We start from the raw sequence: 71424 nt of genomic DNA, 5'->3' as shown, positions 1-71424 counted from the left end.
TCCTCCAGGTCTCTGCACATAAGACTTTTAGGAAAGAGTAATATGATGTAAACAACAGAGCTGGGAGCAGTGTGCTTTGGACAGGCCTGGAAGCAAGGCACAGGAACACTTTATGAACTATGTAAGTGTTCCGTTTCTAGGTCAGTGTGCCTCAAGCACAGGGGCCCCCTCACCTGGGAGGGGTACAAGCCAAGTCCTCCAAAGGATGACTGAAATGGTAGAGAGGTTTGTGCTATGTGTCCCCACTGCCTGGTCCTGTCCATATATACCCATGACAACCTGTATTAAGTAGGCACCATAACTAAGGAGTAAGTAAACATAATAATAAAATAGAGCAACTGTAATAGTACACTCTTAGGATATCCATTGCTTATTTCTAGAAAATCTAGCATTTTCAGCCCATGTGTGACTGCTGGTACCCCACAAAGAAGAGGGAAGTTCTACTCTATCAAAACTCACTGAGCTGTACACATGAAACTTAAACAACCCAATTACTCCTGTGTTATATAAATAACAACAACAACAACAACAATAATAATAGCATGGTTCAATTCTATCAACTTCAAAATAGTCAAAGTGAGGCTCCTTCCCCATGGTGGGTACTCACACATGTAATACACACACACACACACACACACACACACACACACACACACACACGCCATGGGGATCATGAGGGAAACTGGGGAGGCTTTATTTTTCTTCATAAACTCAGAATTATTTAACACTTGAAAACGGTGCCTATATAACCGATAAGAATAAAGACTAAAGAAATGGGGTGAGGTGCCATCTACAGTGTTCCGAGCTTCGGCAGAGGATCAGTGGCTTTTATTTCAAATAGGAAGTTATTTCTGTCTAGTAACCCGCAAAACCCAGGACTGTCCCCTTGCTTTGTTCACGTGACCAACAGCAGCATGGTTTCCAGTCAAGTACAAGAGGCAATGTAAGAAAATTCTGGAAGAGGAGGCATTGCATAAGACAGGAGGGGAACTGTGACAGAAATGATCTGTACGCCCTAATTACAGAGTCCCACTTCCATATTCTCTCCCACACAGATACAAAGTCAAATCCAATGTTGTCTAATTAACCAGCACACGCACACACACAGACACACACACAGACACACACAGAGACACACACACACACACACAGACACACACAGACACACAGACACACACACACACACACAGACACACACAGAGACACACACACACACACACACACACACACACACACAACTTTCCAGGAGGCGTAGGTGGGACTCAGCACCACCACTGCTTGCCAGGCTTCCCTCCACCTAAGCTGTGCCGCCCAGCCAAGGGCTCCCAGGCAGGCCATTTTGTTTTCACACATCTTTCCTTTCAGGGCTCTGCTTGTAATATTTACAGAAAAGGCAGTGCTGGTAAACAGTTTCACACAATGAGGTGTGAGAGTTGATAGGGTCCTATTCAGCCTCTGAACTCCCCTGATGAGCTGCCAAAAGTTGTTATGAATGGCCCGACTGACAGGGTGATGGCTGATAAAGGAAAAACAAACAGCTCGGGTAATTCATGAAAACACACAGCGCCAAGACAAATCCGGTGGCGAGTGACAGTTGAGATAATGGAATTCTGGAAGCATCTCTTAAGGGGTCCTCTCTACACAGTCATTCTGTTAATAGATTTCCCTTAATGTAGCAGGATCTCCAACTTATTTCTACAAAAATTATTTATGGTGATGTATGGTGGCAAGTGCTGGCTTTGGACTTCTGTGCCGTGGCCAGTTCTCTGAGCTCTCACTTTTTCCAGAGCAGTAAGAATCTTAGGTGATGGAGACCAATGCCTGCCATTTAAAGAAATAAAATAGCTCATTTGCAGTTCGATTACCAGAAACATTTCTGAGGCATTCTTCTCTTGTTTATAAACCATTTGCCACAAACTTTTGATTAGAAAATAAATATTGGCTTACACACTCAACTGCTAATATTTTTAAAAGAGAACAGTTTAAATGTGGTTGAAGTCAGTTTCTAAATCACAGCCTATTTTGTGTTCATTTCCTTAAATCGGGCGTGACGAAGCAAGAAAGTATCAATTTGTTGATGTTTTGCTTTTGTGCCCAATGGTTTTTTATGAAATGCTTTGTGGTTTCTGTAAAAAAACAACCCATTTCTTGGTGTTTTAGAAAGCAGAAAAATAAAGACATACATTAGCATGCGTGTACACATATATAAATACTATCAGGTGAGCCAAGAGAGGTGGGAGGAAAGGAAGAGGAGGAATCAGGGGACAGCGAGCCTGGGGCAAGTGGTCAAGGGCTGTGTGTGTGTGTGTGTGTGTGTGTGTGTGTGTGTGTGTGTGTGTGTGTGTTGAAGGGCTGAGGCCAAGCAGTTGTTGAGCCGTGCAGAACCTGGGTCCTATCAGCTGCCACCCAAATCAAAATCTACATTTTAACAGGAGCGCGGGTGATTGACACAGGCATCCAGGCTTTGAGAAGCTCCGTAATTGAAGTGGCTGTTTCTCTTCCCATGTTTAAGGGTGACAGCTTGTGAAATCTTGCAGCTTATGATGGTCCCTGTTTCACAAAAAGTTTGAAACTGTGTCACAAGTTAGTTGTTTCAAGCTTTCTTAAAGGAAGTTACGATAAGTCTTTAGTCAAGTTGTTTTTTGTTTTTGTCGAATTAATTTTTCTTCTCTTCCCCTTAAAGAAATAAATCTTAAGGCCTTCTGGGAAGGTCCACCTCTTCTTCAGTCAATTACACTCATCCAACCCACAGCGCAATGCTTAGGAACTGTGCCATCCTGTCTTTTAAAACACAGACAAAGTGATAATGATATGGTTTCCATAACAACCACAAAGACACTTTAAAGCCCTGCCTTGACTATAGAATCAACTACTTATTTGTTGGGATTTTTACTTGTTCTTGAGACAGGGGCTCTTTATGGAGGCTTAGCTGGCTTTGAACTCACATTCCTCTTGCCTACGTCTCTTTTGGGCTAGATCTTGTGGACTGCACCGCCACACGTCCCCTCAGGATCAGCTATTTAACTATTGTTGTGTGCAGTTGAGTATCTTAAAGGAAAGCTCAAGGAACCATTGGAAGGCTGACAGCCAGGTCACCCTCATGGATGCGTGGAATGCAGCCAGAATTGACCATTAGATGGCTGCTTTAGATTGTGTGTGTGCTAATATTTATAGAGTCTTCTTTAAACCTGGAGGGATTTTGAGGTCTAATCCAATGATCAACCAATTTTGTAGGGGTTGGTAAATTTAATCACATATAAATTTCAAAATTTATGGCCTAAAGCCAAAAGTTATCAGGGAAAACACTACAATATATAGCTATTATAATGGCTTGTTACCTTAAATGAAAAGGGGTTACTTGTTTGTGTTTTTTTTAATTGTGTGTATTAATTGTACAAAATAGTCATGATTGTCTTACAGTATCATCATGCATAGATATAATGTGCCTCACTCATATTCACCCCCACCTCACCCTCAGGTCCCGCGTTACCCCACTTATTCTTTCCCCAGATGGGGTCCCTTCTACTTAAACAAGCCCTGCCCTCTCTTTCCCCCTCCTCTGTACTCTGCATGAGAGACAACATGCCATATTTCTCTTTCTTGATTTTTACTTCTCATGCTGATCTCCACTTCCACAAATGGTATGATTTCTTTCTTCTTTATGGCCAACTCAAACTCCACTGTGTAGAGACCATTTTTTCTGTAACTACTTATCTCTTTCTGGGCACCTACGCTGATTTCACAACTGGCTGCCTTGGGTAGCGCTGCTAAGCAGGGTATGCTAGGGTGTCCCGCTCCTTCCGGAGCACACCCTGGAATGGTACAGCTGGGGCACATGATAACTCTAGTTTTAGTTGGTAACAAACCTTCACATTGATTTCCAGAATGGCCATACTAATTGACATTTTCACTAACAGCTAACACAGCATCCCCATCCATCCCAGCATTAATTGTTATTTTAACAAAGGGCTTATATATGTAATTCATGCGGGGAAAAGGCACGTCCGATGAGAAAATGGACATTTGGTGTACGGAAACAAAGCCAAACCGGAAATGAATACATGACATGGTGCTCAAGTTCATTCATAAAGGTATATTAAATCATAGCAACCATGGCAGAATATCCTTAGGCTAGCATGTCGGCACAAATGATGAGACCTGACACTACCAACTGTGGGCAGAAACAGGCTCTCTCCTCCTCACCGCTGCGGAGGTGGCAGGGCTGCCCTCAGCATGTGGAAGGCTGGGTGGTCATTTCTATCAGAACAGAGGATGTGCCTGCTCTTTACCTCAGCAGTCCCATGCTGGGAATTTAATCAAGGAAAACACTTGCAAAAACCCTTTCAACAAGGTGACCAGAGAGATGCAGGGCTGTTAGAAGTCCAGCACTGAGCACCCCACAATGCTGCAGCCTAGAGAAGGGGAGCTGCTTCTGCTATGCAGATCCAACCACTCTGTGCTTGGCCCAGACGGTCTGCTTATCAGATGCACAAAACAGAAAGGCAGAGACAACTTGCTCCCTTTAGATTAAAAATGCATACCTATTGGTAGGTGATTGACACATTTTTCTGGAAAATGCTTAAAAACAACCGGCTGATATTGCTTCCTTTGTGATGACAGAACAGTCGGGCAGTACAGGGGAGGAGAAGACAGTCTGCTTTTTAAGGTTTATTCTATCTTTCGTTTTCTAGAAGTGTTGTGGTATGTCATGGAGGCCAGTAACGTCTTGGCATTGAGCTTTTGAGCCATGATTCTTCAGTCCCGGCTAAGATAATATTAGGAGAAACTCTCTAGAGAGAATGTATTTCCCACGAGTTCGTCTTTACCACCGACTTTCTTCCAGGAAGGAGACTTCCCACGGAGCAGCCAGATGCTCCAGAGAACTGTCTCCTGGGCACTCAGGCTGAGGCAAGAGGACCACAGACTCGATTCCAGGCCAGCTGAGGTACAATAACAAGATTTAAGAGAGAAAGACAGAGAGAGTGAGAGATAAAGACAGACACCCAGACACGGAGACAGACAGAGAGACAGAGAAACAGAGAGAGAATGTGTAGGTAGGGTGCCTTCTCTAATCCAGGGTTCTCCACCTTGTGAATTCCTGGCTCAGAAAAGGGCCTAGCCTGTGTATGTGGACAGGGACACCAAACAGATCATCTGTTCTTTGGAAAAAGAAGAGTGGGTCACGGCTCACCTGGTCACTATCCTTCCAGAAGTGAGCATTTTTGTTTTTCATTACTCTGTAGTGGGATTTTGCTTTGTTTTTTGTTTGTTTTTGTTTTTGTTTTGTTGTTTGTTGTTTGTTTGTTTTAGAAAGTGGGTAGTGGAGGAAAGCCTGGGGTGAAGATGAAATATCACTAATCTAACTGCCCCCAATGCATGACTGGTAAGGAGAGAGAAATCTAAGAAAATTCCAGTGTGATGTGCCAACCAGGACACTTCAGGGAAAGGTAGCACTGTGGCGTTCAGACCTCTTCCATGTCCTAGAAAAGAGGTAGGAGAAGAAAAGATATAGGGGCTTTGTAGTCTTAGACTGAGGTGCATGTTCCAGACCAGTGTCTTCGGAATCACGGCCAGGTGACTTCTCTCTGAAGCCCATTATATTGTCAGGCTAGGCAAGGCTGTGCTCCAGTAGCAGGCAAACCTCTGATTGTCAGTGGTTATACTCAATACAGGTTTAGTCAACTCACATGAAGTCCCTCGTGGATGGCAGGGCACCAGGTGGCCGTCCCCTGTGGTATCTCAGCAGGGGGTTGGGGGGTGGGTTATTTACTACTAACCAGAACTAATCACGTGGTCCCCAGCTATCTATTCCCACATAAGGGTGTCTGTTCAACTTCTGTGAATCAATGAAAACAGAAGCAAAAGAGACAACCAAACTGGGCTGTTGTCACATTTAACATCCTCACCTGCAAAGTGAGGTGACACCCACTCACAGTGTACTGTGAGAATCACATAATGATTCCACAGAGGGCCATAATATACAACAGACACCCAATAAACAGTGTTCCTGTCATGGAAGCCAGTGACTCCTCATTGGCTGGGCCTTTAGAGACGTATATTAGTCAGAGTTCTCTAGAGAAACAGAACTGATAGAATAATTACACATATGTATATAAAAATTTGGTGAATTAGTTTATATTAAAATAACTACAGCTATCTCACACCCAAGAGGCTGAGAATCCAGTAAGCTACCCTGAGGCTGGAGCCTCAGCAGTCTGAGTCACTCACTGCTGTGGAATATTGTTCTGTATGCTGTAAATATGTGTTGCGCTGATTGGTTGATATATTAAATGCTGATTGGCCAGTAGCCAGGCAGGATAGGCAGACGAGGAGAATGCTGGGAAGAAGAAGGCTGAGTCAGGAGTCATACACAGCGGAAGCAAGATGTCAAGGCAGAGAAAAGGTACCAAGCCACATGGCTAAACACAGATAAAAATTATGGGTTAATTTAAGTGTAAGAGCTAGTCAGTAATAAGTCTGAGCTAATGGCTGAGCAGTTATAATTAATATAAACCTCTGTGTGTTTACTTGGGGGATGCAAGTGGGAGAGATTTGTCCCGACTGCTGGCTGGCTGGGACACAGGAAGACTTCTGACTACAACTCACGGTGGCTGTCTCTCCCTGGAAAGAACCCTCAAGTTCTTCAGTCTGCAGTCCACAGGGCTGGGTGCCGCATCAGTCCCAATTTGGCCCTAAAAACACTGAAGGGTTCTTGAAGATCTGCTGGTCCTCAGTTAGTGCTGGAAGCCTGGGAATGCTGGTTCTGACACCGGTAAAGGAATCAGGAGCAGTGAGGGCAGACAAGACAGGGCAATGGAGAGAAAGCCAGGTTAGCAAAGGGCAGATTCTCTTCCTTCTGCCATGGCCCCTTAAAAAAAAAAAAAAAAACAAAAAGAACCAGAAGCTGCCACCCACATTTTCAGGGTGGGTCTTCCCACACCAATTAAGGCAATTCAAACAATTCCTCAATTGTGGCTCCCTGCTCAGGTGATTTTAATTTGTGGCACAACCATCATAAGAAGCTTGTTAAATGGACCTCGGGGGACTGTGGAATCGCAGCGGTAGTGTTAGTGTGTCCATCAGCACGCCTATGGCCATGGTGACACTCCATCACGTGAGAGATGAGCCTCAGGGTGTCACTGGGTGCTGGGACCCAATGCAGATGGCCTCTCCCCAGCCATCACTTGAACTGAAGCCTGTTCTCACACTAGGATCACACTTGGATACTCACTAGCAATGGAGGAAAGCCAGCAAATACCAGTGCTCCCCAGGTGCAGGAACTCAACCATTTGATGGTAATGGTAATGGAAGTATCTGTTAGTTTCTTCTTTACACTGCATTTCTCTCCGTGGTTTGATCCTCATCTGTAGAACGACCACACAATGAAGTTGCTTTCACCCTTAGGTTAGCTAAATATGGCCCAGCTAGGTGGACTGTGAGAGCCAGGTGAGATGTGTTGTTAAATAGACTGTGATTAATCTTTAACTCCTGGGGGAGAGATGAAGGGAGACAATTAAGACTATTCCACAAGAGTTGGGAATGTAACTCAGTAGAAGAGAGTTTGTCTGCTGTATACAGGGTCTAGGGTTTAACCCCCAGCAGAGCCAATAAATAAATAAACAGAATCTAGCAAGATGAGCAGGAGTTTAAGCATCCCACCTATGCACGGCTTCTCCCCACCATTCCCTTACTTGGCCTAAGCTGTCCACCAACATTCCTTGACTCCCCCATCCCATTATCCGGTTGAACTGTCAGTAGGCCACCAAGCACGATCTAGAATCTGTCGCTCTAGCAATGACAATGTTTGCAAAGTACCAGGAAGTAAGAAAGTTACTATGGCAAGTTCATATCTTCCAGTCAGCGTCCTATGAATAAAAATAGCACACCCTTCTATGCCTTTATAAAAGTTCTGTTTTGTTGTTGTTGTTTCTTAAGACAGGATTTCTTTATGTAGCCCAGGCTGTCCTAAAACTCACCATGTAGAGGAGGCTGACCTCGAACTCACAGAAATCCACCTGCCCCTCCCTCCTGAGTGCTGGGATTAAGGCATGTGCCATCACATTAGCCTGAAAGTTCTATATTTTCTGTTGGGGTCTACTAAAGGTAAATTCTGTTGAGAAAATATAAAATTGGCCCATTGGTCTTTGCCAAAATAACTTATCAGTTAGATCATTTATTTTTGTTGGCATAAAAAAATAATAGAAATACTCAAATATACAAATCAGACAGTCCACTAGCTAACTAAAGATGATGAAGCATCTTTGATTGTTCCTAATTCATCTGATTTGCCTTCAGTTTGTTCTTAAAAACAGAAGACGGGCTCCCAGAAACTGTGAAAGCATGTACAAAGCCTGCATAGGTTCAAGCAGGGGTCCCTAGGTTGGAGGGGAAGTGGACACAGGCTCCCATCCCTAACCGAGACTCTATCTGCAAGTGAAACTTTAGGGAAAAGGAAAACTCAGCTTCCTCCAGCGAAGTCTCACTGAGTACCTTAACCATGCCTCAGGCAGGCCCCATGTCCAGGAGCAGTTGGCCAACACAAAGTTGGTACTCAATGGTATTTTTGTAGACTTTTTGTCTCATTTTGCTCTGTTCATTTTTTTTTGTCTTATCAGTCTCTTGCTTATTTCAATTTTTTATTTGTGTATATGCTTCTTATTGTTTTTATTGTTGTTACTGTTTTGTTTTTGCTTGTTTTAAAGAGAGAGGGAAAAACTTGAAAGTTGGGTAGATAGGGGTGTGAAGAGGATCTGGATGAGAAAGTATAGTCAAAATATATTGTATGAAAAAATTTTCAATTAAAAAAGTTTAAAAACAAAACAGAAAACCAAGAGCACTGAAGGCTACTTGCCAGTGTGTGTCTGTGCAGATCTCTGGAGCTCCAAGACATCCTTCTCCAGCATTCCACTTGCCTGATTTGGGGCTCAAACCCACAAATGACTGCATGGCCATTCCACCATTCCATGGCGACCAAGGGCATTTGGAAACTGGTTTTAAGGTCATAATTATCATTTTTATGGTCTTTTGGGAGTTTGAGAAAACATTTTTGGCAGTCTCAACAACCATCATGTCAGCTAACTCCAAGAAAAGCCACTTGCATGCCCAACATATGTTCTCCTTAGGCACTGCTGGTCTGATTCACAGTGCCTGCCACATGTAGGACACCCAGCCCAGGAAGTAAAGCCTTTTGACATACTCCACTGGCCTCTGACATGTTGCCAATGTAAAACGACGCAGCATACTGAAAATGATAACATTTAAAACTGTGATAATATACGGGCCCAAGGAACCAGCTGATGATACTTGCGATGCTAATATGGAATGCTGACAAACATTTGATTGCATTCTAAAATTGTATCCTTTTCATAACAATGACAACACACACACATACTAACAGTGACCAATAAATAAATAATATCCGTTACCTACCACACTAACATGTGTGAGTCACCCTGGAGTCCCCACTGAGCAGTCCTGTAAGTCAGTTTGCTAGCTGAACCTTCATCTTCTAGACGAGAAAACCAAGGGCCCAAGAAGTGAACTCACCAAACTTGCTCAACACAAGCATCACTCTTGAAAGCAAACTGGAAACCTGAATATGTCTCTTTAAAACTCACTCCATAAATCAAATTTGACTTGTGGCACACTTTGTGACTATGAAGCTCTGAGCATGTGCAAGTGTGCTTGTACATGTGACTTGCCATATGTCAGTCACCAGGCTCCATGTTCCCTTCAAGCAATCTCTATTCCTTTTTTGTCCTAACGTGGTGATAAATTCATTATAAAACTCACGAGGCATCAATGTTATTGTGGGCCGAGGCATGTCCCCCTTGGGTGGTGAAGTCCCACATTACTTCAGTCGGTGACAGCTGGAGACCAGGTCTTTCAGAAGGTGGTTAGGCTCAAGTGAGACCATGGCAGTGGATCCTGACCTAACTCACTGATGTCCTTGGAAGGAGAAGGGGACATATTGCAGGAGTCATGGGGTAGAGCCATCTGCAAGGCAAGGAGCCAGACCTCCAGAAAGACCAAGCCTTTTAACCTTCACAATGGTGAGAGATCAATATCTGTGGCTAAGATTCAAGACTTTTTTTCTTTTTTTTTTTTTTGAGGCAGGAGCAACTCTCACAAATGAATACATACAAGTCATATTGAAAGTAATGACCATAGTAACCAGTAAACAGTGAGTGCTCAATTAATGATTTCACTGTTGTTTCAGTTGTGAATAAAAACACATTCTACAAAGCCTTAGTTTGGGCTTAAAAGCAACATGTATTGAGGTATTAAAACACAATATGAAAAATATTTTATTTCCAGCCAATAGACATTTTGTGAAACTTCAATTGAAAGACTGAATGCACTCAATTCTCTAAACTAGTAGGGTCTACATGCATTGGCTGAAAGCTGATGTCTGTAACAGTTTATCATGTCAGGAAGTTGAATATGCAGGTGACTTCGAACCCTTTCTACTCTTGTGGCTCCTACAGCATATGCTATAAGTCTAGGTTATGAATAGGGACATCAGCCTCAAAGCTGTGACACACACACACACACACACAGTGGAGATATATGGCATGAGTCCGTGTGACTAAGAGGAGGACGTTGACATTTTCTTGGCTGAAGCTACCTGAGATGGACCCCCCCTGGAGCCCCCATGTAAATTTCTCTTAAATGGCCAGTCCCTTGTGTTTCCTTTTGTGTTGAGAAAGGTCACAAGATCACATCTGGGCTCAGAAAAGTCCAGTGCAATGGATCAGGAATAGCTTGAGGACAAGAGGCTAGTAGGGAATGAGCTGTGTAGTCACCATTCTGGAAGGGGGACATTGGCCAATGAGCCTCCCATACTCATCTTCTAATTAAAGGCCAGCAAAGCTCAGACAATTTGAATATTGGATGTAATTCAATGCCTTGTTAGCCATGCTGAATCCACTAATTTTCTGTATATGTATAGTTCCTGTGACATTTAAGCTTGTTACTTAAGAACAGAAGAAAAACCACTAAGCCATCAAAGGCCATTTGCTGATTATTTTCCAGGTTACTATAAAATGTGAACTCATTAATACATAGAACCCCAGATATGCAGAGGAAGGCAAGTTATCCGGGTAGGCTTTGGGCTGCCATACAACAGTAGGTCTGAGGCTCACACCCTGGTAATCAGTGGCTTTGCAACCCATAGATTCTGCTTAATGCTTGTGAAATGTGATTGTGGAATACATGAGCCCTAGAAGACAAACTCCAGAATTTGAGGGAAATATCGGGGTCCCTTATACACAAACTCAGTTTGCTTCTGTTAGGAACCATACCTCCTACTCTAAGAGTGGTCTGAATCGACAGGGAAGCACCGGTCACTGGCCCCTCTGCAACCCACCACAAAAAGTAGCTCTGAGCGAAGAGTCACCAGCACCGCTTCCAAGGGGCCAAGCGTCTATGTAAAGACGCTGCAGAGTCTGAGGTTGTGGGCGCACGCCCTCAGAGAGCCGAGTTGCTTTCTGTGGAGAAACCACCAGCTCAGCTCTAGCCACAGTCCACTCCGGGGGTCAAAGATGCAAGTAGAGGGGCAGTGGCGGACAACTGGACTCAAGCCAAGCAAGGGGTTCAGGGAGAGCCCTGTCCTTTCCCTACCAAGATCACGGTGAACAGCCCCACCAAAGGCTCAACTCATCCCCCTGCCTCAGGCAGACAGAAAAGGGACCATGGGGTTCTGACCAGCTGTGCTGATCAATCTGGATTTTCAACTTGATGGAATTTAGAATCACCACAGAGACAAAGCTCTGGGTCCGTCTATGAGAGTGTCTAGAGTAGGTTAATTGAGGTGATATGCCCCATCTTAAATGCAGGGGTTCCAGATGGAATGAAAAGAGAGAGAAAGCAGAGCGGCACCAGTCACCATTCTCTGCTTCTTGGTTTGGGATACCACGTGAATGTCCTCTGTTCCTGCTAACAGGCCTTCCCTGTCACCACGGGCTTGTCCCCCCCCCCCCCCCCCCCCCCCCCCCCCCCCGCCCCGCAACTGTGGCTCAGAACAAATCCTTCCTCTGGTTGTTTTGGTCAGGCATTTCACAGCATGTAGAAAAGCAAGCAGTACAGTTAAGGTGCCTGTGGCAGGGAGCAATGCCCACACAGAGATGGGACTGAAGGATCTGTGAACAGATGACACTTAGTAAGAAGTCAGTCTGCCTCCACTCACGGACCCCAGTTCTATTACTGGAGGAAGCTGATCTATACAGCAGCTTTTTATTTGTTACACCAAGGATTGAACCCAGAGCTTCACAAATTCTAGGCAAGTGCTCTGTCGCTGAGCTATGTCCCCAGCACTCCATGGTTTTATTTTGAAATGATATTTTACTAAGTGGCCTACGTTGGCTTAGAGTTTACTCTATAGTCTGGTCAGGTCTTGAACTTCCGATCCTCCTGCCTCAGTCTCTTGAGTAGCTGAGACACAACCTGAACCCCAGGCCAGGCATGTAGCTACTTTTTGTACTGTTAAAAAGTTGGAAAATTTACAAAAAGTCGATAGTACCTTTTTAAATTGCCATCTAAAATGTAAAAGTAGAACTAAATAAGAATTGTGTCGAATTATTTTCAACACAGGAAGCTATCTAGAAGACTGTAAAAGCCCTTTCCAGTTCTGGAAACTAGTAACAGCCAAACAAACAAAGAAGACAGCTAGCCACACGTAGGACTTCAGAAACCGTGGTGTCCACATAGCAGCCTCCTCCATGCTTCCCAGCAGAGCGTGCTGAAGGTTAACAGACGGCGGGTTTCCTGATGTTGCATAAGCAGCACCTTCGAAGGCCATCCTTGCCCCCCACCAGCAGGACTGTCGTGCGGTGGAAAAGCTTGGAGCAGCTGCTTTCTTCTGAGAAGCAAAGCTCTGTGCTTCTCTGAAGAGCAGGAGCGCTGGCACTCACGCACCATCGCTGTGTGTCTCATGTCTACACATCCCAGCTTGAAACAATAGTGAGTGATGCCTCAACACCATGCTTCCAGGCCAATGCAGTCTGTTGTTCGAATGTTGGAGTTTCTGGTGTCTTATCTGGAGAAACCCCTCAACTCCCCTTGGTCTTCCGCTCCTTTATGTCTCTAGGAACTAGAAAGGGCAAGGATCGAAAATGAACACAGGCAACGTAAGGGGTGACCCTATCCATTACCGTTTCCTCTCCTCTGCAGCCCGGGAAGGCTTTGGAAGTCACACACTCCATTAAAGGTGAAGGATGAGTTGGCTGTAAGGACAGTAGCTCAGCCCCTCAACACAGGGCCACAGGCAGCAGCCATAAATGCCACCAGCATGTGGAATCTGCCTCCTTTGATTTTATTCCCTCTGCCCTCAACCCCTTTTTGTTGTCAGGAACTGTGGGACCGACTGGCAGGACAAGGAAGAAATGTCTTACAGCTTTAGTTAAAATTATGCATCATACTGAACATTCTAGAGTCAGGTGCTGCCGTTTTTAATCTGTGTTATTCTGTGAACGTGATGGGTGGGTGTAGGGAACACAAAGAGCCGTTGGAAAGCTGACCACTGGACTATAAGAGGTCTTCCACTCCTTTTCCATCAGAGCGAAATAGGGAAAATTTGTTGTTCAAAGTATTCCTTTGTCCTGGAGACAAGGGGTAAGTGCGTATGTGGCGATGATGTGACCCAGCCTCTGGCTCCTGTATCCCTCGATAAGCTCCACAGTAAATCTAGTCTAGCGGGCTGCTCATGAAGAGCCCACTCCAAAATGACAGCACTCAATGCCAGTAGCGACTGCTAGGTGACTTAGAACACTGGGTTTCCACCTCTGCTCAGTGCTGACAGGAGGTGAGGCAGACGGATGACCTTGTGGATTGTTTCTGCTTCTGAGGTACCAGGCCCTTGACAGTGACCTTGTGTAGCTGGATGGTAGGGATGTAGAGCTCTCAACTACCTCTCCAGCACCATGTCTGCCTGCAGGCCACCATGCTTCCTGCCATGATGACTAAACCTCGGAACTGTAAGCCAGCCTCAATTAAATACTGTGGTCATGGTGTCTCTTCATAACAACAGATCACCGACTAAGACACATCTTTAGGGGAATTTAATACAATAGTGTGTGCTACCCAGGTAGCAGGTATCTGACATACAGTGAATGCTCAACTGATAATAGACTTTACTGTTAAGACTTTAGATCAACCTTCTCTGTTCACAGGCAGTCTCTATGCAACACCTATGCTTGGAAGTCAAGCTTATTTGTTTTATTTTTTTTTTTTTTGAGGCATTAAAGATTGAACACAGGGCCTTTTACATACTAGGTAAGAACTCTCCCACTGATCTACACCCTAGCCTTGGAGTTCAAGCTATTAATAGGCACAGGAAGTTGAAGTTGTGCACTGATTACTATAAGGCGATTAGATTAAGAATTAGTTCCATTGTATTAAGACAGATAACCTAATGAGAAGCAAAAGAATTCATTTCCAAGCTGCTCTTCATTTTCTTTCCTGGGGTAGCACCTGTCTGACTGCTCATTCCCGAGTCAGTCTTTTGGGCCTGCCCTGTCCTTCCCATAAGGAGTGTTTATTGAGCATCTCTCCTGTATATATGGCACCCTGAGAACGGTTCTTTCCCAAGGGCTGAAATCTGCTCCTGAGGCACATACAAGCCACAAGAAGGAATAGGAGTCACACAAGCCTTTGAAACAATGAACTACATGTACCATGACTGTGCAGGGTGTGTGTGTGTGTGTGTGTGTGTGTGTGTGTGTGTGTGTGTAAGAGAGAGAGGGGGAGGGAGAGAGAGGCAGACAGACAGACACAGAGAGACAGACAGAGACAGCGAGACAAAGAGACAGAGAGAGGGAGAGGTGTGCAGGCAGTGAGGCTATAGAATTCGCGTGTACAACTGTCCAGTTCACATATGTCTCTCATGCATGGTCTCTCTTCTCCTTCAGTGTCTGGTCCAGTAGACACAACATAGCTGAGGCTGTTCAGAGACAACATAAGGGGTTGGTCTGTTGATGTTTCATCACCATGGAGATAATACTCAGAGAGACATTGGGATATAAACAACCACCTGTATGTTTTTAATACTAGATAGTCCTGGACAAACAGGGCATTTTTCTCTCTGAGCTCTGCCCCTGCCCTTGCTTCCAGAGTGCTCACAGGACCTCACCAAGACCTCCCCATGACTGACATTCCTCATGCAAGCTTCTCTAACATGCCTTGGCTAGAGTTCCAGAGCCCCGGAGCTGACCTCTCTTTACCTGCTATGGTTCGTTTTTTTAAGAACACATTGTATGTCCAGCCATTTGACTACATCATGATCTTCCATGTCCTAAAGCAGGTCTCTAGCTGTGTGTCTGCTTTCTCCTATAGACTGAGCCCTGCCTGAAAGCTTTGGCTTTTGTACTTCCTGGGTCCATACAACACCCCCGTTTCCTTGACTTACTTATGTAGCTCGAGTATTTCCCAGCTGTTGTCTTGAATACCACCAGTTACTGTAGTGACAGAGACTGTTATGACATACTCCCCATACTTAGAGCCAATGGGAGGGAACCTGTGCAAATTAGGAAATGACCCCCCCCCACACACACACACTTGCCTCAAGATGCTTTGTATTTGCTAGGAAATGGTCAAGATAAATGTACAAAATTTTACCACATCCACAATATAATGCCTTGTACAATGGCTGCCAAAGAAAATGACACCCCTCTCAGGACAACAGGAAAGACCATTCAGTTAGTAGTGACACTAACTAGTGAGATATGAGGGCTGCTGCTGATCCTTCGCTAGTCTCCAGTACGACTGAACTGCATGATTTATATTATGACCAACTTAGCTGCCACACACATTAAAATAGCTTTGCTTCTTTTGAGAGTAAGATGGATTAAGTTATTTTGCAGGGCTGGGTGGTAGTGTTTGACTAGCACGAATTATGTCCTGGGAATTACAAAACTACACACACACACACACACACACACACACACACACACACACATTTTATATTACATATATATGTGAACATTACACAGACATAAACATGTATTAACATCTATAAATTTCATGTTCTTCTAAAATGCTTATTGAGTGATTGGTGTAATTTATTGCATGTGTGTGGCTGTGTACACATGTAAAGGTCAGAGGACAACTTCCAGGAGTTGGTTCTCACCTCCCACCTGTTACTGCAGGGCCTCTCCTGTCTGCTGCTCTGAGTATTCGGGTGGCTGGCCTGAGGCTTACAGAAGGCCTCCTCCTCCTCCCTCTGCCTCGTATCTCCCTGGAGGAGTGCTGGGCTTCCCAGTGCACGACACCACATCAAGCTTTTTCCATGGATTTGGAAGAATGGTTCCTGTCTTCACGCTTTTACAGCAAGTGCTTTTACCTGCCAAGCCATCCCCCAGCCTCAGGTCTCATATTCTTTACGAAGAAATCCTTTTTTTTTTTAACGAAGTGGAGAAGACTGCAGACATCACCTAATCCAACAGTTGAAGCTCAGAAACACCTTGTGCCCTCTGAGAAGATGAACAGAGAAGAACTCGCATCAACTGTATAGACTGAAAGACTGGGAGGAGAGTCTACAACAGGCCTGGACCCATCACAGACAGTGAGTCACGGGAACAAAACAACAAGATTGTTCGAGTTAATGGGATCAAAGATCCAGAGAAACAAATGGAAGGGATGAGCTTTGATGGGGCCTTTACAAAAGAACTTGCAGTGATCACCACTGAGATCTGAATATAGTTGCTAGACAACTGCATCTCTGTTAAATTTCCCCAATGGCTGATGGAGGGGCCGGAAGTCACAGGATCCCTGAGAGTGAATGAGAGCAAGTGCAATAAAACGTGGACCGTTCCTGAGTCAGGAAGAATAGAGAAGAATTCATTCACTGCAGTGGTTTCCATAAGTTTAAAATTTTCAAAACAAATTTTGTAAGAAATGTTTTGGTGGCTTGAATAAATACATTACCTGTGTAGGGATAAGAAGGCATGGTACACTTTTTGCCTCAAGATAGGGGACATCTAGTTTAAATGATGGATGATGAAATCATCAAATATTTTCTAGGACAGTGCTGTGAGCAAGAGCAGAGACATCAGCAAATAAGATGTTAAATCATGGGGGTGGGGGTAGGGGGACCAGTAACAGAAGGGACCATCTAGTTGAAAATTAACTGAGCACTGCATATATTTATTCCTCTTTCCTAATCTCTGCAAAGTTATTACATACAAATTAAAAAAGAAAAAGACAATGAGGATACTACTAGATAATAGATATCAAAAGTATTTTCAAGATTTATTTTTATTTTGTGTGTATGGGTGCTTGCCTGCAGGTAAAGTTTGCGTACCATGTGCATGCAGTACCCTTGGAGGCCAGAAGAGGGCAGTGGATTCCCTGAAACTGGAATAACAGTCACTACATGGGTGCTAGGAATTGAGCCAGGGTCCTGTAGAAGAGCAGCCCGTGCTCCTAACTGCTGAGCCATCTTTCTAAGCGCCCCCCGCCCAAATAATTTTAAAGGAATCATTTCATTAGGCAAAAAGCAGATGGATAACTGATAGACTGCCTCTAGAGAGAAGCTTAGCCTGAATCCTGCAGATGGAATGATGCAAACTGAGCTCAATGAAAATGAAGGCTCCGGAATCAGGAGCCAGGTGCAGGATGGATGAGGGACCAGGGCTAACATGAGGGCACACTGAGCATCTACCTGCATATAGCAGTCATACCCCCAAGCCCTCCTATGTCTAGACAACCACTTAAAGCGGAGGGGGGGGGGGGATTAAATGAGAGGTTCCAGAAGTAGGTGCTTAATGAACACGAGCTGACAGGATGGGTCTGACGCACTTCAGGATCTTTGCTTGCTTGAGACAGAGTCTCAGTTAGTAGACCAGGCTGGCTTCAAAGTTGTGATCTTCCTGCTTCGGCCTCACCAGTGCTGACTTTACAGGCTCATGGCATCACATCTGGCCCGGTATAACTTGTGGTTAAATAAGGATTTGATACTGCAATTATTATTGATCAAATAAAATTTACTGTTGGGGAAAGTTTCAATACTTCCTTGATCTTGCTTTTGAATAATTAAAGTTAACAATGTCTTTGTTTCCATATTTGATTACTTCCTTGTGTTCTATTTCCCCAAGAGCACCATCTATCTTATTCCTGCTCCATGGCAGTCTGTTCTTGTATCATATATATATATATATATATATATATATATATATATATATATATATATATATATATATATATATATAAAATCTTCTCTTATTCTTGGAGCTTACTGAGGTCCTACAGTCTGTTTTCTACAAATCCCATTCTTTTGTTTGTTAGACCTTTCTCTTTCATATTGGAAGATCTCCTTAAAGACTCACATGTTCATTAACTATAATCTGTAAGAGGAATATGCTACTGAACGAAACTGTAAAGAGCTGTTCTAAAGAAAAGTTGAAGGCGGGTGAGACAATGGCACATTTCCTTTATAAACTTCTCACTGGTACTTATTACCAACTAATTCATCACATTTTCTTTGATAAAAATAAAAATAGAGAACAAGGAAGGGCCAGCAAGCAGGTAGAAGCTTGCCTGAGACCTGAGTTTCCTCCCTGGAATCAACAATGGAAGGCAAGAACTGATTCCTGTAAACTGTCCTCTGACTTCCACACATGTCAGGAAATGTAAACACCTGCATTCACACACACATAATAACCACACTAGGGAATGCACCTGCATTCACACAATATAATAACCACACTAGGAAATGCACCTGCATTCACACAATATAATAACCACACTAGGAAATGCACCTGCATTCACACACACATAATAACCACACTAGGAAATGCACCTGCATTCATACACATAATAACCACACTAGGAAATGCACCTGTATTTACACACACATAATAACCACACTAGGAAATGCACCTGCATTCACACACACATAATAACCACACTAGGAAATGCACCTGCATTCACACACACATAATAATCACACTAGGAAATGCACCTGCATTCACACACACAGGACACACACACATAACAACAATAATACTGCATTTTAAATATTTTTTAAAGTAATTGAAACACCAGAGTATACTACAACTCAAGCAGGTATAGCAGTTGCTGTTATGAAAATGTGTTGCTCTGACTGGTTAGTAAATAAAACACTGATTGGCCAGTGGCCAGGCAGGAAGTATAGGCGGGACAAGGAGGAGAAGAATTCTGGGAAGGGGAAGGCTGAGTCAGAGACACTGCCAGCCGCCACCATGACAAGCTACATGTGAAGATGCCGGTAAGCCACGAGCCACGTGGCAAGGTATAGATTTATAGAAACGGGTTAATTTAAGATATAAGAACAGTTAGCAAGAAGCCTGCCACAGCCATACAGTTTGTAACCAATATAAGTCTCTGTGTTTACTTGGTTGGGTCTGAGCGGCTGTGGGACTGGCGGGCGAGAGAGATTTGTCCTGATTGTGGGCTAGGCAGGAAAACTCTAGCTACAGAGATAACAAGAAAGAACCAGATCACTGACAAGCCACCCAGACAGTGACTGTTAGCAGGGTGGAGTCTGCAGAGAGCCAGACCAAGTGCCTGGAACACAGAAGTCAGGGAGACATGCACGGTAAAGACCTGGCAGACCTTGCTCAACCCTGAGAATGAATGCCTCAGTTTGCACCCTGCGGGCCTGGCAGATCTCAAGTCAACCCTCCAGGCACAGAAGGTCACAGCCAGGGAGTGTGCAGCTCAGGGTGCTTCCCCAACAGGAGAAATGTACTGCAGACAGTTCATTGCTGGGGCCTGGGGCACAGGGAGAAAGAACTCCACTCTTCTAGAACAGGAAGGAAAAAAAATTATATGGCAGTTTCCAGCCAGGAGTGCCACAGGCACAGCTTTTCTCCCACAATCGAAGGGGACAAAGAAAGTCAAAGTGCATGAATCAAAGGGGCATCTACCAAATGACACAGTGGAAGAAAACCCGTATTCCTGTGATGCTCAGCACCGGGGCTTCATTTATTAAGCAGACCTGATACTTTTCCTAAGCAATACAACACACACTCTTTTTAAACTCTGATTGTGTACATGACATGTGTGAGTGCAGGCATGCTTATGCTACATCGTGTGTGTGGAAGTTGGAGGACCACTTTTGGGAATTGGTTCTTACTGCATCCTGTACAGTGTGGTCTGGGAAATGTGACTGGGGTGACGAATGAAGAAATGGCAGACAGACACACCAAAAACCTGGGACTGCGTGGGCTGTGCTGGCTCTGATGCACCTATGCAGCCTGGAAACTCAGTGAGTTATGATATACGACATGTGGAAGAGGGGTGAGCTCTTCTCAGTAGGAGGTGCTGTAGCGGAACAGTCTGAGGCTGTAAACCTTGAGGAGGGAGAGGCTGGTCAACGCTTTCTGCACACATTCAACATTCCTACCCAAGCTTTGCCATTTCCCTGAGCCTGATGGCTCATGCTCACTTAGGACTTCATCCTCGGCTCCTCAGAGGTTTGCTCCTTTCAACCCGAGGATCAAATTCAGCTTGTACGTTTCACTCATGGAGGCCTTTCACCTACCGAGCCAGCTGGAAGCCCGTCACACGCTCTTTTTGAACGTTCATATCTTCTATACCAAGAATGATGCACAATGACCTTGCTTTTGGTGTTAAATGAGTGAGTTTATTAAACATATAGCAAATCAAGATAAAGAATTAAGTAGCAGGCAGCAGATAAACAGCAGAATATTAGACTTGGCACTCACAGGATCCAGAACGAATGACACCTTTAAGCCCGTCACACAGAGGCAGCAGCAGGAGGGCTGGTCTATAAAATGAAAAGGGCACTTAGAGGATAATTCATAGCCTAGAAATAGTTATGAAAATCAAGAGAGACAAAAGGCAAAACAAACAAACAAATAAATAATAATAAAAACCTCAAACCAAACCAAACCCAAAATCTAGGCATTCAGTCAATGTACTCAGGAAAGTTTTAGTGTTTCTGTGTATGAGTGTTTGGGCTGTATGTTAGGTACACTGCATCTGTGCCTGGTGCTGGGCAAGGTCAAAGGGTACTGGACTGCCTGGAACTCAAGTTACCGTTGGCTGCAAGCAGCCCTGTAGGTGCTAGGCACCAAATCTGGGCCCTCTGCAAGAGCAGTAAGTGCTCTAAACCAGAGCCATCACTCCAGATCCTGAAATCTTTTTTAAATAAAAAAATACAATAAATCTCTGGTAAGTGTGACAGAGAAAAGAAACATAGAAACCAAACTGCATTTGGATTAAGAAAGTGGACAGAGGGCCGGAGGGATGGTCAGTGGTTGAGAGCACTGATTGCTCTTCCAGGGGACCTGGTTCCATTCCCAGCACCCACATGGTGGCTTACAACTGTCTGTGACTCCAGTTCCAGAGGATCCACCGCCCTCTTCTGGCCTCCCTGGGTACTGCACACACATGGTGCACAGACATGCATGCAGGCAAAACCTTCATTCATATAAATAAAAAGAGAGTAGATACAAGCACAGATATCGAGGGTATTTTTTTTTTCTTTTTTCTTTTTGGTTTTTCAAGACAAGATTTCTCTGTGTAGTTTTGGTGCCTGTCCTAGATCTCACTCTGTAGAAAGAGACAAAAAAGGTGATATATAGAGTTATATAAACAAATACAGTTTTAAAAAATAAAGTCTTTAAAGAGACAATAAAAATAATATAAAAAATAAGCCACATAAAGATGAATATTACACAGAGAATCTGGATTGTGTTGTCTTTGGGATTTTTAATTGCAGAAAAGCATTTGATTGTAAAAGATGTTGAGTTAAACCAATATGTATATTTTAAAGATACCTTGACTTCAAAATTTGGATGTAAGGATGTGTTGCTGTGGAAAGGAGACTCTGCTTTTGTTCCCACAGAAAGCCAGAGGCTATGGATTTGTTCCAGATTAAGATACATCAGGTTTGACCAGCCAAGACCCCCTGAAAGGTCTCTGATGACACACCATGGCCCAGATGATCCAACATCCAGAATGGTTTGAAGGCAACTGGCTCAGACAATACAGCCTCATGGACTATTCCATAATCCTAAAATTTTCTTTGTGTCCCCATAAGATACAGCACCCCCTCCAGCAGGAAGTAGTAAGAGAAGCTATGCCCAAATTCCCAAATTATATGTAATTTTACTTTGTTAAGGTTAAAACTTTCCTTTTTGAAAAAAAAGGTGGGGAGGGGGAAGTGCTGTGGGATGTTCTGTATGGCAAATGTGTTGCTCTGATTGGTTAGTAAATAAAACACTGATTGGCCAATAGTCAGGCAGGAGGAAGTATAGGCAGGACAAGGAGGAGAAGAATTCTGGGAAGTGGAAGGCTGAGTCAGAGACACTGCCAGCCACCACCATGACAAGCTACATGTGAAGATGCCGGTAAGCCACGAGCCATGTGGCAAGGTATAGATTCATAGAAACGGGTTAATTTAAGATATTAAAACAGTTAGCAAGAAGCCTGCCACGGCCATACAGTTTGTAAGCAATATAAGTCTCTGTGTTTACTTGATTGGGTCTTTGTAGCTAGTTTTCCTGCCTTGCCCAAAGTCAGGAAGTCAGGACAGACTCTAGCTACAAAGAACCAAGAGTCTTGGCTTTATCTTCCTATCAGTTTGCTAAGCTTTGGTTTTTTGAGATGGGTCTCACTAGGTTTCTGGCAATCTTCCTGTCTCAGTGTGAACTGCCTGCCTACCCTGCTGTGGTAACAAATCACAGTCCACAGACTCCCATCTCACAGATCAGAATCAAAGGCACGGGGCAAGTTTTCCTTTCTTCAGGAGAGTATAGAGGCTACAGTCTTGTCTTCTTCAGTGGTGGTGGCTGCCTGAGGTCCTTGTCTTGGGGCCCCATTCTTTCAGGTGCAAAGCCAGAGGGCTCTGCTGAGTTTCTCATCCTGCAACACTCTCAAACTCCCTCCCTCACCTCCCCTTTCCACATTTAACAGTCCTCGTGATTACTCTAGGATCTCCTGGGTAATTCAGAGTAATCACCCTGGGCATCTGTAACCTTAGTTCCCCTTGCCATTGGTTGTTAACCATCCTCACGGGCTGTTTTATTATGTGGCTCAGGATGACCTGAACTTACCATCTTCCTGTCTAGCTTGGGATTCATTCACCACACCTGAAAGAGTATGCACTACTTTTATAAGATTAAATGTACACAACAGACACCATTTTAATAAAGAAATTTGATACTTATAATGGGAAATGCAATGTTCCAAGGCCCAACAGTCTACAAGTGGAATATTCCAGAAGAGCTGGCTATCAAGAGAACCTACAAGTGGGGCTATCACATTAGACAAAGGGTGGATTTCCAGTTATGGAGGAAAAGGACAGCTCGAAAGAGGAGGTTGCAGAAGTTACTGCCAATCAGAGACTTGATTTTCATCCATTCAATATATACCAAACATCAAATATGGGTCTAAGATAAAAACCTGAAAGAAATTAATAGTGTAGAAAACTATATAGGGAAATATATTTGCACCCCTGGGGTTACAAGGCTTCCTTACATCCCAGTTCACAAAGCAAATCTTGGTAATGTTAACATAAAATGAAAATATAGGCAAGGGACTGAGGGAAGAAATGATTATCCGTATCAGAGACGTCCAGGCCACAGCCTGTAATCCCAGCTACAGGGAGGCTGAAGCAGGAGTTTGTTCAGTTCAAGGCCTTCCTGGGCTGCTGAGTGAGTTTAAGCCTGCATGACTGTGTGAGATCCTGTCTCCAAAGAAAACAAGAGTGCTCGGAGTTGTCACTCAGTAGTAGAGCACATGGGAGGTCCAAAGCTCATCTCTCCAAAACAAGAGACAGCCATAATCAGTTAAGATCTTTGTGTAGCCTGATGAGGCCATGATACTACAATAAAATGAGAAGAGACATGAACAGTTTAGTTCTCAGAAGCAATGTGATAGCAGCAAGTATGGGAAACCACAGCAGAACCCATGTGCAAGGAAGGTACTGTTGTGTGTGTGTGTCAAGGTGGGGACAAGAGACAGGCTAATAGCACACTCTGATGGCATTGAGGGGTTTAACACCTTCGGGCCTCAGTTTCTCTACATAAAATAGGGCTAATAATACACCTCAATTCTGTTTTTTCAAGACAGTTTTGTTTGTTTGTTTTGTTTTGTTAGCCCTGGCTGTCCTAGAACTAGCTCTGTAGACCAGGCTAGCCTTGAACTCACAGAGTACCATTGCCTCCTGACTGCTGGGATTAGAGGTGTGTGCTACCACCACCTAGCTATACCTTAACTCTTAATTAGTGTAAAGATGGAATGAGTTACTAAAGGCATTTGGAATGATGCCCAGCACAGAGTAATGGTGGCATCCATGATGGCTCACTGTTCTGTGATATAGGCACAGAGCCCTGTGCCAATCCAAGAGCCCTGTGCCCATTCAAGAGCCCTGTGCCCATCCAAGCTCACTCACATGCTTAGGAAGATGTTCATCATAGCATCATTTGCTATGACAAAACTGAATTACTTTGAATGACATTGACATTCAACAGATAAATACATTTTTGTACCTGTACAATATGGACTAATTGTTAAAAACCACTCACATCAGCCAGTGAGATGGCTCATTGGGTACAGAGGCCTGTTGCCAAGCCTGACTACCTGAATTTGACCACTGGGATTTCCGTAGTAGGAAGAGAGAACTCCTGCAAGCTGTTCTCTGACCAATACACACACACACACACACACACACACACACACACACACACACACACACTAAATAAATAAATGTAACAAAATTTACAAAAACATGCACGATCTGGGGCACCAATATGATCTATAAACATAGACCCAACATGTGCATTTGCATAATATGCCCAGAGCAAGATGGAGAGGTGGATTAGCTGATCATGGAGCTTTGGATTAAACTGAGACCTACCTCAATAAATATGGTGGGAAGTGAAGTAAAAAGATGTTTGATGTCAACTGTCAATCTCTGGCCTTCACACTCCTATGTACATACACATGCACACTACACACATACACATGCACACCACACACATGCACATGACACCACAGACATACACATGTACACCACACATACACATGTTCACCACACACATACATATGCATATGCAAAAAGTAAAATAAATTAAAAAAAAACTGTTATCAAAGGAGACCACCAGGCATGGAGACAGGGTTGGGAGAGTGTCTATGGAAGACTTCATCAAATAAAGTATTTTCTTTTTAAGTAAACATGCACTGTTTTGAAAAAATGCTTAAAAATTTTTATGAAATCATGATCACTTAGAATAATCCAAAATAGACACAGGAACAATGGAAAACCAAAAGAAAGTTGTGACATTAATTATTTATCTTGTGGCTTTATTTTCCTGGAAGTGAAAATTGCAAAGGATCCAGCCCTTCTGAGAATGTCAGCTTAGTCACGGGCTCTCAAGTTCTTAAACATGGCCTAAGAATGTCAAAATCAGACATCTTTCAATGAGAAACATTCTGCAATAAGTGTCTCAATTCCTTGTTTCCACTCTATATCATATTTTGGAAGTTCTGCCTCCCTGGGAAGGTAATGTGTGCAAATTTAAAACATGGCCCTTCAGTATTACTTAGCTGACATAAACAAATTAAAATAAGGCCAGCCTAAGCCAGTTGTGTTTATCAACCTGATCCCCTCTGAAAATGAGAGGTGAAGTCAAATGCCCTTTAATACTATTTATTAGTGGAGTAATAGAATACATTTTGACAAGTTGAGCAGCTTTAACAGGCAGCTGTTAAAGTCTCTACAGGGCCTGTTTAGAATGAAATGGGAGTGAGAGACAGTCCTGTAACTGGCTCTACGAACAGCTCAGCCATCAACTCTATCCTAACCAAGTACTTTTTATCCAGCTAATTTACGGAGTGAGTCCCTCAGGGTCTCCAGCGTCTAGCAGTGCAGCTCATTAGAGCCCATAGCCAACTTTTCTCATTGTAGCCCAGAAAGCATGTGTGCTTAAAATATAATTAAATGGCAAACAAACAAGATCCTTAGTCGCTGACAGTCTCAGGATTTGTAAATTGACAGAGGCACGGACTTCTATGCGATTATTTAGAAAGCAGGATGAATTCCAGCCACTTATGGCAAGACATTTGCCCAACCATTCATCCTGCATGCAATTAGGACGCTAAAGACTTGGGCTACGAGTTCCTCGCGGGAATTAAACTTGCAGGTCTCTTACAAACGCATAATGTGGTAAGACTTGCTGTCCAATGAGGTGTCTTATTGAAATGTCCCAGGCCGTTTCGCTTGTCACAGCTGTCCTTTCAGCCGCTTGCACTCACAGTGCATAGCTTTCATTACGAAAATAGAAATTTGTGTCCTAAGTGCTGTTACATTACTAATGCTAAATATTTAATTCCCCGGGGTTCCAATTATGGTTGAGCGCTGGCAACACTGATTCCGCTCTCTAATAACAACTGTAAAGGCAATTGGAGCATTTTTCAATTAATTAAATACATAGTGAACGAGTAACCTCTTGTCATTTTGCCCTCCAGGACCTGAGCTAATTGCTGTAGAATAAAATGTTTTGAAAATTAACTGATATTCTGGGCTGCACACAGTTATACCATTAAATTACAGTTTGCACAGTGAAGTTTGTCTTCTGATAGTTTCACTCCATGGTCTGCAGCTGTGAGAACGTACCTGGTATTATGGGCTTAGCAGGGCCTCCAATTAGGGCTAAGTTAAAAGCGAGCATGGCCTTTCAGAACCCATCAGCAGCAATGATAGTTTGTGCTGCTCCCAGATGAGTGGACGGATTTCCACCAGAAAGTTCCCTAGACTTCACGACAAGCATTTACTATCCATCCAGCTTCAACATTCTGAAGTGTGCTCAAAAGAATCCCTATCACTAATTATAGTCACACACAAAAGCTCAAAACTAAAGTTTTTGATTTTTTTATTTTCCCACATGAGAAAGTTGCTAATTGAATGTTTGGGAAAGGCCACCTTTTTGAGATACTTTCTTGCAGTTTCTTGTTTCACCCTAGAACAACATCATAAATAAGCCCCAAATTGCTGTCTCAGCTGAGGAGGATGAATCATAAAAGCAGACGCCACATTTAAAATAAATCTTTTTCTGAAGTACAATGAAATTTGATTAAAGAGCTGGTCTCCTTGTAGCGAACGTCGCTGACAGGTGTTCCTTAGCACCGGCTCTTGATTGGTCATAATCTGAAATCCATGCTGGGAAGCGGATGCCCCCTTGCAGCTGTCTGTCTAGCAGGGATGATCCCCTAAACAGGTTTCACTGAATTCGTCTCCACAGAAGCACTCCAGCTCGGGAAGGAAGCACTGCAAGTGAAATTAATCACTCTGGGAGAGAGGGAAGAAATAATAGAGAAAATTTAATCATTTCCATACCAATCTTTAGGGTTTAAATCTTTAATATTTCTAAGATTATAGTAACATCTTTAAGAAATGAATCTTAATTACAGGATTAGCATGGAAGTACCAGTCAGTTAATATAAATAGATCAGCCTAAATTGCTGATCTCTTTTAGACTAAAGTGGATAATGAGGACTTTTTAGAATTCTGAGGTTGAGTTGACTTCTCAAGTACTAATGCCAAGATCATTGGAAAACACGCATGGCCACATAGAGAAGAAAAATATAAATTCTCTGAAGGTTTATTGAAATATTAATCCATATGGAGTGTAACATCTTAATAGACCACTAGCTTAATATATTTGTCATTAACAATTCCTTTTTTGCTGTTGGGGATCCTCAACCATTCTTAACATGATAAACCACTGAATATGTCAATGACGACTTGTTGAGCTGGTTCAGTGGGTAAAGGTGTTTGCTGCCATGCCTGTGACCTGGGTTCAGTCTCTGGGTCCCAAATGGTAGAAGGTGAGAACTGACCCCAACAAGTTGTTCTACATTCCAGCTATGGCGTGTATACATGCACACACATGAACATAAATAAGTAATATCAAATCTAGATATACAAATAATTAATTACCAAAGGTACGGATGTTTTCCAGACCCTCAAAACTATATTTTTAAACTGAAAAGTAAAGAGGATTTGCACTTTCAATATAAGTGGTTCAGATACTGTTTGTATTGAGAAGCACATGAGGAACTGGGATGTAGCTCAGTAAGTTCCTGTCTAGTGTGTGTGAGAAAGAAAAGGATTGAATTTTGTTCCCAAAGGCTCATGTTCCTAGTTTTGAAAAACAGTCATTTTACTAACTGACTAATACTCTGTGGCTAAGACTGAGTGTGGTGGCATACACCTATGATCCCAGCATTTGGGAGATGGAGGCAGGAGGGTCTCAAAGGCCAGCTGGGACTGCACAGGGAGATGCTGTCTCAGACAATAACAAATAAGCAAATATATGGTCCACACAAATTAAACCTAATTTTCTAAAAATACTGTGACTACAGTAATCATTAAAGCCTGTGTACTTAGTACCAATGTTCCCAAGTTAGTGGGCCCAGCTGGCCAGTTGGAGTCAGTCACTAGGTGCCACAGGAACAGTCTTCATCACTGTCCGGCCACATCTCCCGCTAGGATCACATGCTCTTGGATCAAGTGCCCTCTCTCTCGTCCCTCATAGCATACCACACGTGCAGAGGGGCCGGCAGCCCAACCACACAGTCCTAACTAGGTCTTACCTGTTATCCAACCACACTCTGACCATGGGCTCTGAGAGAAGAGGATCCAGGTCTACCTGAAGCTGCTAACTGGCTTGACCTGGGTCCAACCTCTTGATGCTTAGCCTCCTCTGGTCTCTCCGCTCAGAGAAGGGACAGCTTAACTCCTCAGTGTCTGAAGACTTGAGGAGACAGGTCACCAAAGACTTGTGTGTAATGCATCCATATCAGTATGCACAGCAGAGAGAAAAATCAGAGCTACTATGGACCTTGCAAGAGCTTTTTAAGAATTAAAGCTTTATCTTTAGTCCCCAAAGAGTACAAGCCAAAAGCAGGTCTGTTTGACATTTGCAAGTGAAGGACCAGAGCTGAGGATGTGCTCACTGGTGAAGTGCCTGCCCAGCATGCCCAAGGTCCTCTGTTCCATTGCCAGCTCCACAAAGAAAGATAATGGAGAATTGGCAAGACAAATAAAGGCATTGTTTAATACACTGAACTTCTGATATAGCCTGTTTCAAAGCTGACTTTCTTATTCTAGAGTGTGTTCCCCATGTCTGAGGCTTAAACTCCAGAGTTCCCCTCCCCTGGTTAGAATGAGTCTTGCAGGAAGCTATGGGACCTCAATGACTGGAAAGGAGGAGCCAGGGCAAGTTCCCATCCTGACACTTGAGTGGGAAAAACAAAACAATAACTCACAGAACTGAATGCTGGTCTTTAGCTCGATGCTTCCAAGTGACCATTCCACATCAGTCTAGTTCTGTCACCTGGTCTCCAAGCCCACAAAGCCCAGGGCAGAGGAGATCTACAGGCAGGGCCAGGAGAAATACCCCTGCCAGCAATGGAGGGCACAGAAGCAGTTTAAGAAATGTCAGAAAGAATTAAAACAAAAATGATATCAAGTCCTCTAAGGAGAACCGAGCTTTACAGTCCGGCTTGCACTGATGACCCTGAGTTGGCATCAACACCTCGTGAGACCCTACCTATTTCAGAGGTAGATAGGCTCCTTTAGCAAGATCTCTAATAAATACCAACAGCCACTGTTAATTCTTAAGACTTGGCTATTCTGAAAACCCTCTCCCTGAGGGCTGCAGATCATAGTGGCTTGGCGTACTTAGATAGTTTTATGGTTAATGCACTGCAGTATAAATAAATATAGCTTAGTGTAAGCACCTCTGCTGAAAATATATATGCCATAAAATGACAAATAAAATAGGTCAATAACTAAGCCCATAGTAAATAGCTCAGGCATAACATTAGCATTAACTAAGATAAACCCGCCTTCTTCGAAACTGATGATAAATTTATTCACAATGGAATTTCAAAATGAAAAGCTAAATGTGAACTTACATATACTCCACTTCAGGTGAGAAGAGGTCTTAGGAAAACAAACATAGCTTATGCATTTGTGTGCTCAACTAACACTCTGCACTGTTCTGATTCAATGTTATATCACAAAGACACAGTAGGTGCTTAATAACCTGTCCATGAGCAGAGCTGTAATTTACATACTGTTTAAATGCCAGGTAAGCAAAAGAGAGATATCAGGCTATTGTCAACTTTCTCTGGGGGATGTTTAGAGTGAAAACAAGGGTCTAAAGTGTATACTGTACACTGACTTTGATGGGAATTGGGGCAAAGGCTACTGGGTAATAGTGTCTTGTTTTGGTTGAGTTTAATAGTAGAAGACAATGGCCGATCTGAAGATACTTGGAGTAGGTGATGGGAATGTAGGATACCTCTGTTTTCAACACCAAATACATTCTGAAAACCCCCAACTCTCCTTCCCTGAGCCACCCGCCCCAGTGTAACCTTCCCCTTGTACCTTTAAGACAACTGCAAGGATGAGCTGTTGGACCCCAAATCTTCATTTTCTTGACTCTCTCCCACACTCCCATCTTCAAGAAGGAAGCCATGCTGGAGTCCACTGCTTTGTTCTGAAGTTGTAATGTGCTGTTAGATTCCTGGCACTGTAATGAGATCCCAGAGAAAGGAACTTACAAGGAGAAAGCGCTGATCTGAGCTCATGGATTCAAAGGCTAAGTCCTGATGAGTCAGCTCACTGCTGTGGACCTATGTTGAGGCCACACATTCACAGCAGAAAGGCATGATGGAGCCAAACTTCTTACACTGTACCAGGTAACAAAGAAGAGACCAGAGACCCACAAAATCCTTTGAGGCCACAACACTAATGACCTCTAGGCCCTAGTTCTCACAGGTTCTGTGACCTTCCAATAGTACCACCTCGAGGGCCAATCTTTTAGAAGAGGCCTTTGGAGTAATGTCAAATTACAAGTCTGTAAATGCTTTGTTTTGTTTCTACATTTTTCTTTTGTCACAGTTTATTATTATTATTTTTAAAGTTGCTTTATAGTTTTCAGCCTGGCATACAGAGTCACCCCTGAGAAGTAAACACTGACCAATTTGAAAAATCAGTGACTTCTAATTCAATCTGAGGTTCCAGAGAAAAATGCTAACCCCCAAATTGGAGACAGTCGGGAAGATAGAGAGAATGACTGTCCATAGCAGAGACCTCTGGGAAACACTTTCACAGTAGGAAAGCCCAGGCTAGGAAGAACTAGGAGAGTACAGTCAGCTGGAGCCCCAAGCTGTTGAGATGTCTCTCCTTGGCTTCGTCAAGGTCCAGAGCCTATACTAGAGATAAATCTTCCTTGGGCTTCTGGCAGGGGAAGAGAAAGTAAGCCCTGTGAAATATGCCAGAACATTCTATTCCATTCTGCTCCTACTAAGATCTGCCCAGTAGAAGAGCTTCTTAATCTAGTGTGACCTGCAAGGTCCCCAGGGTCAGGGTCATCCAAGCTCCTACAACACCCAGCTCTGGCCATCCTGGCCCACTAAGCCGAGACGGCTGGGAGGTGCAGGGCTGAGGGCTCACTAAAGGCTGCAGCGTGCTTCCCCTCCTCTCCACACACCCCTGCAGGCTACATTCTTGTTACCAGCTCTTCCCCCAGCCGTCAGAAGGAAATTACAAAGCACAGTAAGGAGAAAAGCCCACTTTGACTAGCGAGAGCTGGGGCCGAATGCAGACAGCAAGGCAGACCTTTAAAGCAGGGGGAGCTACTGTGGCTTGAGTGGCCCTGTCACTTCCAAGGCAGGTGTGTTGGAAACTCAGTCCTCAATGCAACAGCATTTGGAGGTGGATCTGAATGGGGAGAGGTCACGAATGGATTAATGTTGCTATAAAAAGAGCTTGAAGGAGTGGGTGCTTCTTCTCCCTCTCTGCCATGTGAGGACAGAGCATGAAGGCCTTCACCAGCCTCCAGAACTATGGAAGTAAATCCTCTTCCTTCCAATTACTCATCCTGTCACCCTGTTATAGCAACACAGGTCAACTAAGACACCACACAGGAAACAACTCCAGTGGAGAAAGAAGAGGGTGCGGGAGGACAGAAGAGAAATACCAGCAGAGAGGAAAATGCAAAGAGGAACCAAATACACGATGCTAGAGATCCAACAGAAAGGGAGGGGTTTTTACTGTGTGGATCCACTGAGGAAAGCCTCTTGGAGTAAGGACACACTGCCATTTAAACTGCCCAAACTGAAGCACATGGAAAAATGACTAAAAAACAAATAAAAAGGGTTAACTGCTTGGGCATGAATCCCAACACTCAGAAGGCAGAGGTAGGCGGGTTTCTGTGAGTTTCAGACCAGCCAGCACAATATAGTGAGACCATGTCTTTAAAAAAAAAAAAAAAAGCTAAAAGAAATACTACACAGACCATAGAGAACATGGAGAGATGTCTAGGTAGAAAACTTGGATCTACAGATTTTAAAAAAGAAAGAATACTGGAGAGGAGGAAGTGAGGCTGACAGAGGACAGAAGACACCGATACAAGAGTGACTTGATGCCTGGGTTACTGGGGCAGGAGAGATGCCTTGAGTCACAGTGAAGGCTGAGGAAGAGGGCTCAGAGGAGAAAGAGGAAAGCAGGAAAGTTACACACCTATACCCAGGCAATGGAGAGTGCCAAGGTGGAGGGCAGTGTGCCAGGGGCAAGCATCTTTGAGGACCAAGATGAAGCCCAGCAGTAGAAGCCAGAGACACTGTGATGTGCACACAGAGGTTAAGTGGGATGAGAGCTGTAGGCTACAAGCTGTCAAAAAAGCCCCTTGGATTGCTAAACAACATGATAGGATGAGATCATGGAGACAGCTGGAGACAGCCGATAGGAAGACGACATGTCCACAGCCTGTCCACAGCTTCCCAAAAGGCAGAAAGCTAAGGAGGTAAACATTCCCCATGCACCAGAGGGGTTAAATCAGACTGGGAGGAACTGTTTAAAAGTGAATGGAGTACTTTAAAATATAGAAGAAAAGTAGGAAATTAGGATAAACCAAGCGATTGGCTGGTCAGAGGGGAGCCCATTTCTATGAAAATGTGCCACAGTTGTAGAGCTACTGGAATCAATATTATTACTAAATATAAAATCACAAGTATCTTAATGTTATTGTATTTTATAACCACTTTGAGTAAGTCTGTGACTCATATAAATTCAGAAACAACTCAGCCATTCTGAAGACAGACTTGTAATACCAGATAGTAAAAGGCTGAGGCAGGAGGACTCCAAGTCCCGGGACAACCTGAGAACTCTGTGTTCAACTTTAAAACATAAAGCGGGCTGGGAATATATCTTAGTGGCAGAGTGCTTGCCTAGTATATATTGGGGAGGGGATGTTCAAATTCTTCTTAAAGGGGCCTATACCACAACACAGCTCCCCAAATAGATGGAGTTTAGCAAAGGCCCTCAAGCACTTTCTTCTGACCTTGCACTTACAAAATAGTGATATGTACACACTTACCCCAAACCATTTCTTTCCTTTTTTCCTTCAAGACAGCTCTGGCTGCCCTGGGACTCACTCTGTAGACCAAGCTAGCCTCAAACTCAGACCTGCCTGCTTCTGCCTCCTGCTGGGATTAAGGGCGTGCATCACCATGCCCAGGCCAAAGCAATTTCTTAATAAGGACATTGGCTCAATATAGTCTTACCAAGTTACTCTCTACCTTCTTCTCTGGGCAATTTTGGTTTTAATTTTGAAGATCTTTCCAAAGAACTTACATTTCTTGGCTACTTTAAGTCTGCAATGAACTACAATTTGAAACGTACTAGAGTTTTACAGATTAGGTATTTAAGATACCAGACAAGTACAAAATTTTCCTTAACAAATACGAAGGAGGAATTGGACTGAACCTCCTGACCTGAAAGTCTTACAAGTGTGTTTTATGAGAACAAGCTTGTATCTGATTTGCACTCAGCCCCAAAGCTCTTCTTCTTCACTGTGGCCTGGGAGGGAGCCCAAGGCCTCCGGGAGGCTAGGTGAGTGTCTCCTGCATTGCTCTACCTCAGGCTCACAAACCCACGCCTATAAATTCTTTTCAAGGACACCTCATTTCTGATGAGTTCAGAGAAACACAACGAGCTGTTCAATAGACAGCTGTCCGGGCAGACGCGTTCATCCTTCAAGAAATTGTAGCTAGACCCGACCTCACTCTGGTAACCTGCAGCCTAACTCCAGTGTGTGTCCCTCTTCGCAGCCACTGTCCTGCTTTGTGTCCTGCTTCCCCAGGTCACGTGCATCTCCTTCAGGACACAAGCCTGACTGGCACTTGGTCTCTGCTTCACAGCATTCATCACTGGTGTCTGTCTCCTGAATCTGAGTTCTAATGATGTACCACTGTGTGGGCTCCTTGTGTGACTTTTTCCTTATCTCTACACCCCAGTCTAGAAGCGTGAGTTAGGGGCAGGGCACTGTGATGTCTTCTTTATTGTCAGAGTCCCAGTGCCTCAAAGCACTATGACACTGGATAGACACTCCAATACATTTTTCACAAATCAATGACGGCATAGCTTTATAGGGTTTGTGTATACATCTCATCTTTTAGCTTGTCATTTATTAGAGGAAAAAGCATTGAATTATCTTATTCTTTTTACATAATGATAATTATGACCACATTAGGCTAAAGATAAAGCCACTGAAAGACAGGGGTAGCCTAAGTCTAGTTCCTTACTCAATAAAGTTAGAGATTTATAATTTGGATTATAGATGGGAACACTGGGTCCAATTAATTCACTCAATGTTTCTTAGAAAGAAAAAGATTGGGCTGGGCATGGTGAAGCATGCCTTTAATTCTAGCATTTGGGAGGCAGAGGCAGGCAGAGTTCTAGGCCAGCTTGGTCTACAGAGCAAGTTCCAGAGCCAGGACAGCCAGGTGTCACATTGTTGTATCTTATGTAAGGAATTACATCTTATGAAAGGAAATCAGAATAAAAACACTCCTTAAAATTCCTTTCTATGAGTCTTCCTAAAATATAACATGGCTTTCCAAGACATATCTTGTCTCAGTAAGTAAAATGTAAATGTAACTCAGTATAATCCCATAAGGGCTGGGTAGGAATCAGGGCTGTTTTTCCCATTAAGCATTGTGTAAAGTAGCTACATTATTTAGGGGCCATATACTCAAAAAGGATTACTTTTTGCTTTTTAGTTCTTTTTTTCCTCTAATTAAGTGCACAAGATTAATTAAAAGCACTTTCTGTAACCGCTAATCTGACACCATGTAGGTAATTCTGCAGGTGAGATGGAGTGGCCAAAATGTCCATCTATAGATCCAGAAGTCACAGTGCAGTCTTGATGTCCAGTCTCTGTCAAACCTGGAAAACTGCCTCAAATTTTCCTGAGTAAACTGTGAGCTTCACGGCAACAATGTGTATACTTTTCCACACCCAGGAAATTTACCAAGAAGAGAGATGATCTAAAAAGTATTCCTCTAAACATGAATGAACAAAACCCAGATTCTGAAACAATGTGATCTTCTATTTAACTACGAATAATTTAAGATAGCTTATATGTTTTAAAATCATTAACTAATGTAGTTGTTATAAGAATTCCAAAAAAATGTAGATATCCTCCTTGCTTTTGTTCTCTCTGCAAAAATCAATTACAGTCTGTAAAATAATCACCTATTGATAGAGGTATGCTCCACAATTCCACTAGTGGCCACCCATCCCACGAAAATAAGCTTCTCTTCACACACACACACACACACACACACACACACACACACACACACACACTGCCACATGACTATGTACAGCAGCAGCTTTACCTGTCATAGTCAAAGCCGGAAAGAACTCTGAGGCCCCAACCACGTGGGGTTAAACTGCAGCACTCCTATGCTTTGAGGTGCTACCGAAGGGGAGGTAGTTAAAATAGACACACACAACATGAAACGTCCTAAAACAAGCCAATCCCAAAGATTACCTGCTGTCCTTAGACAACATTCATAGGAATAGAGGGCAGACTAATGGCTGAAGCAGCTGTGTGTGTGTGTGTGTGTGTGTGTGTGTGTGTGTGTGTGTGTGTGTGTGTCCACAAAGGGGAAAGAGGAAGTCTCTGTGGTGATGGAAATGTTCCTATCTTCATTATTCAACATCAATATCCAGGTTGTAACATTAAATATACTGCAAAGTACTACTGGGAAAACTGGAGAAAGGGTTCAAGGACACGTCTAACATTTTATACAACTGCCTTTGGTTCTAAAATTATCTCAAAATATAACATTTAATTAAAAATAAAATTAAGAAGGGGAACCAGGTGTGATAGCACTCAAGAGACAAAGGCAGGCAGATGTCTGTGAGTTTCAGGCTGGCCTGTTCTATATAGAGAGTTCCAGAACAGTCAGGTATATATGAAAACACTATGTTAAAAAAATCACCCCCCAAACCAAAAACAAATAAAGTACAGACTGGGCCACTCACACAAAACCCAGAGCTATTTCTGCACCTGTTGGCATCTTTCAATCTCCCTGGTTCCTTGCCTGGGGGTGATCTCTAGGTAGACACACACTTTTTAGGGTCCTGCCACTGGGGTAGGAGACTAATCATTCCCTTTCTACTGATGCTACAAAGGCTCTTGCGATGGATTCCCAGACAGCAGAGAAGTAGGTCACGGCTTCCCAAAGGTCGAAGGGATGATAGTTTTCTTTACACAAATCTGATCTTCTCCCCCCCACACAATGAAGCCCCTACCAGGAGAGGCAATTTTCTTCCAGAATCTGAATGGCACTGATGTATTTGTTTAGGAGGAAATGTTCTACTGGGGGTGTAGGGGACTAATACAGACAATTAAACAGTATATGTGGATGCCTGTCATCTTTTTTCTCCCATAAGTATAATAAAGGCAGGTTAGAAAGTGATTTGGAATCTAATGATATCTGATTGCTAGAAGAATCATAACAGCAAAAGAATTTACAAAACTTTTTCAATCATCAATATTCATTCAATCAAATAAAGACACTTTAGAAAAAAACAACATAAAATATTTTTTATTTTCTCTATTCTTTGATTAAAGCAGCAAACATTCAACAATCCTCTGTAATATTAAACATTTTCAATAAAACTAGTGATATAGAAGTGTTCACCTCCCACACAGGACTGAGGACTCACGCTAGGAGAATACTGTAGTCTAGACACAGCTACCCCCAAGCACGCCAGCTTCACTGAGTGCCCACATGCTCCATGTCCTTTGCATCTAGATGGAGACAGATCTCAGGAAACCCAAGAACATTGGCTGAGTCTAAAAATAATAATTATTTGTCATGATCATTGTCAGTCCTTAATATCTTGTACACCACTGATTACAACTTAACTTGGCCATGCTGCTTCATGCTTGGGAGAAGACAAACCACTAATCAATTGTGGACACTAATTGAAAATGCTACCTTGTAGAGGCATTTTAATAACTTAGTAATGGGGTGAAGTGTTCCCTCTAACTGATACTTTAAATGGTTTCAATAACAAAAATGTCAGCCAGGGTGCGCACAGCCTTTGCAAACATGAAAAGCTGCAGTCTGAGTGAGTGGCCAAACCTCCCCTGGAAGGGGCAGTACAGTTCTGCAAGTGGCGGAGGTCAGATGGAAAATAGAATTATATGCTAATTTGTTCCTATATTAAGTTATCATAGAAGGTCAGGTGAAACACAGTAAAGTGAATTCTGGAAAAAGATTGCTATGGACCATGGCAGAGTAAACTTTGTCTTAATACAAACAAGAAAGCTTTTAAAAGCAGGGTCTTTCTTCCTTTATTATTTCTAGCTAGACCTAGTTAATCACATACGTAATTTACAAACAAAAGTGTTTTCTACAAATAGTTCTTCTCTAAAGAACTGGGACAGGATTTTAAGAGAGAAAAGAAATAGAGAACGGTCTAATATTCAAGGGAATAATTTTCTTAAAAAAACAAAACAAAACAAAACAAACTTTACTTTAATTATTTAAATTAATTTACAAAGATAATTCTCCCTGCACTGTTGAATGAAAAGATACACACTAAGTGATGGGGTCCTAAGTTACTACTATAATGCTTTATTTTTTCCCAAATAAACTAAACAACAATAGAGGTGTTTCTGCTTAACACAGTGTGGTCTGAAAAAGATACCTTATTTCAAAATCTATTGAGGGAAAACTGTATTTTTGTCCTTAAAAGATAAAATTCCGTGGCTATTACACTAACTTAAAAACTATAAATGCAATATAGATGGCTGAAGACTCTAGGATACTGGTTTCAATGGCACATCCCTCATATTTATTTCCAAAGTCCACTTAGAGGAAGGACTTGGGGTGGGGGTGGGGGGGCGTATAGAGATGAACCCTTGGGCAGAGGAAGTCAAAGATACAGCTTTTCACAATGTATCCCGTTTACTGCAGGGCACAACAAAACAAGTGACCGGGGCCACCTGTGCCACACCTTCGGCAGTACCTGGGGACAACGTGAAACCACAATTCTGTGTTGGTCCTTTTCTCCACTTAGATACTCATTGCATTGTCAATTTCTTCTCCACATGTCCAGGGCCAGCTCATAAGGGAGTAAGCACAGTTGGCCAAACTTCCCTCAAATCAGCTCATTTTTAATTTCTAAAAAGATTTTACATATTGATTTTATGACTTAGTTGCCATAAAATGGGCTGTTTCCATGAAATATCATTGTGTTATCATCATCTTTGAATGTGTCTTTCCCAGGTAAATGTCACCAGCTTAATTCACAACACTTTCTCCTGCCACGGGAGCCATGGGAATATGAGTTAGACCTAAAATTTTCACACATTCTGATGTATAAATACATGGGTATTTATTTCTTCTTCGAAGGGTTTTATGTATTGACATCTTAGTCCATAAAAAGGCCAAGATCACAGGAAAGAAAGGAACAAAATCTGACAAAAATGAAGGCCTGCACTGGTGTCTAAAAACCAGCACTCAGGGGATTAATCGTCACAGTGTCAAGACAGAGGTGGCCTGCCATGAAACACTGCACATCAAATACTACAACAACCCATGTGAAATGTCTTAATACACCCCATGTCATCTATAAATGGCTGTCTGTACACCTTTATTTTAATGTGGAAACTGTTCAAATATTAAGCCAGTTAAAGACAGCATCAGACAAATCAGCACCTAGTCTATGCTAAAATGAAGGCTCAAGATAAGATGAGAAGAACCCTTAAAACCAAGGACCCGGCCTCGAGACCCCAGTTATCACAGCGACATCGTCATTCTGGTGGGCTGCTTATGAAAACTGCATTTCCCTAGCTAGCTGGGGAGAATGAAAAGCTTCTTACAACCAACTAAAAAGAAAGTCTCTTCCGTGCCCCTTGAAAAAGCTCATTTTCACATTACTCAGGCTTCATTATGCTAAATCAATATTCGTTTAGTCACTGGGGTTATTGACATATTTTAAAATAAAAGTATACCCTTCAGCTACTGCACTCATTACAGGTAATTTGTCTTGTCAGAGAGCAGGGAATATTATCTTAGTCTTTCAGGGGCTGACAGCCCATGGAAATACCTCCCCATGGTTACAACTGTAAATAATTTTAAGGTAAAATATTGAAAAATCAATGACTGCTTCCTGCAATCTGTCACAAACAAATCAATCATCATCTGTCCTGCCATCGAGTATGATTTGAAGGAGATGGGAGCAGATGTAATTCCTGGCTGGAGTCTCTCATCTCAAATCACTTCACATAATGGTGTCATCATTTAAACACTTAACAGTCAGGGCAACAGCCGCTGTAACATTGAGATGGACAAAACCACGAGGAGGAGGAGGAGGAGAAAATGCCATCACTATTATGTTAATAAACATTTAATTGAAATGGTTGGTGCATTAGTAAATTTCCGTTGTGAACAGTTTTACCTGCCCCTTTCACAGCTCGAAATTAATCAAGGCTGCTTTCCCATGTCCTGACGGGTAGGAAGTTAGCCTATGACTCGAACTGTACTCTCTAACACACTTGTGCTTTTTACTTAAAAAAAAAATTATAAAAAAACAAATTTTGGAATTAACAAATAAGACACATGGATTCCAGAATATTCTACAACTCGATCCCTATAACAATGACAAAAAATAGAATTATATAAGTCAAGATCATAATTTCATGACCTAAAAAATTGGCAGAAAGGTCTCGGATGCCCAAAGGTTGAATTGTACATTTTCCTTCTATTAATAAATATATTTCAACTTTGTAATGTTGCAGCGTTCTAAATGACCAGTGAGACCTAGTCAGCTTAAAAACATGCCGTATTCTAAACAAAAGCTGTACCATCAACTGCTGTATTAAAAGCAAGAGTCATAACCCAACCATGCCAGGTGGGAAGTCGGTCATGGTCACGATGCCGAATCGCTGCGCCAATGCAAACTGCGTTCCAAGTGAGCACTCTGTTCTCAGCATTTTCTGACTACACTGTAATGGTTCCCCAGCTGCTGACACCCTGCGAGAAGACATGGGGAAAGGCATTTGAGAATAATATTCCTCCCTCTGCTCCAGGGCTCCCCCAACATCACTGAACTTCCAGACTACCCGGAGTCTTTTCTGAAGGTTTGTGATTGTAAATGTGCTCTAGTACCTTTAATGGAAGAAATCAATTTGAGCTACCACATTTCTTACCATTTTCCTAATTATATAATTACCATCAAGCCCTTTACTGTTTTATTAATGTCCCTTACTAGATATAGGTCAGGGGCTAGAAATTTGTGATGACAGGGAAAATGTTGCCTTTCTTAAAAAGAAAAACAAACAGATATAAATACTATTAAACGATTGAGGTCTGTGTCAACATTCCCAGACAAAGTAATTGCTCTCCTGAATGGCCTGATTTATAACTGAACCTTCTTGGTCAACGTAGTAACTAACACAGGGCCAGATGACGGAGCCTCTCCTGAAGATATAGTTGGAGGCCAATGTTGTTTTTCAGGAATCTTAGATTTCAGTGCCAGCAGCAGGTTTGAAGACAAAAATGCACATGGGTAAATTATCAGCGATGCCATCCAGAATGCAGCGAGCCTTCTGTTCTGTGTGAGCCCCTGCAACAGCTGCAGAGTACACAGTAGCCAACCTAGTAGAGTGGGAAGGGAAAAGCCTGGCCAGGGTTTCTGAAAGCCAACAGAGCTCGGGCTGGAACCAGGCAAAGAAACCATGGCCCACTATCTCTAGTCAGCCTCTCACTGGGTCTCTGCATCCCAGGGACAACCTGCAAGTCTGCCCCTGTGCTGGGCTGGTGGTGGTGGGGTTGCTGGTGGTCAGCCACCATGGAGAACACAGCCCTAGGTAAATGCACCAAAGGATTAGGAGGTAAATGAGGACAGTTGGACAACAGGCTGAGCTCATGTCAACCCCAAACTGAAATGTCATCTGCTAGAGCTGTGGAGGACGCCATCGCAGATCTAATTCGCAGAAAGAGGCTATTTTAAGGGTGCTGAGTAGGCCGAAATGCTATTTCTCAGCTCTCTAAACACAGCCTGTGGCCCTGGGAGAAGCAGGCTCAGAAAGTTAGCAGCGAAAAACAGGATGGTCCCCATAGCTCAAAATGAAAGAAACTGTGGTCCATTGGACAGAGTTGTCATGTATGATAAAGGTTCAGGGCTGCAGAGAAAAGTGCTCTTGACGATAGATAGTATTACCTCCCTGTCTTCCGAATCACCTTCTTCCACGGGCAGTCCGGAGCTCCATTACCAACTGCGATTCTTAAAGAGAAAACGGCCACAGTTAGCTTCATCTTTCCTACCACTTCCTTCCTTCATGGAATTACAATTTAATTACTGATACCTCAATTGATTTTATTCGTGGATGATGCATTTCTTAAAAAGCACACTCCTTAGCTATCTCCACTAAAGAACATTTAGTACAACCTTCTCAATTAATCAGCCATAACCCATTACTTCAAAAAGGATGGCTCTTGATATTTTCAAGAGTGCCCCCCACTGCAAATATTTCATATAAGACGAAGAGTTCTAATGCATTTGAATACCTTTAATGAAACTTGAGTCGTGATAGTAAATCCAGCTCACAAAAGATATGAAACTTGATAAACCTGAATGCTTAAATATTTCATTCATATGTATCTGCCCCAATATTTATGCTTAGGAGAATAAAAAAACAAAAACAAACCTCAATCCTCTTCTGTTTAAATTCAACAACTCTATCATGGCTTAAATCAGAACAGACCCCTAAGCTTAAAGGTAAACAAAGAGGAATCCTATTTGTGCCTGCCTACCATTTTCTTTACATTTGTGCTGAGCTTCTAGCTTGCTGTAATGCTTTAGCCTGAGTTTCCGTAGGTTCCGATCTGTATGGGGAACACACGTCTATTATTTACAAACAATTAAATAGTATTTCACATTACAGAAAGGGCACGCTAATGCCTACGACAATTCATAGAGAAGCATTTGTTCTAGCAAAGGCTAGACTAACCAGACTGCCTTCGGTAAAATTATCTTATGGGTGCGGGGTCAGCCACCAACTTTATTGATAATAAATGTTGTAATTTACTAAGTCCAGTTCCTTGCTCTATTCCTTAGAGAGCACAAATATTCTGCAAAGTAATTCTTTCTCAAAGCCTTTCTTCTTCACCTATACCCAGAGCCCTGTTTTTAATAACAATGACAGGTTTTGCATACACCTGTATATTTTCTTAAGAGCTTGATACCAATGGCTGAAGAAAGTGCTAAATTTATTCTTAAAAGAACCAGATCATAAAAATAATTCCAAAATGTGATTTGTTGTAACTATTATGTCCTTTAAATAGTAATTTAATTCTATTAAATATCACAACCTTGGTCTTGATTTTATTTGTAAAAACATGTTTACAAGTCTTACTATCCAATGATACAATTCAAATAAATCATTCAATGAAAATCCAAAAAAAATGATAAAGACATTCCACAAATTGACAATTTTTAAATTTACCAAATTCCTGTTTAGTGCACTAACAGAATTCTAATAATCAAAGATCTCAAGTGGCATTCGTCCACCACCCACACTTAGCATCTATTACTAACAATGTATACTTTGCTGACGCCACGTTGGTGCTATTTGGGAGCGTCACATACAGGCACACCCAAAGCATGCAGGTAAGTCTTGGTATGTGCAAGAACACATTTCAGTCCATATGTGAAATAACACCATATTTTGGAAGTAAATTTAACTTAAATATCCAAATATATTATACAAACATTGTACTTGTCACCTGTACAGGAAATAGAAAAGACTCTGTGTAAGAGAACACAGAATACTAGCAATACTTTGGGGATATTAGATATGAACGTCTAATCCAATTTTCTCCAAGGTATCACTCCTTATTATGGTAAATAAACAAATAAGAGCTGTATCAAGGTGTGGAATATCATTAGCCTGAGAAGAGGCTGGAAAACGGATTATACAAATGACAACTGCAGGAGAAAATGATATTCTCCTTTCCTGAACAAACGTTAAGTGCATCCTCGCTAATAAAGACTTACACTCAAACTATGTTACAATATACTGGTTTTCAATTTTGAAGCATCTAAGTTGATTTGCAAGCTAAATTGCTGCTGAGGTGTACTAGAGCTATGAAAACACAGCCAATTTATACAGAAATAAGTCATCAGTGTTGCACTTCCGAGGAGAGCTGTGAAAGCAAACTAGTCATTACAGAACAAGGAAAAAAAAATCACCCCTAGGTTTTACATGTTCATAGAGATGTGTCAGCTGCTGTTCTGTTAAGAAAAACTATTCTCTACCCAAATGATATTAAAAACAGAGGCTAATGCACTGTAGAAACTGAAGAGGAATAGATGAAGAGAGACATGCTACCACTCAAAGCAGGTGGTGCTATTTCAGAATTAAAATGTTCCAACTATGGCACTGTGCTCATAATCTATTTTAAACAACCCATTCAATTCACAAAGGATTACATGATTTCATTCATTTCCAGCTCATCAACTAAAGAACATTTTAATCTTTCCTAAGATTTCTAGAACATATAAACATTCATAATTGTATTATTAATTAAAATGGATAATTCATTTGTATTAATATTCCATATCTTTTAACACTATATATTCAATTTTAAAATAACACATGCATAGCAGCATAAAAGATAGGGACTGTAGCTGCCAGAGAAAAACATTCGATGGAGGGTCTGGGGGAATAATAAAGCAATTATCTCAAAATTAACACTCTTGTTTCAGTTTCAGCAAACAAATCTAAGTAAGTCTTCCTTTGATTCTAGTTCCCCGTGTAATTCTAACCAGCTAATTATCCTTGAAGTCAAGAATGAGCCATGACTCTACACCTGGCCCTTCCCATCATATGCCCACGGTCCCCTCCACTTTCATTTCCTCTTTCTACCCTGAGGTTTAATATTGAAGGAAAGCACGGCCACATCTTACACAAATGCTGATTGACAGCCAGCTTCCAGGAAATGTTGAGCTACAAAGAGGAGGGGAATTTTAATGTAGCACTTACGTTCAAGGGTACGAGGTTCAGGGTAAGCCAAGGGCAAGTGGCCGCCAGCATCCCCCATGTCATTGTTTTCACACTGAGGGATCCTAGCTAAGGATGGTGATACTATTTTAACCATTACCCAGGTCATAAATTGGATTCTAAACTAATACTGTATCATCATTTGCTCACCAGTTAAAATATATAATATAGTATGTTGGAAGGAGTAAAAGTTTCCCTCTATTTCTACAAATGAAAACGCCGTTCCATAATCATTGTAGCTATGTACTTGCTGATATGAAAACGGAATTGTTTTAGCTCATGAGACACTTGGGGAGACGGTTTCCTTCCCCAAACCTTAAAAGGCATACATTTCTCATCTATTACCTTTTCCTTAGATCCCTTTTCCTTGCACACTGAACGTGTCTTCCTCAACTGACTGGTTTTGACCACTAATGAATGTCTGCCTAACAATACAGCCCTCTAGTTTATGCTTCGCTTTCGAAATTAGAAGCCATTATTCCACAGAGTACAAAGAGAGCCGACACAAGGTATTGCCAAAAAGCCACAAGTAGTATTAGAACATGCCAGAACACTTAACATTCAACTATCATTCCTCTCTAAAACTTCTGTTGCCAAACTGCTCACAAAACCTGGAGGCTCAAAGACAGGTTTCCAGTGCAATTAAATTCTCCAGAAGCAAAACTGTACAAAATTATGCCCCCTTCGTATGTCTCCATTTACAGACAACATTTTCTCTGGATCTTAATTAAGATAACGATGCACACCTGTGTCAACATTCTCCAGCAAGACAGCCTTATCAATCATAATCCTTTAAGTACACTCGAAAACAGCAAAGCGATATGACAGAAGCAATCTGTTGCCATTCCTGATGCCGGTGTTGTATCTCTGCCACAAGAAAGATGAGATCTTTAAAATCCAGCAGATCTGCTTTCCTAAGTCTTTAAAGTTTTAACTGTAAACAGCTATTACACTAAATAAACAGGCGTCCCCTCCTTTGTACTTGATAGAAACAATGACAACTCTACTTGTCCAAAACTTGAAGAGCAAGCTCCGTGCCACATCTTGGCAGAGCAATCGGAGGTCTTATTGTAAAGCTCTATGTTTTAAGAGCTAGGCACAACTGGATCCGCGCAGACATGACAAACCAATAAACCCTTGGCAAGTTTTAAAATGAAGCTTAACAAGGCTACATTAAAAACAACCAGCGTAGCCTACCCCGAGTACAACATGTTTAGTAATATAAGAATGCAGCAGTCAGGGAAATAAAAAGTCTTGGTGACTTAACGCGAGGGAAGATAGGTCCTACCTCTGCTCGTGGAAAGTGAGCTTCAGCAACAAGAGAACCGGAACTACAGCTAACAAGTGAGCAAGTCCCCAAATGGAAAAGCTGATGAACGGGAAGGAAAAGGGGTGTGTGTGTGTGTGTGTGTGTGTGTGTGTGTGTGTGTGTGTGTTGGGGAGGGTGTCCATCCTCCCCCAGTATTAAGGTAAAAAGTTAAACGTTATGTTTACTAAGTGAGAATACAAATGCTTTCTTATAAACAGGGAGAAAGGCCGCCAGATGCTATCCGAATTCCGTCTGCCAGCTAATGATCAGCCTTAGCCTTCCCTCACTTATTAACACAATTCTGTATCTGCCACAGGCGACTGAGGCCAGCCGAGCAGCAGAGCCATCAATGTGCAAATAAAGCAGAAAATAGAGACATCCTTAAGAAATGAGCCTTAAATTTGATGTAGAACGGAGGTGACAACCACGGAAACAGAACCATAAATTCTAAATGTTTCAATATCTTGCAGGATTCTTTCTAGTCCTTCACACGCAAAAGAAGACAGCAGTAGAAAAAATAGGGTGGGGAACGAGATGGGGAGGGGGAACAGAAACAGCCAAGACGCAGGATTATGTAATGAGGATGTCTGCGTGACAGACTCGGGCTCTCGGTGGCACAAACCTCCTTGGCTCGCTTTCAGAAGTCGTCGTCCTGGACGAGAGCCGAGACACTGATTCGGGGGGACACGCGTGGGCCCGAGGGACACGCCCACGCGCGCCTGCCTGCACGCGGACTGAAGCACCCGCATGGCATGTCCCTGGCTCTGGCGGCCCACGCGCGGGGCCCGGCCGCGTCCACGCCATCGGCTTGGTGCGCGGCTCTGCGCGGGCCGCGGACGCTCCCTCGTGGCAGGCCTCGCCGACCGTTAGCCGGGCTGAGCGGGCGGAGCCGGGGGCGGTGCGGTCGCGGGAGGCGGGGATCCTCGCGTCGGGGCGGGGACACTCCCTGCAGACACTCGAGCCTACCCGGAACCCGGAACGGTCAGCCCGAGAAGCCGTCTCAGGCCGTCGCGCGCTCCCCGGGGCTCCGGCCCCGCGCGCCGCTCCGTCTGGCTCACAGCCGCCCGCCTCAGCGGCGGACAGCTTCTGGTCTCCATGACAATACGCAGCCGAAGCCACGCCCAACCACGCCCCCTCGGCGCCGGGACTCCGAAGGAAGCGCCTGCGTCATCCAGAGGTGGGTCTAATGGAGGCCGGCGCCCAATCAGAGGCGAAGGCTGTGTAAGGGGAGGGCGGGGAGGGCCGAGAGGTTCTCGGAGAATGTAGTCCGCAGGGGTCCAAGCTCTTGGGGGCGGAACCTGTAGCCCGAGTGCCGGGCGAGGGGCAGCCTGCGCGCGTGCGTGAAGGCGCGCGGCAGAGCTGGTCCCCGTGTGGTCAGGGTGGGGTTTGTGTGTGCGGTGGACTCAGCAAACTGTGTGTCCCGCGGGTCAAAATCATTGCGCGAAACTTTGTGTGTAGTTATGCTCCAGCCTGCGCGTTGCCGGCCCGTTGTGAAAGGCCACAAAATGCTTGGGTTGTGCGCTCTGCCCGCCGCGGTCCTGGTTCACCAGCGCCCCTGTCTGTCCCTGAGCTCCAGTGCGTTTGTAATTTGCGGCGGCGGGAGGTGGAGACCAGGGGTGAGGGTCTGTTTTGCCTTCTCACTGTGTTGCCGTGTGTGTGTGGGGGGCGGGGGGGAAGAGGTCTGCCTGTGACTCAGTGTTATGTGTTTGCCTGGCCAGCGCCTCGCTGAACAAACAGCGGTTGGGTTGGACCCTGTTCTGCCCAGTGTTTGCAGTGGAACTGGGGCGGGTGCGAGCGACTGGGAAGGCGACTTAGTGGAACAAAAGGGAAGAGATCCCACACCCTCCGTCACAACAGACCTGGCAGGGCGAGCTGCCTGCCTGTAGCTAGCCATGAGAAGCAGGCAGCGCTGCGTGGGATGGCAATGGGGTCGGGGGCGACTGGGGGACCTACTCGGGTGTAACTGCTTCTCCGCCTGGCACGTCTTGCCCACTGTCTCCCTTGGTTCAGAAAAAAAGCCACACCCCCATCCGGAGCCCCCCGAGTCTCCTCTTTCGCCTCCTCTAGCCGCCTGGCAAGGGTTGGTGGAAGGAAGGCCCAGCCGGGGTCCTTCAGCCTAGGCCTGGCTCTTGCCCACCTGCTGCTGCGGCTGACACAGAGAGGCGATCATCCTGGCCTCCCTGTGCCCTGGGCGCGGGCATCCATTGGCTCTCCCTGGGACCTAAATTCCAGGTCTCTAGCTCAACCTAGAGACCTCCGGCAGGAGGGAGAAGCCGCTGTTGAGCGAGTGACGAACCACCTCCGAAGCCAGCTTTCCCGAGAACAAGACATCCGCCAACTTCGCTGTTTGCACTGGCGAGGAGGACGCTGAGCGTTCACCCAGGCACAGCCCGCTGCCTCTTTCCCTTTGTGTTCCCGAGCGGCCCGACACACGACCAGGGCTAGTCGTGCGTCGAGATTGCCGCTCCGCCCAGAGTTAGCAGAAGAGAGGAAAGTTGGAAGCGATCGGCGCGCTTGGGATGTGATTGTCATCCTGGGGCCGGCGCTCGAGAGTCTGAGAAAGAGAAGAGAGGAAGAGTCGGGGAGGGAGGAGGGGGAGGCCGGGCAGAGGAGGAGAGGGGGGCGGCGGAGGAGAGGCGGGCGCTAGGGAGGGGCGAGGGGAGCGCCAGTGAGCGGGAGAGGAGCCGGGGAGGAACAGGGAGAGGGCGAGGCGCGCCTGGCGGCCGGGTTGGCTGCGGCCGCCCAGAGGCTCCTGCCAGTCCCCCCACCGACTACACCCCGGGAAGGAGGAGCTTCGCGCGCGCACAAGGCGTCAGAATCCTCAATTTCCAACTTAGCATCTTGGCAGGACCTTTGCAAAGCCAAAAGCAGAGCCCCCCGGTGCAAAGAGCGAGGGGGGGTGGGGGGAGAGAAAGCCTAGCCCGGGCAAGCGGGGCGCGCAGAGGAGCGGGCGCGGCGGTCGCAGCCGGAGGCGCGCGGGAAGCCAACCAGGAGGCGCCGCGGGCCGGAGCCCGGGAGCCGGGGCTCGAAGAGCTGCGGCCCGGGGCAACCAGAGGCCAGGTGCCCGCTCGCTCGCCCTCGCAGGGCGCCGCCCGGCTCGTTGGCCGCCGCGGCGCGGCGCGCCCCATGCCCGTGTGTGGCCATGTCCTACCCGCAGGGCTACTTGTACCAGCCGTCCGCCTCGCTGGCGCTCTACTCGTGCCCCGCATACAGCACCAGCGTCATTTCGGGGCCCCGCACGGATGAGCTCGGCCGCTCGTCTTCGGGCTCCGCATTCTCGCCCTACGCTGGCTCCACTGCCTTCACAGCTCCCTCTCCGGGCTACAACTCGCACCTCCAGTACGGCGCCGACCCCGCGGCTGCAGCCGCCGCCGCCTTCTCGTACGTGGTGAGTGAGCTGGGTCCGCGGCGGGCGGGCAGCGGGGGCCAGGCCTGCAGACCGGGGCTGCGGGAGACATGGGCCTAGGCGCCACCTCGTCCGCTCAGCTTTGCGGCCCTTGCAAACTTGAGCAATTGTCTTGCTCGCCTTCATCCGAGCCTTGGGCTCCCGGAGTAGCTCCGGCAAGAGCCGCGTCTCGCTCGCTGGGATTGCCGATCTGAAGAACGGAAGGTTTTAGGGGGGATTGGTCCTCACTATTAAAGAGCAACATTTATTTGGCTCAAAGCTCTGGGCTAACCCTCAAATTTCTTTTTGTTTTTTTTTTCTTTTTGTTTTGCCATTTTGGAAAAGTAGTTCAAAAGAAGCAGAACCGAATTCTGAACAGTAGTAGCGTGCAAAATCTATGTAAATGTGTTTGGCCTCGCCTTTAATTAATCCTCCAAAATGTTGCAAATCCGTAATCCTATCTTCGCAATCCGATTTACAAGTATTAAATTCTGAAATGTCCAGTGAGCTGCGGTGTATCCGGGTTTTTTCGGCCGGGTGTGCTTTCTGGAAAAGCGCAACGGTTTCGGTTAGGGATAGCATTTTTGTACCGTCGGTGAGCAGACTAAAGCTCAGCTTGTCCTTAGAGTTTCTTTGAGGATTAGAGAAAGAGCCTTGACTTCCCTTATTGTACCCCCTTGCGCCCAACATGCGGCCGTCCTGGTGTAGAGCTCCGAGGCTGCTCAGGCCTCTAAGTGAACCGTGGGCCCTGCGGCAGAGGCCAGATCTGAGTAAGCCCTGGGCACGGACGTTTCCCAGCAGATGAGGGCCTCCAAGGTGGTTTGCCAAGCCCTGAACAGCCTCAGGGATCCTGAAGGGCCAGATTTAGAAATTGGGGGGCCCACTGCCTTCTGAGGAGGGGGAGGGAGTCACTCTTGTGTTTGAATCAGCCAGCTCTGTCTGCCTCAGGGGAAGCTGGAGTGCGGGCCGCTCTGACATGCAGACCCAGGGACAGAGGGAAAGTAGGTTTCAACCTTTGGGGTGGCGGTGAAGCCCACATCCCCCCACCACTCACCTAATCTCTGCCTATCCCCCCCCCCCCGCAGGGCTCTCCCTACGACCACACTCCTGGTATGGCGGGTTCCTTGGGGTATCACCCTTACGCGGCCCCTCTGGGCTCCTACCCTTACGGGGACCCCGCGTACCGGAAGAACGCCACTCGGGACGCCACCGCCACGCTCAAGGCCTGGCTCAACGAGCACCGCAAGAACCCGTACCCCACCAAAGGCGAGAAGATCATGCTGGCCATCATCACTAAGATGACCCTCACCCAGGTGTCCACCTGGTTCGCCAACGCGCGCCGGCGCCTCAAGAAAGAGAACAAGATGACGTGGACGCCACGGAACCGCAGCGAGGACGAGGAGGAGGAGGAGAACATTGATCTGGAGAAGAATGACGAGGACGAGCCCCAGAAGCCCGAGGACAAGGGCGACCTCGAGGGCCCCGAAGCAGGTTGGTGGATTCGGGAAAGGGTGTGTTGAGCGGGATTTTAAAGGCAAAGGGGGCCTGGAGGGGGCGCGCACGGGTCCCTGCTTCTGCAGGCAGGAACCGGGGCCCCGCCGCGTGGCCTCCACGCCTCTGACAGCCTGGGTTTCACCCACAGGAGGAGCAGAACAGAAGGTTGCTGCGGGCTGCGAAAGGCTGCAGGGGCCGCCCAGCCCCGCCGGCAAGGAGACGGAAGGCAGCCTCAGCGACTCGGATTTTAAGGAGTCGCCCTCCGAGGGCCGCCACGATGAGCTGCCCAGGCCCCCGCGTGCGGGCGGGTCGTCCCCAGCCGGGCCCGCAACCGCGCGTCTGGCGGAGGACGCTGGTCCTCACTACCCCGCGGGCGCGCAGGCGCCTGGCCTGCACCCATCGGCCGGAGAGCTAACCCCTGGCCCGGGCGGGCCCTCAGTCATCCACTCGCCACCTCCACCTCCGCCGCCGCCCCCGGCCGTGCTCGCCAAGCCCAAACTGTGGTCTCTGGCAGAGATAGCCACTTCCTCGGACAAGGTCAAGGACGGGAGCGGAGGGAGCGAGGGCTCTCCGTGCCCACCGTGCCCCGGGCCCGTGGGCGGGCAAACCCTTGGAGGCAGCCGCGCGTCTCCTGCCCCAGCGCCCGCGCGCTCGCCCTCGGCGCAGTGTCCCTTTCCGGGCGGGACGGTACTGTCCCGGCCGCTCTACTACACCGCGCCCTTCTATCCTGGCTACACGAACTATGGCTCCTTCGGACACCTTCACGGCCACCCAGGGCCGGGCCCAGGCCCCACAGCGGGTCCTGGCTCCCATTTCAATGGATTAAACCAGACGGTGTTGAATCGAGCGGACGTTTTGGCTAAAGACCCGAAAATGTTGCGAAGCCAGTCCCAGCTAGACCTGTGCAAAGACACTCCCTATGAATTGAAGAAAGGTATGTCCGACATTTAACTCGGGTGCGGTACTCCCGGACTTTCCTAATTTATTAAAACCATGGCCTTGGCAGTTATTTTTCCATCACCGAGAGAGAAAGAGAAAGAAAAAATAAACTACCCCTCTTATTCAGAAGTTTATAGTTTATGGAGGTGGATGACATAAAAATGTATACATCTCCACACTCGAAAAAATTGTTTTAGCCAACTGAAAAGAAAAAAAAAACTTAAGAGGATTTGTATTAAATCTTATTCTGTATATTTAATGTAGCATTTTTGTATTTAAATTGATAATTCAGTATCTTTGAAGTAAATTATGAAATCAAGACACCTGTACAGGCATTTAATGTTTTTTGTAATATAAATATATACATTTGTGTTCCCCCAAACTGTTTCATAGTTTAAAAATACAAGTTTAATTTAATTTTTTACACCTATTGATTTTTTCTGGGTATGAGCTAAAGTATTATTACAGAAAGGAAACAGGTTATACTCTTAGATTTAAAAAGTAAAAGAAACTGCAGTGGTCTTTGTAAAATGCAAAATATTTAATTAAAGGAGATTTTAACATAATCAGAGCCACTCATTACTTCTCAGAAGCCTCAATAAATTGTCACTTGCCTTGGTCAAAAGGTGCAACTGGAACTTTTTTCAAAGTGGGGAATGAAAGGTGTCGGCAGACTCTCAGTGTGCCTGGGGGAACCGTGCTTAGGCCACAAACCCGGGGAAGCGGCCCGGTCTGGGAACACAGATTTGGATCTCCGTAGCGGGCTGCTTGATGGGGAGTGCATCCTCCAGGAGGAGCGAGAAGAGAGCCCCAAGTGTGTGCCAGAAGGGAGAAAAGATGGCAAACCAAGGCAGAGACGCGCACCACTCGAGAGCCTTCGCTTAACCTAATTACTTCCAATCAGTGTCGTGTTTTATGCAAAGCAATCAGCTGGTGAACTTTGCTAATGAGTTCGATTTTATGCCGGATTTAGCCCTTATTACTATTTCAAAGGTGCTGTTAGCTAATGCGGGCAAGGAGCGTTAGGGGATGCCAAATGGGAAGGCTTCCCCAAGTCACAGTCTCCTCTACCCCTTCAAAATTGGGCATTGATCTCTTCTTTGGATTTGATTAAATCAGTGACTGTTCCATCCGCGACCGTGAGGGTGGCCTGCGGCCTTGTGGATGCAGGCGCAGCCTCCCGGCAGGGACCACAAACCCGCAACTCGACGGTTCCCCCCTTTCACAGGTAGGTGTCACACTTGTCCTGAATTTCGAGCCTGCTTTTTGCAGCGTCTGAGATGGGAGCATGGGCCGAAGAGGGGTGGGAGGCGGAGGGGGCATCGCAGTCACCAGCGGCAGTGAACAGAGCCCCAAAGGGAGTCGGAGGCCCCTCCCCCCATGGGCTCCTTTTTGGATAAGTGGCTTCAAAAGCTCCAGGCCATTTGCGTAGATAAAGAGGCCATTGTGGACTTGATGAGGCTTGTCATCGCTTTAGCACTTTTCCCAGCTCAGATTGCTACAAAAGTGTTTTTGAGGGTTTATTTTTCTCGTTTTAGTCCGCTTTATTTCAGCCCAGTGAAAACTTGTGATTCATCTCGGTACCAAATGAGCAAGGGACAGCACCCCAGCGCCACCACCCACCAACCCCGGGGTTCTGTCTTAGTTACCCTGTCTCCATTTTGCACCTGAGATGTGGAGTCGCCAACCCTTTTACTTCATGGAATTTTTTCTGTGGCGTTGGGGACGTGGGATTGGGGGAAGGCTACGCTACAGGAAAAACATACCCCAGCGAGGGGAATTAATTTGATTGAGTGTAGGGATAGAACGTGTTTGCACACAACGGCAGCATAATTAGACTAAAGCAGAACAGACATATTTGCATTTCTCCTCCATTAGTTTTGCCTACTCGGGTTTTAAAAGCACACCCCAAACTTTTATCCTGTTGTAGCTTTTACTAGTCCCCCCCCCCAAACCTGCAACAGGACTCATTTCGCTTATCCGAATTGAAACAAGTTTGAAAGCTACATTAGCCAGAGGCTTTAAGCAGCAGTGATGAAAAAAAAAAAAAATCGAAGTTCAAAACAGAAAATTTTCACAGGGAAAATGGTTATAAAGCTAGTAGTGTGAACAATTAAACAAGCATACATGTAACGATCGTATTTTATTTTGTCCCTTTAATTATAAATGATTTTTAAAAAACAATTGCATTCCAGAGATGACTTGCCCTGCCCCCTCCCCTTCACGCCCCCTCTCCCCAGCCTAGTTCACAATCGGCTCCCCCCACCGCCATGCTTATGCAACCCCAGGAGTCATCTTCTTTTCTGAAAAGTCTGAAGAATAGGCAGTTCGCTTTTCTTAAGGGAAAGTTTAAAGACCACGTCAACGCGGCGGGGTTTTGGAAGCACTGCTCCTAAACTCTGCCCCACGAATTTTAAAAGAAAATTACAGGCCCCCTTGTGTTCCTGGGAATATGCAAATGAAGTGGCCGGTCCTCCCGGTCCTGCGGGCGAAGGCTGGATCTCCAGCCGCATACCCGCCGGGCTGCCTGGGAACGGGAACCGCGCCCGCCGTGAAGCGCGCGCCCTTTCTCCGCATCCAGGGGCTGCAGGCGGAGGCTCAGGGCTGGGGCAACGCAAGCACCCAGCCTGGCCAGCTGTTGCCTGAGTCGCTGTGCCCCGCGTGCATCTCTCCTGAGTTTGGCGTCTGCAGCATGTGGTTTTCTTTGCGTACTTCGACTACTGTCCACACTCCTAAGGAAGCCCGGGGTTTTCTTTCTTGCAGAACTAGATTTCGGTGATCAGTGGTTTCTCTGGTTTCTAGAGATTTTCTAATTTGGAGGTAGCCCGCCGGACAGGTCCGAGTTTGGGACATGTAGACAGTAACACCTGCGTTTAATCCCAGTAGTTGTGTGTCCCGTGACCCTGAACCTCCATTTTGACTCCTCTGAAGAGGTCTAAGAGGCGATGCATCTTAGAGGCATGGGCACGAGGTGCTCCTTGTCAGTGCTGGGGTCAGGGTTTGTTTGCAGGCTTGGATCCGGACACGAAAGACAGTGCGTAAAACCTTTAAAATGCCTCCGAGCTGAGTTGTGCTGGTGTCAACCACCTGCGCCTGGCTAGGTCAGTTTTGGACACCCCTCACCCCCACCCCCTAACCTTAGTTTGGCACTTAGGGGCTAAAAGGAGCAGAATCCCTAGCGGCTCATGGAGGTCTCTGCAGTCAGTCTCCTGAGGCAGGGTTCCTTCCCTTATCCCTTTGTACAGGCCCAATCAGTTTAAGGGATTTAATAGTCAAAGAAGAAATAGCCTGGTGAAATCTCCAGGGCGAATGCCAGGGCCTTGAGAGGTGGCAAAGGATGGGGGGGGGGGGGAGTCCTGCTCCAAGAAGTCGGATGTTAGGACCTGGGGAAAGTGGTTCCCAGTCGGGTGGGTGAAGAGCTTTTGCGAGGCCTTTTACGTTGTAAACACCTTCGGACCCACTCGTTGCCATTTACCACCCAAATCTTGGGGCCCAAAGCAACGCGGGGAAGGAGGGTCGTGCGTGTGGCTTGGGCCCAAGCCAGGTCTTCCAGCTCACTTGTCCCCCACAACTAGCCTGCTACGCAGGTGAAAGCCGGGGGCAAGTCAATTCAAAGGGCCCAAAGTGAAAGGAACAGAACTGAACTCTCAAGAAGAGCCCGGGGCTTGCAGGTTAGGAAGGGCGCCGCCTACTGGTCCCCGGAGCCACGGGGTTCGCAGTGAGAAGAAGCTGGCCAGGCCACAATTCGCGGCCCTGCCCTGGCTCTGCACTTCAGCTGGACGACCTCAAGCTGCTTCCAAGTTGCCTAGGCCCTGGACTCTACGACCTAGTTAGCACAGGGAAGTTGGGTAGCAGGACCTGATTAAATCAGTTTTAACTCTAGGGATTCACGCCCTAGCTAACTCGCTGTTTCAAAAGTCAGACAGCGGGGAGTTGAGAAGTGTGGGACCCAAGTAGCCTGCAAGTCCGGGCTTAAGTAGCCTGCAGGTAGGGGATTAAACGCGACTGCGGCGATCGTGGTCCTCTTCGTTTCACATGTACCCCATTTCTGTTGATCCTTCCACGCTCGCGCGCCAGGAATCCCACACAGTCTTGTTTAATTTGTGGTTTGCCATTTCGGGAGGAGCCTACCAGGTCACTAACCTGGCAACACCGTTTTGGCCCGTGAGTGGGCATTACAAAATAAGGGGAGGATTATTTCCCCTTCAGTTTGCTTCGAACCCCCTCTTTTTAACAGTACCTTTAAAGGCGCCTGAGTGGCAAGGCTTGCAGTGCTCACCACGGCTAGCAGGCTAGCACGTAAGGCACAGAAGTGCCATGGGGTGAATGATATTGAGGAGAGTACTGCGTGCCTTCGGACTGGCTCTAAGCGTTCCTTGCCGCTGGGCCATCGAACTGGACAGAAATCGTACCCGAATGGGACCTTGTCGTGCGCCCTTTTCGCTAGCCAAAGCTTTGGCAAGGTCCCTAGGCCCACTCTGCATGTCTGCCTCTGTGGCCAGGTTAGACCCGTTCTCCTTTTCGTTTTCACTATAAATACAAACCTGAGCCACCGACAGTGGGCAGACCGGGATTGTGGCCTAACAGGAGAACGCCTTCGGGGCAGGTCTGCAACTCTGTCCCGCCTGCCCCACGGGGCTGCTCCTGGTCTTCCGCCTCTCTTGGGCTGCAGTCCCCAATCCTGGGTTCCCCAAGGCTGCTAGCCCAGCAGCGCTGGTTTCTGACGCCGGAACGAGTCCCGCGCGCCCAGACGTCACTTTCCCAGTGAAATCTGCTTTTATTTGCTCCGAGCAAACCCCAGGCTCTCAGCGCTCCCGCCTGATGGATGCAAATGTAAATGTGCACTTATTTAATTGGATCAGGCCCCAAGATAAAAGAGATAAACGGCTCCCCGTTTGCTAACTTATTTTCCGAGGCATGCAGCGCCGCGTGGAGGGGAAGCTAATGAAGGCGCAGCGCGTTGCTCAGCTCTGCAGCTCTTCGCAGCGGTGGTGCACAGACAGGCCCGCGCTGCGAGGCCTGCCCACCTCGTCGCCCTCCTTTATGGAGGCCCTCCAAGCCTGGTGGTGTTCCCCCTGGGACCCTCTGTGCAGCCTGGCTGGGAAGATGAGAAGGCCAGAGGCTGTTGTCTCTTTTGCAAATACCGGGTCCGCGTCGTTCTCCACCTGGGCTTGTTCCCGCTCTGCTTTCTCGTACAAACCCCAGAGCTTGGGTCACAGCAGCTAAGTACATTAGGCAGAAATCCCCCTTTTTCCCAAGGCACCTCTTCCACCTTAGGTAAGGGTGCAGAGAGAAAGACTCCGGGGTGTGGACGCGGGCGGGTGGAGAGCAGACTGCCTCTCCTGCCTTCAGGGTCAGGTGGAGCGGTCCTCATCACGGAAGGACCCCTTTTCTGTCCCTACAGGGCCTTCTTTTGGAGCCTGAATTTGCTTTCAGAATCGCCTGGAATCCCTGGATTAACTCCTCCCCCCAACCCCAAATACTGTATGCACTCAATACACGACACAATAATTTCAAGGTGTCTCAGAGTCCGGACAACTATTTGGAGGGAAAGGAATGCCTGCCTGACTCCTTTTTTCCTTGAGACAGCAGTTTAGACCTTTAGAGCCAGGACGATCCTTCTGTGTTTCTCAAATTGGGCTTCCGGTTTCTTGGAAAAGTTTCTCTTCGGTTCAGAAAGATGAGGGTTGCTGAGAACGAGTGTAGAGGAGAAGAGAGGGGCGCCCTGGGCGGAGACGCTCTCCCAGTAGACCCAGCTTCAAAGCTGGGCTTCGAGGGGCTGGGCTGGGCAGCACCGATGTCGCTTACACGCTGGGTCCCAACGAGCTGATGGATGGGCTTGTCAGGAGAGCTGTGTGTGCGGAGCATTTACCTCGCTAAACTGAAATTACTGTCTTTTCAGGGGCTAATTTGTGTAACTCCCATGGAGGGGCCTGGAGGGGGTTTGATGAGGCATAAAATGATGATTAATGAATTTATTGGCCGCTGCTCATCAAACAAGGACTCAGAGCTTGCGTACACATCCGGAGCCTGGCGGCGGCGCTCAACCCAACTGGGATTCAGCCTCCGGGTTCCAGCGCCTACAAGGGTTTTCCCACGTGCCCAGCCTTGGATGCATTGCTTCGCTTTCACCCAGGATGCTTCCTGTGGGCGGTCCTGGACCCCAGATTCAGAAGTGGGAATGGAATCCGGAGGTTCTGGAAGAGGAGAGCGGGTTCTAGCTGGCCGCCATCGCCCCCTGCGGGCAGGATGCTCAAGCCTGGGACAGGGCTCTGGGACTGAAGGAAGAGGACACAGGTCCACAGAAGCCTCCGGGATTCCTAGGTGACTGGGGAGCTTGAGATAACTTGGAGCTGTGAGCATGGGCTATGTTCCGGATATATCATAGCTATTGGGTGGCTGCTTCGGCAGGGATGGCTCAAAGCTGTCTTCCTAAGTGCTCTTGTGCAGTTTCAATACCCAGTCTGAACCTGATATTGTCAGCTGTGAAAAGGGACTGAAACACCCCCGACCCCGGGGGGTTGCATGGCGCATGCACGGTGCATGGCACATAGTGCCCTTCAGCATAGCTATTAAGGTATGGTCTCCTAGAGACTCAGGTTCCCTGCAGACACTAGCTCAGGCTTAGGATGAGAGGCAGGATCCTGCCTGCATAGCTTCCCCTGGCCAGTAGCACCGGCAGGAGCTTAAAGGGAAAATTGGGGGGAGCCTAGAAAGGCAGTCAGACTCACCAATGATCTGCTGGGCTGACCTGGGAAAACCAAGGAACTGCCTATGTCCCCTTCCGCTGAGGCTGTTTCCCTAGCTCCCTGCATCCTTGACCAGGATTTTTGAATACATCTGCAAGGACCTTTGGGCTACTCCCTTTGGTCTCAATCAAGAATCTGCAGCCTCTAAGGCTTCTAAGTTTATCTCGGATTCTTTTCTCGGAATTCAATGTCTTCACCACCTTGCTTGTGCCCATTCACACTGTCTGTCCCAGACTCCCAATCAATTCCACCCTTGCTTCCAAGACATCCATCCTCTTGGAAGAGAAGGCAGGAAAGACCCTGGCATTGACCCCTCCAGGATCTTGTTAAGGTGGTCTCTTTATTGATGCAGATCTACTTCAACGCATCTGTCCTGCTAACTGAGGATCTATTGTGGGCTAAAGATGCAGCCTGAGCAAAGCAAAGCTCGACCCTCCTTGTGCTTTTACTTCAGAGGGCCAGACAGTAGCTCAACAAGTGAGCCATGAAGACTTCACGCAGTATCTGTGTAGTGAGCATTACAGGGCAAATGAAGAGGGTACGGAGTGGGTTCTTGCAGTGAGGGAGCCCAGTGAGCGCCTTTGGAGTGGTCATGTGACAGGGAACCCGAAGATGCTAGGGAGCCTGCCAAGCAGGCACTTGGGGACAGAAGAGTTCTAAGCACAAAGAACAGGAAACACAAACCTTCTGAGGTTTAAAGGAGACCTTTGTGGGAGAAGGCCAAGCCAGGGGCAATTTACATGGGGCCTTGTAGGTCCTATGAGATCTTTGGGGTTAATGATGATAAACAGATGATGTGGTGGATTCTGAGTATCTAACTCATATTTAGGAGCTTCCCAATGTGTGAACTGAGCTTCTGGGTGGACAGTTAGAGACAGACACACAGACACAAGGCCAGCAGAGAATCCCGAGGGAAGAATACACCTAGGACCAGTGTCGTAGCTATAGCCAGGGAGAAAGTAACATCTCCTCCCCCAGGAAGCAAAGAAATTTCCTTTTTCAGATAGAAGAAAGCCAGCGATTTTTGGACATGACACCCAAGCTGTTGGAGAAAATTCATGGATGTGTTGGGAAGCCTCTGACAAAAATACTCAAATGCCCAGGGTAAGATGCCTGTGTCCATGGATGATTCCAAAGCAGACACGTCTTCTCCCAAAGCCACAGATGTTAGCATGTTGTGATCAGAGCTACTCTTTTGTTCATGCCCCCCTTCAGCCCCCAGGAATCTGAGGTTTGGGAGAAGAGAATGGCTTGTCCCAATCTCATGAAGTAAGGTCATAGGCAGAGGCAAATCCCAAATCCAGGTCTCCTAACTCCTGGCTTGAGTTCTGCCCTGCCTCACCCAAGTTAAGTTCTTGAGGATATCTGTATTTTAACAGAGAACTCTCAGAAACAAAATGCCTTAACAGAGAGGAATGAATTTATAATGGTGGAATCTCAGACACTGTGACAGGCTGTTAAGGGAGATATTTTTAGGCTGGGCCTGGAAACATCTTAGCCTTCCTCAAACGCTGCTGGCGGAGGATTGCTTCCTCACCACTTCGTGTGTGAAGTACAGATGAGGGAAAAACCGGAATGAGCCATCTCTCCCAGAGACTCAACAACAAGGAGGGACCGTGGCTGTTTCCCTGCCAAGTCGTTGTCTGCCCTGGGTAATTGCTACCTGATAGGATACGCTCATTTCTCCAGTCTGAAGTACCTTCTGTCTGCCTGCGACTTTCTCACATAGCAGAAGCAAGAATTAATATTCCTTTGCCCATCATCCCACAGAGTGAATCCCACCAAACAAAGGTTTGGAGTGGGCAGGCTGAGTCACCGGTCTCTATGACATTCACTCTGCATTCTCATTTTGATATCTCAGCTTGACTGCCTCTTCTCATCGCCTTCCCTGACTTCTGTGGTGTGTGTGTGTGTGTGTGTGTGTGTGTGTGTGTGTGTGTGTGTGTGTGTGTGTGTATGGTCACCAGCTTGGGGATTTGTTTTATTCTGTAAATTATCAGTTCTTTGTTCCCCCAGCGGAACCCACAGGCCCTTAGGAACAATGTCTCAATGTCTTTCAAGTAGATTCAGGCATCTATTGGCCCCAGATTCTAAATTTCTTCACGGTTCCAAAATGTTCCAGACACCTTCCCAGCTAACAGGGTTTGACATCAGACTCATCACCCACTTGTCCCTAAGACTTTTCTTTTTAGATCCAGACCACAAGAATTCTTACTGTTTGTTTTGTTTGTCCTGTATTTGTATTGAGTATCTAAATCCAGACCCCGTGGTGGTGGGAGGCTCTTTCCAAACACTCGTGTGTGCAGTGGCAGACGCTGGCAGCTGAGGACCAATGTGTGGATCCCATGAGTTGACTCATGGCTGCTTAGAGAAAAGGGCTCATTGGAATAACTACCACCTCTTTGCTCTCATGAAGAGTGTGGCAGGTAATTCATAGACTGGCTTTATTTTGGCGAATGGAGTTATTTTTCCTCTCTATAGTCTTTCTTCTTTTCTTTCTAAGGATTTATTTTACTTGGAGGTTTGCAGAGATATAGTCCACCAGGGAGGGGAAGGTATGGCACCGGGAGTGGCACCGGGCTGTGGCGGTAGGGCCGTGAGGCTGCTTGTTCACACCAGCCAAGATCAGGAAGCAGAGGGAGATGGATGCTGATGCTCAGTTCACTCTCTCCCTTCCCCTCTTCTATTTGATCCTTCTAATTCCCCCTTTTTCAGTTTGGCAAAGGTACAGGTGGGAAGGAAAGCCATCTGGGAAAGTTCTGCTGGGTTCAAGGATAGCCCTTCCTTGGCTCAAGGCTCTTCAAAGCTGATTCCAGCTCCACCTTCCAGATCTAAATCAAGACCCGCTCTCTGTTGGGACTGGTGTTTATATTCTCATTTGCTTCAAATTTTGTACCATGTACTAATTTTGAGAGAAATGTCTTTATGGCCACTGTGATAGGTGCAGACCACAATGACAGAAAGAGAGTCTGGATGAACTTGCTCCCTTCCTGGACTTTAAGGAAGCCAGCATCTTTCAGGGGCTCTGACAGTTCCTACTGCTTCTGCTTTGAATGCTGGCCTCAAAGTTATGTAGGTATCTGTAGATGTAACCAACCGTCTTATTAAATAATAAACACAGAACCAATGCAAAGAAGAAAGCCAAGAGGTCAGAGCTAAGAGCTAAAACCTTACCCTTCCTCCTGCAGTGGTCCTACCTCTCCGAATCAGAGCTACTTCCTGTGTTAAAGTCTTTATATAGAGTTTCTGTTCTGCCTTCTCATTGGTTGTAAACCCAACCACATGACCGCCTCGTCACTGCCTGTCTGTATAGACCACCAGGTCTTCTATGGTTGGTATTGAGATTAAAGGCGTGTGTATCCAATACTGGTTGTATCCCTGAACACACAGAGACTTACCCAGCTCTGCTTACCAAGTGCTGGGATTACAAGTGTACACCACCACCACCTGGCTTTCCTATGGCTTGCTAATAGCTCTGACCCCCGGGCAACTTTAAATACAAATAAAATATCACCATAGGTATCTTTTGGGAATACATGAAATTATCCTCTCTCTCTCTCTCTCTCTCTCTCTCTCTCTCTCTCTCTCTCTCTCTCTCTCTCTCTCTCTGTATGTGTGTTTGTGTGTTCTCTTTTCTTTCAGCTTCCGGCAGGGCTGTCTCTGTTATTCAAGCTGACCTGGAACTCCTGGGTTCAAAATCCTCCTGCCTCTGCCTCCTGAAGAGCTGGGACTTCAGGCCTGCCACCATTCCAGCCTACGGGGCATGTTGATACCACAGGTTGGGAAATAGTACCATCTTCTTTTACAGGTGTGAAAACTGAGGACTTGAGAGATGAGGATTCTTACTAACACCTCACAGCCAGTGGGTGGCAGAACCTCACGACTGACCTGCTGCCTCTGAGGACTTGTCAGCTCTCTGAAGACTGTTTCCTTCCTTCCTTCCTTCCTTCCTTCCTTCCTTCCTTCCTTCCTTCCTTCCTTCCTTCCTTCCTTCCTTCCTTCCTTCCTTCCTTCCTCCCTTCCTTATGTTCCTTTTGTTTCCTTTCTTTTTTAAACATTTTTTCAGTTTCTTTTTAATGTGTATGAATGTTTTGTTTGCATCTCTGTCTGTGCATCACTCATATTCCTTGGCCCCTGGAGGCCAGAAAAGGGCTTTAGACCCTCTGGAACTGGAGTTACAGTTGTGAGGCATCATGTGAGTGCAGAGAGTTATACCTGGGTCCTCTGGAAGAGCTCTTATCCAGGGAGTCATCTCTCCAGCCCCTGGGAGTACTCCCAAGCTCATCCCAGGATAAGCTTCTGGGGATCCAGGACCAGACAGAAGAACTTATGACCTGCTTATGAGGAGCTTGAGTCCCTCCTACTCTTTCGGCTTATGATGTCATTCTGTTGTTGTCTGGAACCTTTAGAGGTGGAAAGGCCTTGGCCTAGTTTGCCTTTTACAGCAAAGGGTGGAGGGGAGGATAGGAGCCAGATCTCCACTTCTGAGCAAAACGTGTGGAAGCAGTGGGGTTGTTGGTTCTGGGGACCCCAGGGTGGCTCCAAATGGATGGCTGCCATCTCCTTTCAAGAGGGTCTGCCTGCAAGCATCCCCATGCTACCTATATCTAACTGCTCACAAGGGAGGCAACCACTGCAGTGACAAGGGGACCTTGCTTAGTGTGGTGACTTGAATAAAAATGTCCCCCATAGGACCATAAAGAGTGGCACTATTAGGAGGTGTGGCCTTGTTAGAGGAAGTGTGTCACTGGGGGTGGGCTTTGAGCTTTCAGATGCTCGAGCCACACCCAGTGTGGCATTCACTTCCTGCTGCCTGAGGATCCAGATGTAGAACTCTCAGCCACCTCTCCAGCATCATGTCTGCCTGCATGATGCCATGCTTCCCACCATGATGATAATGGACTAAACCTCTGAATTATAAGCCAGCCCCAATTAAATGTTTTCCTTTATAAGAGTTGCTGTGGTCATGGTGTCTCTTCACAGCAATAGAAACCCTAACTCAGACAATTAGTGTTCCCAAGTGAAGGACATTGGGTACCAAACTGTAATGTCACTTAAGCCAATGCCTTTACCCCTGCCCATCTCCCTCTCTTTTTTCTCCCTGCATGGGTGACCAGGTACATCTTGTACTACCCAGCCTGTGGGTATTTCCAATGGTGTTACTGCCACACCTGACTAAGCATGCAGAACCCTCTTGCTCTAAGTTACACACCCAACTCCTGAACATGTATATCTTCAGCCCAAACAAGCACATGCAACTCCAAACTGTTCCCATCAGAAGCCACCCTCCTCAACTTCAGATCAGCTCCTTCTCCCCTCCCCACTTGGCTTCCAGTAGAAACCCAGGGGCCTTTCTTTCTTTCCCTATATGTCCTTCAAATTCACTCTCAAGTCTTCTGTGTCCTTTTCAGTGACCTCTGTCAATGTTCTCCTCGCTATGTTCTAGTCTGAGCCTTGTTGTCTGGTAGGGACTAAACCATATCCTTCCCACGGCTTCCTTGCCCAGTGGTCATGGAAGCGCCAGTGCAGAACCCATGGCTTGCTGCCCTGGGTACTCAGCATGGATTGATAGAAATGAAGACAAATCCATAGATCCCAGGCCAGTGTGTTCTCTGTACTTTCCCCAAGAATGTGCTCCTGAACTTGTAATGAGCTCAAGAGTCAGACCGATGTGTGTTCAAGTCCAGGCAGCTGCCCTCTGTTGTTTGGAGCATATTAGTGATCCAGGAAAATGGCCAAAGGTGTAGACAGAGAGGCCCAGAACCAGGACCTGTGGGATGGGAAGGCCACAAAGCCTTTTTGTCTGTCTGGTCTCCTTCTCCATGTGGGTCACTCACCAGCTATGAGGTTTGGGGTAAGTTCCTCTGACCAACGGAACACCAATATCTTCATCAGTAAGATTGCAGTGTGTGTGTGTGTGTGTGTGTGTGTGTGTGTGTGTGTGTGTGTGTGTGCCTCTGGTGGTAAATGAGACAAGGCATACAAGCCTTGTAACAAACATTGGCTGGGATCATAAAGGCCCAGCAGGGTTGGCTTTTTAGGGTGAGAAATGGCTGAGACTTTCTCAGACTATGTAGTCTGCCCCATCATTCTTTACCACCTCCCATCTTTTTTGCTGACCTTCCATGTTTCAGATGTCCTGAGTTTAAAGCAAAATGAGAAATGTATTTTAAGAAATACTCCTTACAACATTATTTCATTACTTAAACTGCCTGCTGACTCATCTGTCCCTTGGTAACTGAGTCTTTCTTTACCAATAACTTTAATTACATCAATCACTCATGCTCCAAACAGCTGAATAATGAAAACTCCCAGAGGTGACACCGTGAACTTCTGTCGCACAAGCAGGGACTTGTGGCGGCAGAGCCATTTTTTCTTTCTCTTTCTAAAACAGCACTCAGAACTTCAAACGGGAGGCATATGTTTAGCTTTCACAATTTACTACCTGTCTGTCTAGCTCCTTATCTCCCTGTCACTACCGATCTTCAGAGGGGGAGGAAATGACTATCCATAACTTCTTGAATTCAGTCAAATCTTTTCATCTTCTGACATTTCTAAGTCATGAGTCCCAAGTCTGCCCCGAGGGTTAAATACAAAACACACAAGAGTTCCAACACCCATTCTTTTACTGAAAGCTGCTAATTGCACTGTTCAAGAGTTAAGATGTTACCTAAACAATTATCTTGTTAGCAGTAATAATAGCTACCTTATTAAGCACTTCATACGTGCCAATTATCACAGCAAAAGATGTCAGAAGGACCTTAGCAAGTGCTGCTGCCGGTACTGTCCCCATTTTACAGATAAAGAAACGGAGGTTTCACTGGAGGGTTCATCTGAAAGGAGCCCAAGGAGGAAAAGAGTCTGACAATGTCTCAGTGTCATTTTCTGCATGGAGACAGATCCAGGAAAGAGTGACAGACAGACCACTCTAAGGATGAGCTAGCTGTTTGCCTGGCTCTCAGACTGGACGGGAGTAGAATAATGAACTTACTAAGCTTGAAATGTGTCTGACTCTGAAAGCAAGCAGTGACCATCACCAATCTGGAGAGAGGAGGGGGGCGTGCGGGGGTTGGGTATCTAAAGTGCTCTCTCTCTCTCTCTCTCTCTCTCTCTCTCTCTCTCTCTCTCTCTCTCTCTCTCTCTATCTGTCTCCTCGGAGCTCTGGCCCTCTCACCACAGACTGGGGCATGAGTCTCTTAACCACTCTTTGTGTCCAGGCCAGCAGAGGAGCTCCAGAAGGGGGTCGAGCCCCAGCATAGCAAAACCCCACGCTTCCCAAGGCACTGCTGTCCGTCCCGTGAAGCCCTTTGCTCACGGGACCCAGGCTCCAGCTCAGGCCCAAGTCTCAGGGCGTCTCCTGGTACACTGTGTTGGAGCTGCACTGCTTGAACACTCATCCCCCCCCACCCCCCAGGCTGGTTTCCTCTGCCTCAGACTGTGGGCCCCAATAAACGTGCCCTTGGTAGTGTTTGTCATGAATTTTGCCACAGGAAAAGTAACCATTACAATCCTGGGTGCCCTGACACTCATTTTTTCCACCCACAGAATGAGACACAGTCGTAGTGTTAAGAATATTTCTTTTTCCAAAACAGGGACTTGATGTTGAAGCCCAGGCTGGCCTCGGACTCCTGGCTTCAGCCTCCTGAGTGCTGGAAATATAAGTGTACCCCACCACAGCTGGCTTCAGGAGGGCACCTTAAAGCCGAAGTGTCATTCACTGCCTCAGACGACTGCTGTGAGGATTCAAGGTGATTGTCGCAGGCACTTCCACAGGCCTCTCAAGGAACGAACAGAAGCAGAGGGCCAGGCCTCACCTGAGAGAACTTTCAGTGAGCCCCAGCTTGGCTCACCAGAACCGCTAGTCTCTCACCAGCTTTCCCCTTCCTCCCTTTTTTCTAAGGGATACCTCATGTTGTTTGGGGCAACAATATACCCAGCCCCAGAGAATAATTACTTATATCTGAACCAGTGATGACGATTCCATGCCCCCTTTGCAGGAGGCTCCCTTTCCAAGCTTTCCTTGTAGCTCATGGGCTGTGGGACCCATTCTGGCCAGGTGCACACGAAGAGAGGCCTTCTGCATTTCTGCACCTCAGGCTGGTCGGATGAGGAGGGGACCCGAGAGCACTGGCGCAAAGCCCTAACTGGAAGTTCCTCTTTTTCTGTTTCAACCATGTTTCAAGTTCACATGTTAGTATAATGTTCCTGCCTAAAACATTTAATGGCTCTCAATAGCCCCCAGAGATTGTTTCCTGATAGGTCTATAATGAGCAGAAGTACCATTGATCCTATTGAAAGAAATAGAAAGGGCAGGCTGCCATCCTGGCTTTTACAGGCAGCCCCTGAAACATGCGTATAGAACAATACACAGAAAACTGCCAGGCCAGAACAGTGGATACAGGGCATTTGATTTGTTCAGTTTTTGTTTTAAACAAACACCCAAACTCCATCTTAGGCCCTGATTTTCTCCCTGGACACACCTCTCTCCTCCCCTGGATCCATATCCTTTGGATGCTGGTAACTCAATTCCGGGTCCAAGGAGAAACAAGCGATTGAGGCATAGCCAACACTCCATCCTTTGAGTACAGAGACTGGCCTGGGGACGTCCAAGCCTGTAATACTGTCATTAAAATTGAAGAGAGGTAGACGCTCCCACATCTCCCGCCCTACTACACCGCACTGAGCTTGAATCCCAGGACTGTGACAGGCGAGAATGAAGTCCCAGTGGAAGGAGACAGGTCTTAGAGCCTTTGACCCTTCACATTAAGCTTTGCCTGAAGACTGCTGGGGCTATCGCTGGACTTTGGCTTGAGGGAGTCAGTGTTTCTGTTTATTTAAGTAGTCCAAGTTTCACTTTCTATTACTTGTAACCCCAAGAGTCCCAGCCCTAACCGATCTCCTCCAGGCCTAGGCATCCTGGTTGTCCTCCCAGGTGGTTTCACTTTCCAACACAAGATACATAGACGCAAAAGTGGCGCTTCTAGAGAGATACTAAAATGCTGCACAGAGTACCCTCCACACTGTTCCTGATGATAGTAGCTTCAGACAGACCATGTAGGATGGCGACCTCTGCTAACCTTTAATGGATGCATACCATGAGGGAGAAGCAAACGCTCCTGAGAAGCCATTGAGACACTGGGTCATTTGTTACAGCATCAAACCTTATCCTGTCCTTTGAGATAATGCTCAAAGTTTTTATTTGCACCCTCCCTCCTCCCGCCCTTGCTCTTTTCCATCTAGTTCTTCCTTATCCTTCTTAGCGTCCCCCATCCCTCTTCTTCTCCCCCTCCCTCTCCCTTGCTTCCTTGCTCTGCCCATTATAATCATTTCTTAACTTCTTTCTGTCAACAGATCATTAAAAGCCTTCTCTGATTGCTCACCCCCTGCCTTCCCAGCAATACCCAAGCAGACATTGGCAGGAGATAGCCAGCCTGCCCCGGCAAAGATGTACCCCTGGCATCTTCAACCGGTGCCAATCAATTACAGCTGTCAGTCATTCCTTCTCGCCAGCACCAGTCCCAGCAGGCCGACTTCCCAACCATATTACTAGACGCACAGCGTTCCAAGTTCTGGAATAAAACCCTCTTCAGAAATTCCTATTCGTTATCTTCTAAAAATCCACAGGATTCTGAAGTTTGTAGTGCGGTATTAAGAGCACATTGTTCTTCTAAGACAAAACACCAGCGCTGGAGAGCGCCTCGGCTTCAGCTGTTAATGAGCCCATCCTGGAGCTGATGAGCTCCTGAAGCCGGTGGCCCGCGAGGTCCTGTGCCCCTTCCTGTGTCTGGCCAGATGCTGGCCTGCACCTTTGGAAAGGACTAAGCGCCTTTGAAAACACAAAAGTAAAACTAAACCATCCGAGCTGAGGCTCGGCTGGGCTTCATCAGCACTCTCTAGGACATTTGTGGCGGTGGTGGGGCTCTAAAGCATATCCTCTGTGGGAATAGTGGGGATTGTAGGGACTATTATTGCCACATACCTTCTACATTCAGCTCCAGCTAATTGTTACCGTATAGGAATGTGGACATAATGTTGCCAGCCCCCCAACCCTGTCCCCAAGGGAAACTTGGAATCTATATACATTTCCAATTATATCCTATTTTCCCTAAATCGCCCTGAGGTTCCAGCTCAGTTGTCATGGTTTGGATATGATGTGTCCCCTCTCACAAAGGTTCTCACATTAAAGGTCGGTCCCTGGCTAGTAGTCCTGTTTGGAGAGGTTATGGAAACTCTTGGGGAACCTGACTGAAAAGAGGTCACTGCAAGCAGATCCTTGGGCCTTCCTTCCCTTTTGCCGATGCAGTCTCTGCCCCCTGTACAGGGAGGTGGAGACGCTCACATGTTGCACACTTCTCAGTCACACACTCCCGCTGCCATGATATCCTGCCTAAGCACACAGGACCAAGTAATCCCGGGCTGAAACCCTCTGGAATGTCAAAGCCCCAACGGATCTTTCCTCACTTTAGTTGTTTCTGTCAGGTATTTCATCCTGGTGATGAGAAAGGTAGTGCATGGATACAGTCACAGCCACAGGGCAACACTTAACAGCTCATAATACACAGATGTTCTCATCTCCTCCCATCCGGTACCAACCACGTCCATTCTGCAGATTCGGAAAAACAAGCTCAGAAAGATGAAATAAGTGTCTCACCCAAAGGCACATTGTGGAACTTGAACTACCAGTCAGTGGCTGTCTTCTCACAGCTCCAATAGGTGACGCATAGGCTGACTGTGTGTGAAGGATTCACATACCCATTTCTATGGTATAGGCCATGGGGAAGATCTCCAAGGCAAGGATGACCTGCCCTCTTGTCCCTTCCTTACAATTCCAATTTCCTGTGGTGAGAAGGGATGCAGCCTGTGGTTATAGCTCCCTTAGCTCTGTGGAAGAGCTCTTGCCTAGCATGTGCAAGACCATGATGTCAGCCTCTAGAACTGAAAGAGGAGGAGAGTTGGAGAGGGAGGAGGGGGAGGGAGGGAGAGAGGGAGAGAGGGAAAGGGGGTAGAGTGAGATGGAGGGAGAGAGGGAGAGGGAGAGAGAGATTACAGGAAGTGATGGTGTTCTATCTCACCAGCATTCTCCTCCCACACCTTGCTATCACCAAATGCTGCCATCTTGGAAACCACACATGGAAAAATCAAAGGACCACAAGATGGAATGCATCTGGCTCCTTCGATCTTCCCTTGGAGATGGCCTCCCTCCTCAGGAGCTCCATCTCTGGCTTGACATCAAAGACAGACAAACTTCCACTGTGGCTGAGCTGTTATACATGTTCACCATGGGTCCTTACAGCAACTGGCAGCATCTTAAACAATCCAAACACTGGTGTGTTACCGAACACAACTTCCCCTTCCCATCAGCAGGAGGAGCTTGTAATGAGCACTCATTCACTCGGATCCAGTGGATGAGATCATGACTCTGGTTGGGTTTAGTTTCCAGTAATGGGGTGAAGTGACCCTGAATGTCACCATGCTTGCATCCCACCACACACTTGGCTTTCAAGGAGGCCTTGTTCATTCTTAAGCTGAGGTGAGTACCCCATCATTCAGCCCCTGGAGAGAAGCAACAGACAGAGCAAGTGTTTGGCCTGTGGAGGCCACACACCCTCTACCAAGATAGGAGTCAACACGTTTGGGAACATCAAAGACAGTTCAATATCTTTAGCATAAGGAGATTAACATTTACAAAGGTTTGCCCTTCAGCCTGTTCCTGGGAATTGGCAGATATAGCCAGAAGGGACAATTAACATCACCCATCTGCCCTGGGGTCTTGTGGCATTTTCTATTAGATTGTCTTTTCTTCTTTTGAGATGGCCTCACTGCTCAGTCCAAGCTGGCCTAGAAATTGCGGTCCTCCTGCCTCAGCTTTCTGAGTGCTGGAATTACAGGCACGCACCTCCATGCTCAGCCCTCCCATTAGATTTTCTTTTGAACCCTCTTATTGATTTGGGGTATACAGGAGGTAAGCAGCGATGGTCTTAGTTCTGAGCAAGAACTGTGTACAAACAGGAACACACAGCAGGGCCCTGGGCGTGGTAGCATGGACAGAAGTCGAGGGAGGGGGAGGAGCCTATCCTTCTCGGTACCAGGTATTGGTACTCAGAGCAGAGAGGGAGGAAGAGAGGGTCCCCAGCCTCCTACAGCCACAGTGGGTGCCCTCCTACGCTGGCCCATCAGCACAGAAGCGTAGAGGAAGGTGAAGTACGGGCTTGTCTGCAGCCAGAGGCCAAGAGTTCCTCACCACATGCCAAGTACCAGCAGCACAGGCGGTGGGTAGGGACCCAAATCCCTCCCAGCTGTTGGAAACCATAGCCTATTCAGAGATAATTGGCAATTAGTTAAACAACTCCTGTTTAGAACATGCCTTCTCCCCACCCTCCAAGACAGCTGTGTTTAAAAGGAGGCGGGGCTTCTCCTGAATACGAAACCCAATCTCCCAGTCCATGAAACACCAGAGAACTTGGGGAGCCAGTGAGCTAAGGAGCAGAAAGCTGTCCAGGTAGTGGAATCTCTTTCTGCAAGCCCCTGCTTCCCGTCTCTCTCGTGTGGCACACAGGGGTCCAGACTAGATTCTGGGGGTCAGACAACCCCAGGTGTGAGCACCTGCTTTGCCATTGCAGCTGTGGGAACTGGGGTCATGCGGCTTTGACCCTCTGAATCTCAGCATGGATGGAAAAAAACACCGTGAAGGTTTGATGAGGTAGAGCGTAGGATCACAGTGCCCCAGAGTGTTGACTCATAGGGGTTCAGGCTTATTTAAGCTTAGATCCCCTATCCTGTCTCTCACGGTCCTCTACAATTTGTCTCCAACCTACTGCTTCAGATTGGACCTCATTCCACATTCCCTGTGATCTAACAGCCAAGAACATCTGATGCCCTCGGCCTCAGTTTCCTAATCTGTAAAATGAGCCGCATGAACTAGAGTCTCTCTTGCATGCCTGCCAATCAGTCTAGGCTAGGCCTCGGCAGATCCTCTTCCTGTACCTTTGGTCTACAGTCCCCTCAGCTAGGACATTTAAGGACAATTATCTTTCTTCTCACCTCTACCTGTAGATCTTACAAGACCACAATGTGACCAGGAAAACCTCCTGGGAATAGTTTTATTTCCTGTTGTAAAACAGCTCCAGAGTCACACAGCAGTGCCTGTTTTGTTCAGTC

General features: G+C 46.1%; 2 protein-coding genes across 3 annotated transcripts; one reads left to right on the top strand and one right to left on the bottom strand.

The window, feature by feature from the left end:
* Positions 1-26859: 26859 nt before the first annotated feature.
* LOC121829670 (uncharacterized) lies at positions 26860-48843 on the bottom strand. Its single transcript, XM_076571589.1, has 7 exons — positions 48638-48843; positions 47954-48253; positions 46322-46861; positions 41549-41611; positions 40230-40359; positions 30401-30545; positions 26860-27292 (listed from the first exon to the last, which is right to left on the bottom strand). The coding sequence occupies exons 1-7, from the start codon at positions 48841-48843 to the stop codon at positions 27288-27290; spliced, it is 1389 nt and encodes a 462-aa protein (XP_076427704.1). The 3' UTR covers positions 26860-27287.
* Irx5 (iroquois homeobox 5) lies at positions 46572-54027 on the top strand. Of its 2 annotated transcripts, XM_042277313.2 has the most exons (4): positions 46572-46876; positions 48857-49087; positions 50170-50575; positions 50727-54027. In XM_042277313.2, the coding sequence occupies exons 3-4, from the start codon at positions 50197-50199 to the stop codon at positions 51527-51529; spliced, it is 1182 nt and encodes a 393-aa protein (XP_042133247.1). In that variant the 5' UTR covers positions 46572-46876; positions 48857-49087; positions 50170-50196; the 3' UTR covers positions 51530-54027. The 2 variants fall into 2 exon arrangements, with proteins under 2 accessions (XP_042133247.1, XP_006984105.1); XM_006984043.4 differs by lacking the exon at positions 46572-46876 and having other exon boundaries at positions 48350-49087; positions 50727-54026.
* The last annotated feature ends 17397 nt before the right edge of the window (positions 54028-71424 follow it).

This window comes from Peromyscus maniculatus, chromosome 5, assembly GCF_049852395.1.
Source record: "Peromyscus maniculatus bairdii isolate BWxNUB_F1_BW_parent chromosome 5, HU_Pman_BW_mat_3.1, whole genome shotgun sequence".
NCBI lineage: Eukaryota > Metazoa > Chordata > Mammalia > Rodentia > Cricetidae > Peromyscus > Peromyscus maniculatus.
This window is presented reverse-complemented; position numbering and strand designations above follow the sequence as displayed.

Bases quoted from the DNA above. Each gene is read 5' to 3' on its own strand.
- Irx5 (XM_006984043.4), top strand. From the start codon at position 48,842: ATGTCCTACCCGCAGGGCTACTTGTACCAGCCGTCCGCCTCGCTGGCG. The intron at 49,088-50,169 runs GTGAGTGAGCTG...CCCCCCCCGCAG, and splicing joins CCGCCGCCTTCTCGTACGTG to GGCTCTCCCTACGACCACAC. The intron at 50,576-50,726 runs GTTGGTGGATTC...TTTCACCCACAG, and splicing joins CCTCGAGGGCCCCGAAGCAG to GAGGAGCAGAACAGAAGGTT.
- LOC121829670 (XM_076571589.1), bottom strand. From the start codon at position 48,843: ATGGCCACACACGGGCATGGGGCGCGCCGCGCCGCGGCGGCCAACGAG. The intron at 48,254-48,637 runs GCGCCCCGCTTG...TCTCTTTCTCAG, and splicing joins CGCCGCGCCCGCTCCTCTGC to ACTCTCGAGCGCCGGCCCCA. The intron at 41,612-46,321 runs GTTTGTGCCACC...TTTCTCTTTAAG, and splicing joins TCTGAAAGCGAGCCAAGGAG to AATCGCAGTTGGTAATGGAG.